We start from the raw sequence: 72,089 nt of genomic DNA, 5'->3' as shown, positions 1-72,089 counted from the left end.
ACATATATCAATTGTGAAAGTAGTTCAGTTTTCTATGGGTTAACTATGCATTTGTGATGGTTAATTAGTTTCCATTATTTTAAGTCTTGTTGGGTGTTCGTTTTATTTTTAAATTTTTAATAATTGAAATTACTTTTCAGTTTGCTTTTATAATAATTTTTAATTTAAAATTTGTTTTCAAATTCAATTTTTTTAGAAGGCTCACTGAAAAAATGTGAATCACTTCTCATAGGGCTATGAAAGGATATGAAGTGGAAGCAAAAAAAAAGTGGAAGATATTTAAATTTTCTTATGAGTTTTACTTCTTTGTGAAACTCTGTCATAAATGTTCAGATTTAATTCATAATTAAAATTTGAATTTTACTTTCTACATTATATTTTTTGTGACCTACACTATATTATATTTTAAATGTCACAATTGTCTTTACACGTTTTATTTAAAAGGACGAAGTGCAAATGTGCATGTGTTGGTTGTTTGTAATTTCTAGTGATGGTGGATGCAAAGTTTAACTCTGACGAGGTGCGAAGGTCGTGGTGGTGCATTTCAGAATCTCTTATCTCGAAGTATTATTCATATTCCTAAATTGCTTATTTAGAATAAATTTTTTCTCAAACCCCATTAGAAAAATCAAATTTTAGAATTTAAAACAAATTATAAACCAACATTTCTTTCTTTCTTGACAAAAACTACCACCAAATATCAAGGAAACATTAGACAACTACTGCAAATAGACATAACAAACACCTACCAGATTCACGTCTCTTATAAAATACTCAAAACAATAAAAAAAATACACAAAAAAAAGAAGATCCAAATTCCTAATAGACCTAACAAGCACCAACCACATTCACCACTCCCATAAAACACGCAAAACGGTAAAAAGAACACTCAAAAGAAAAAAAAACATATTCCTAAATCTATTTAAAAAACATCTGAAGACATTTTCGTTATTTCATGTCACTAATATAGTGCAGAAAACTATGTAGTGCAGGAAATACGAGCCTTCAAAATTTAAAGCTTAGACCAATAGTTATGTAATATTTAAGGTTCTTCAATATATTTTTTTGTCAGCAATAAAGTGATTCTTTAATACTAACATTGTGAACGGTAGTGGATTTGGTCAAATAATACATATTAGTATTGAAATTCTAAAATGAATGTCAAACTTGGTTTATATAAGTTATTTGTTAGTTAAGATAAAATGAAACTATTATTAAATTAAACTAAAATTGTTATGAAGATAAATAAAAAGTAAGTAGAAGTAAAATTTAGATCTATTTTTTCTAATATTTCTCAAAATATCAAGTAATAAATAATAATAGATAAAATAATGATATGAATAAAAAAAAATAACATTTTACCAAATATTTTAAGGTAAAAACCTATTCGCAAATAATAATTAATGGGTATATCATAGTTTTTTTCGAAACTTTTATTTCAAAGATCAATAAAAAAACTTTTTTTATTAATAGGGTAAATAAGATCACAATAAAACTTCAATAGGTATATAGTTAGATAAAAGAAAAAACCAAATACATAAATTAATTGGTACATACTTCTTTTCATAAAATACACTAGTTAATGTTTTTTTACTCTCTCTTCTCCCTTCTTTTCTTGCTAAAGGCACAATTTTTATTGTTTGATATCCTTAAAACCTTATACAAAATAATTTATTCTATAAGATGCTTAATAAACTGGTAGTCCATAAAAAGCACACTTTAGCTTGAACCAAACAAATTATTGAGCCAACTAACAAAAATAAATGATGTTTAATGTATATCAAAATTTAAATTCAATCACATGAACTATACTAATGAACTATACTAAGCTAAATCAATCTAGTATAAAGTTTATTACTTGTATGACTTTTTTAATAAGATTTTTGTATGTCAATTATAGAACTAATATGAATATAAGCCACATAACCAATTTTTTATATTAATTAAATAATTCGTAATCTTTTTTTTTATGTTGGTTGAATATAGACTTATCATAAAAAAATGTTAAAATAGTGTACACTAACATGATATTTGTTAACTTTTTTATCCCAATCAATTTTTTTTATGTTGGTTGTATAACCTTATAAAGAGTTGAGTTTTTAGAAAAATATTTTGTTTGTTTTGTTATTTTCTTCCATAACAATAAAGAAATTCTTTTTTTTTTTTCAATTCACAAAGAATAAATTTATAGAAAGTAAAAAAGGTACAATATATTATATCAATATCGATCCAAACATAAAATAGGTACATATCAATGTATCATCTACAATATATATCCTTCAAATACATTTCATGATTAGTTATAGTCTATTAAAAAGTGTGTTGCATATAAACTTTAATATGTGAGTTTTGCTACTATTCAGAAATTGTGAAGAAATGCATGTTTATTCTGCTCTGCAGTTTTCTTTTCCAAGCTCAACATATAGGCAACCATAATCCTGCCTATTCCAAAATACGAACAGAGAGTACTTCCTGATTACTATGGTCATTGGGTTTTTATGCATTATTGATAATATAACAAAGTTAAAGGTCAATTGTAGCATAATTAAACACCTTCCTATCAGTGAATGAGGCACTCTTAGTGTAGTAAAAAAATCCTCACATGTCGCTTTTTGCATCTTCTTTGAATCCTAGGAAATGATGTAAAGCATAAAGACCAAGACTAATTCACATGTTCCCTTATATTTTGATGAGGATGCTTGGTGATCCATGACTAGGTGTACTCTCACAATCTTGATGTCCATCACTACCTGCAATATTAATACTGCAATACTATTTCCACAACCATTATTTGTTTATGTTAACTCTTTAATGAACACTTCCTAAACATAGTGACTCTTAAAACAAAAAATTTGATTATCCTGCCCACTATTCCTATACTTCACCACCTGACTTCTTTATCTCTTGGATTATTTCATAAATTTTATACAGGTAATAGGATTAGTGCACCAATCAGAGTAAGCAAAATGCAGTTTTGGATATTTATTTGTTATCCAACCCTATTTTTCATTAGTATCATTGTAGAAATCTTCTATGCATATGCTATTTTGTTTTTGAAACGATATTATTTTTGTGGTTCCACATTACCTAAACCATTGCCAACCATACATTGCTTCATACATCGTTATGTTTCTTATTTAGTCTCAATGTGTAAAACTGTAACAGGTGTTGCTCAGACTGGTAGTGATGTGGTCTGACCTTCCTTATCCATTTATTACACAGATTACGAACAACCTATGCTACTTTGCATATGAAAAACACATGTCTCATTGTCTCCTCTTCCATCCCATACATCACACATAATCTATTGTCAAACATTATCCATTTTTTACTCAGGATATCCTTAGTGGTTATTTTGTTTAAAATAACTCTCTAGGTGAAGGGTTGAACTGATAGGAGAGCCTCAAGACTCCTTATATTTCCAAAAACCTCCACCTCATCCTCTATAGTTAATTTCTTTAGCTTAATATAAGTTGACCTGTTTGTGTATGTATTTGAGAGTTCATCTTTCCATTCCCACATATCCCCATTCTCATTATTTAACCTTTGATCTTATACTCATTCCAACATTTTTGTGAATTTTTCTATTTTCCAATCAAACCATTCCCTCCTCCATTCCCACCTCACATTAAACCATGTTCCCATTTCTGCTATACTTGTATCTTTTTTGTTGGAATTGCTATACACCATTGGATATTTTTATATTTGTGCATGTTTTCCTACCCATTTGTCATTCCAAAAATTGATAAACTTTTGTTTTCCAATTTTCCAATTCACATTCTCTTCAAACCATCCCCGTTATCATTATTACTCTTACCCCACATAATATCTCTCCACCACCATGACTCCTTCCTTATGTCCTTTCTTTTATTTAATTGTCGTCTAGAGTCATACTTTGGTTCTAAGATTTGTTTCTATAGACCCTTCTTGGCCATTCCTAGCCTCCTTCACCATTTTTTCTAATAAGGTTATATTGAAAATTTTAAGCTTAATTATCCTTTTAAATCTTATATTAAAGGTCAAAAATCAATTCCATACCCTAGATTTTAAAAAAGTTTAATGTTGCCCCAACATACTTCTACTTCTTTCTTCCACACCTTAATCCCATGTAGTGAATTTTTCTTTAATGCTTGCATAACCAATCTTGTCAATCCTTCAACTACTATGAGAAACAAGAAAAGAGCTAGTGGATCTCCATGTCAGAGTTCTTTTGTGGGTATGAACTCTTTTTTTGGGCTTTCATTGACCAACACCAAGATCAATTTGGATTATATACATCCCTTCATCTACATGATCCACTTATCATTAAAGCCTAACCTCTTCATCGTATATGATAAGAAATCCCATCTAACATAGTCATATGCTTTCTCATAATTCATCTAAAGAATAATGTTCTTATTGTTATTACGTCTAAACTCATCTATGACCTCGTTTGCAACCAAAACACTAAATAGCAAACCTCTTCCTTGCAAGAAAGTCGTTTCTGTTTGATCAATTATCCTATGCATTACCCCTTTACACCATAGAGATAGCACTTCTGCTATTATTTTGTACATTCTTCCCATAAGTGAGATAAGTCTAAACTCTTCCATCCATTGTGGGTTATCACACTTAGTATGAGGGCTATACATGAAGCATTACTTCCATTGGGTCATTTTCTTGTTTTGTGAAAGAAGTTTGCCCCTTGTACTACATCCTCTTTAATTGTCTCCTAGAATTTTTTGATGAATGTAAAGTTTAACCGTTAGAGCCCATACTTTTACTCCTTTCACATTCCCACAAAACCATTATAATCTCTTCATCTGAATTTTTTTTAAAAGTTCCATATTCTCATCCGTTATTGTGCTAAAGTCAACATTTCCTAACTTAATATTAAAGTTTGATCTCTCCTTTAGTCTCTCCTCAAAATGTAATTTTATTTCTTCTTTTATCAACACATGGTCCTTGCACCTTGACCCCTTTGATCATGTTCCTTGCTTTCTTTCATTCACTACAAGAAAATCATGAAATATAAACCAATTTTTAGAGACTAAAATAATTAGTTGCAATAGTAACTAAATTAGTGACCATATTAGAAACTAAAAAAAAAATTGGTTTCTAAATTAGTTTCTATTATTGTTAAATAGTTTCTAAATTGGTATCTAATTAACAACCAAGGTTTTAACTACCAATTATTTAATTTCTAAATTTGGTAGCAAAAACTTTGGTTGCTAATTAGATACCAATTTAGAAACTATTTAACAATAATAGAAACTAATTTAGAAACCATTTTTTTTAGTTTCTAAAATGGTCTCTAATTTAGTGCTATTGCAACTATACCGACCAGTCCTCGAACATCGACGTCAAGGATCGACATCGGACCTCGCCAATAGAGGGAGAGATCGGACGTTGGTAGTCTGAACAACTATATTGGGCCACGTAAGGTGGGCCCTGGAATTACACTATTTACCAGTTAAACATCAGTGATGGGAGGAAGCCCTAAGACACGAGGGATCCATGCAGGTGGTGTGTATAGCGCATTCAAGCGCGACACGAGTAAATAGTCCTCGGAGGCGCTAAGGCCCATTAGGGTTAGGGTTTCCAAGGGAAGCTACATGCATGGCACGTGAATACTTAGGGCACCCACATAACAGATGGCCCCAGAGATTTGGTTCACAAGTTGGTACCCAGGCGGCCATTCTGTTAGTCGTTGAACTCACGTTATGGGAAGTCCCATGTTCCAGATTATGCTAAGATTGTGTAATAGCGGCGCAGGGACGTTCTCCCAAGAACCCTAGACATGGGTAAAAAAACAAAGGTAAAGCCTAGTTTCAACCTATATAAAGGGTGCTAAGAACCCTAGCAAGGTACACGGTTTCTAAGACTGAAACTACTTTATACACTCATTGTTTCTTTTCCCTAATACTGACTTGAGCGTCGGACTACAAACGGCCGTCAAGGCGCCCTTTGTCTTTGCAGGTGAGAGATTTTTCAATCAAGGAAATGTGATTCTCAGGCGGAGACAGGCGGGCCAGAGATTGTTGTTCGAGTCAACCGGCGAAACCATTTGGCGCCCACCGTGGGGCCCGATAAAACAAGGTCCCACTCACAATCGTGATTAAGCGTTTACCAACGATATGAGGAGTACGAGGCAAGGATCTGTTGTGCCCCCGGGTGCTACGCGCTCTGGAGGGGACAACGTCACCATGCAACAACTCATGGAGACCATGTGCGCCCTCCAAGAGGCGATAGCAGCGCTTAGGGTTGAAATTGCCGCATCACAGGCAGATAATGAAAAGTTGCGCAGGACCAATGAGGAACTGCGCAGGGATTTGCAACAGGCAGGGGAGCGCGCGGTGGATGAGCGTGCCCCACCCATACCACCTAGGGCACGCCCCATGCCGTTCTCTCAGGCGATTATGGATACTGCGTTACCAACCACGTCTCTGGGCCCGAAAGTCACCTTCACGGGAGTAGAAAACCCATAGGCTCACCTTACAACGTTCCACACCCAGATGATGCTCAGAGTAGGATTTGATGTTGTGTACTGCAAGCTGTTGATGAGGACGTTAGCAGGCGCATCGTTGGAATGATTCGTCAGTCTCCCTGACGACCACATTACTACCTTTGACCAGGTCGCGACGTTGTTCAGAGAACAATACCTTATCAATAGGGACCCCACTCGAATCTCTTACGATGTCTTTGACATCAAACAGTACCACGGAGAGTCCTTGAAAGAGTTCTTGAACAGGTTTGGAGTCCAGGTGGTAAGATTAAAACTCACGGATGAGGTCATGAAGGTGCACGCCTTCACCAAGGGAATGCTACCAGGGCCTTTCAGTGAATCGTTGCTCATATATTATCTGAAAACGTTCTACGAGATCAGGTGTCGGGCTTTAGTGCACATCACCGCAAAAGATCGAGTCACAAAAAAACGTGGCTTCGTCGGTCCTGTCCGACCTCATGCAGCAGGTCAACCTCAACCCATGAGGATACACAAGGCGATAACAGAAAAAGAAAGATTCAAAAAAGCAGCAGCCGTACGAAAAGTCCCAAACTAGAGCACGCACACAGGGAGACCCGCCCTTCAAGCACAATTTTCATGTAAAACTCAAGGAGCTGATCGTTATTCCCAACATCGCGGCAAGGCTGAAGGTACCCCCAAAGACCGACAAAAAATTGGGGCCCAACAGGAACGCTTGGTGCGAGTTCCACCAAGCACATGGCCACCCCATAAGCAACTGCTTGGCGCTGGGGCACCAGTTAGACGCGCTAATGAAAAGCGGCTTCTTGCAAGACTACCTCCTAGAGTCGCAGGAGGATCAAGCATTAGTAGCAACAGGAATGAATCAGGAGCATGAGGTGTCCATACATGGTGAGATCAACACCATCTTTGAAGGGTTCTCAGGAGGAGGATGCACTGCCTCCCAGCGGAAGAAGTACATACGAGAGGTGATGGCAGTAGAGGGGCAGGAGGCAGATCATATTCCCGATGTTGACCTCGTCTTCACCAAGGCCGACCGCCAGGACGTCGTTCCACATGACAATAACCCGATGGTGATTTCGGTAGTGACAGCAGTAAAGAGGGTGCACCACGTCCTCGTAGATCAGGGAACTTTACTCATATTTAAAAATATATTTATAAAATATTTGCACTTCACTATCTATCATTGAATAGAAACCAATTTTAAATACCAAAATTAATTAGTTGTTATCTTAATTAAATTGGAGACCATTTTAGAAACTAAAAAAAATTGGTTTCTAAATTAGTTTCTATTATTGATAAATAGTTTCTAAATTGGTATCTAATTAGCCACCAAGGTTTTTGCTACCAAATTTAGAATCAAAATAATTGGTAGCTAATTAGATACCAATTTAGAAACTATTTATCAATAATATTAACTAATTTATACCAAAAAATAATTTAGTCTCTAAAATGGTTTCTAATGTAGTCACTATAACAACTAATTATTTTTTATCTCTAAAATTAGTTTCTATTTAGTGATTTTCTTGTAGTGTTAGTATGTATGTGCAGAATGACAAAAAATCCATAAAATGCAAAAAATAAGTGTTCCCACCGAGTGTAGAAGTAGTGTAAATATGTTGAAAATTGAAAAAAAAATGTTAAAATAACATATTTAATATATATTTAAAATTAATGAAAATATACAAGATCTATATTAAAGTACAAATAATGTACACAGATATGTTTTACCGATTTATGTATGAAATATATTAATTATAAAATATTTTTAATATAATTATGTATTAAATACCAAGTTTAAAATTGTATTAGAAATTTTCGAATGAACAATATTTTAAGTGGAAAGTTTTAGAAAACAAAACATGTGCATTTTCTATATTAAACTATTTTAACAAAAATATAAAAATAGAAGGTCTTGATAATTGAAAAATATTAAAAGATATTAATTTAATGATATTCTTATTTTATTATGATAATTATTAAATTCATTAATACTCATAATACGACAAAAAGACGTGTATGAAGCTAAAAAACTTTTCTTATTAAAAACAAGAAAGAGATGAAATTGAGAAGTCATTTCAAGATGCTAAATACAACAAGTTAAAATGTTTTGAAGTGTAAACAAGTGATTCAGCACATAAAAAGTCATATAAGAACATTTCATTTTGAGCATCTAATATGAACAGTGTTTGAGAGAGAATATGAGTCCAAAAACAAAGACCGTTAGAATTTGTGCATGTAAAAAATAGTTTAAAAAATCAAATATATGTTTAAAGATACAAAGATTGTATTAGAGCAAAAGTTTCCATTTCGAACATCTGCCAGATTTCACAAGTTAATTAAAGTTACAATGATATTTGAGGAATAAAAAATAATAATTATTCAATGTGCAGAAAAATATACACAAAGTTTCAACAGTAACAGTTTTGAAAGCTAAGATTTAAGGTGAGAAAAAGAAAAGCGAAATGATGATTGTAACTTGTTAGAGAAGAGATAACAAAAAACAACAAAATAGAAAGAAAACTAATAAAACAATTTTTACTCTTAAATAATATAAATTAATTTCATAACTTCATAATTAATAGAAATGAAAATAAAATTTCTAAAAATATTTAAAATTACTTCTTAAACTATAATAACTCTAATAACTTTCAATTACGCACATTTACATAATAGAACATTCATGTGCGTTATGATCATTAAACTAATAGATTATTTTTATAAATCCTTCTTCTGACCTCTCTCAATTATATTGATATGTTTCACTCATAGGATATCCGTCTCCCATCCTTTATCCATTATATTGATATGTTCCTCCCATTGGGTACCTCTCTTCATGAAATGGATTTGGATATTTTCTTCTATTAGGGCATCCCTCTCCCGACCTCTCTTCCTTTACATCATCGTCAGAAGAGTCTGAAAAAACACAAATTCTCTCTTCTATAAATTTTGGAGTTGTCTCTTTTGAAATTGTCTTCTTTGAAACAGCTGCCTTTTTTGAAGCTCTCTCTTTTGAAGCATCCTCTTTTGGAGCATCTGATTTTTTCTTTCCAAATATTGAAAATATAGTTTTGAAAAAGTTTGTTTTCTTTCCACTCTTTTGATTACTGTGTTTTGAACTCATTCTTTCTTTCACAACCTGGATATCATGCAAATTAAGATTATTCATAAATGTTAACAATGTTAGTAATAGTAATTAAATATGACTAAAACAATTCAAATATATAACCAAAATTTTATTAATATATACTATATATATTAATACTATAAATTTGAAACAGTTATAAAATAAATAAGAATAAAATACAAACAAAACATTTAAATTATCATACACGTTTAAGACAATAGACAAATTTGTTATTAAAATATGCAAATAATAAATGCATAGTAATATAAATTTGAAACAAATATAAAATAAATCAAAATAACACTAGAGTACTAAAAAATAATAAGTAAAATAATAGTAAACCAATACTATAATCTTCACTAAAATCTGATAATAAATAACTATAGTAATAATATATAATGATATAAAATAGTAAAACTAAAATGTTATAAAAATGTAAATAAGCATAATAAAAATATCACCCGCTATAAGGAATAGTTATTATAATAAAATTCTAAAAATAGAATTACAAAGTTATTTTTTCTCAAATATTACTTAAAACTTATATTTTATAATCTACATACATTAATAAGAAATACATATTAATTCTGTTTTTTTATACATATTTTTTATTATTTGATCCTTAAATTTGTAATAGCTGCTTTTAAGATATTACTATTTTACATTTCTAAATATTGTGTTTTGAAAAGAGTGACGAGTTGCTGCTTTGTAAGAAATGAGATTTTTTTTATGTATAATTCATGTGTTTTCATTTATATATATTGTACTATATAATATGTTTCTTTTATTGGTGTCTATATATATTGTTATAATATCACATTGTAACACCAAATTTATAAAAAAAAATATCTATATAAAAAATAATAAAGAAAATAAGTAATGGTAGTAACATCTCAAATAACATAACATGAAAGGTAAATATTAAAAATATGAAACAAATTTCATGATATTATCGTAATCACATTTTCTATGCTATAGGTTCTTACCGAGAATGAGTAGGAAAATCACGACGTAAAAGAAAGAAAACTTCTCTTTAAATCCAACTTTATGATGTTGATTGATCACAAGAAAATAAGAAAGATTCACCTGCAAAAACTCGACTATCAAACACTCAATTCAATAAGAATATAAGATGTTTGTGAGTACAAGAGAGTATAAGAAATTATGAAGTGTTGAGTGAGTATTTTCTCAGAATTATCGTCTATTTATAAGTCTTGTTGATTTTAGACGATTAAAAAGACATTAAATAATTATCACGATACATAAATAATTTTACATTAATAATCTTATCTATAATTACTATAATCGAATTATAATCTGATTTTTATGTCTTAAAATATTATTTTAAATGAGTAGTTATTGGTCTGAATATATGTAATTGTGGTATGTACCTATACATATTTTGTAAAAAAATATTTTATCACCTATATAATTGTTCAACGTTATTATTGCTTTTATGGAAAATATTTACGGTCTCAAAAAAATAATATTAATTCTTAAAATCCAATGAAATTGTTCGTAAAATGATAGTCAAGTTCAAGGATTCAATAAAAAAAAATACTTCAAGATCTTGATTAAAAAAATTAACGAATATTTTAACCTTTTCAATAATTACTGGATACGCTATTTCTTACTTTATATTTTTCTGCCGTATATATTTATTTAATAGTATTAGTCTTTTATATTTAAAAATATTTAAAAGTGTATATCATTAGATGTAATAAATTTTCATATTTCAATCTACATTTTATTAATTATAATTAAAAAAATATATTAACGTACAAATTAAATCAAAGTTTAAGAATAAATTAATTGTATGTCTAATTTATAGATATTGAAATTATTTTATCATTATGAATTAGTTAATTAAATTTTTAACCTTGTACGACTATTGATTGCAAAATTTTAGAGGGAAAATATCTTGTTTCTCAAATTATTAGAAATATGATTATGTTCTTCATCAAATTATTTAATTTTGTATATATTTAGGATTTTTCAGCTTATTCTCATGTCAATGATGGAATATAAAACTTACAAGTTTAGAAATGCATATTTGTTTATAATCATAACAAAAAAAATTGTGTTCGGATTGAGGAGGGATATATGCAGAAAATTTACTTGGATTTTTGAATAATTCTATGATTGTGATAATTTTTTTAATTTGTATAAAAGATTTACAATGTAAATTTATAAATTTACACTTGTCTTTACAAATATTGGAATAACAAAATATGAGATTTATTTTTTGTTTAAATTTAAATTAATTATAAAATTGTAAATTATTTTCAGTACCATTTTGAATAACTATTTTCCAAAAAAAAATTGAATCATTTATAACATTGCAAATTTACAATTTTATTTTAAAAAATTGTTGAAAAGTTAATTTGATTGATTTATTTGTAGATTATAACTATTTTTAATTAAATTATTATTCCAAGATGTTTAATATTGTCAAGTAAATTATTTAAAGTCTTATTTAAATAAAAATCTAAAATATATAAAATTTCTCAAATATTAAAAATCCTAAATAAATACAAATCTAAATATTCAATGTCCTATTTAATAAAAATTTGAATAATATAAAATTCTTAAGATATTTAAAACTTTACATAAATATAAATCCTAAACTTATGTAAATTATTATCAATACCATTTAATTATTATTTTTCAGAAAAAATACGAATTATTTATAATATTACAAATTTAATTTTCTATTTAAAATTATTGAAAAAAATAATTTGATTTATTTATTTTTGAATTATAATTGTTTTTAATTAAAATATTATTTTCAGTACTATTAAGTTGTACAAACAAATTTATAATTGTTAAAAAAATTATTTAAAGTTTTATTTAAATAAAAATATGAAATAGATAAAATTTTTAAAATATTCAAAATCTTAAATATATACAAATCATAATAGTCAATGTCTTATTTAAATAAAAATTGAATAATATAAAATTCGTAAAATATTAAATCCTATATATTTAATATTTTATTTAAATAAAAATATGAAATATATAAAATTCATAATATATATAAAATCTTAAATAAATATAAATTATAAATAATTAATATATTATTTAAATAAAAATCTGAAAAATAATTATTTTCTATTAAATAGTTATTTTTCGTAATTAAAACAATATTTTGGATAATATGTTGGAGGAAATTTCAGAAAAATTTAAAATTAAGAAAAATTATTCCATAGATCTTTATAAGACATTCAATCACATCAATTCCCACGTATTTTTAACATGCATACCACTAAAACAAAAAGTTTTCAAATTTAAATTTAAATAAAACATTAATCTATTAAATTCAATTTGTATAACAAAAATTAATTATTAATCACCAAATAAGAAAAATAATGCTCAATTTTGAACATGCGTTTCACTGCAATTTATAACAAAAAAAATCCAAAACATCATATCATTAACCTTAAGGATTTATAATTTAACCTCATGGATCGATTAAGGGTGCAAGATAATTGATTATCACCCAAAAACACATTCAACATCGATTAAGGCTCTTCAAAATCGATTATCTCCCAAAAAACAACTCATAATTGATTAAAAAATATATTTAGGCCTTCATGAAAATTGATTATCTTGAAAAAGTAGTTCATAATCGATTATCAAGATATCATAATCGATTATCTTCTTCAAAAACACCTCAAATGGATTATGGAGATCTCTCTTGGGTAACAAAATGCATTGGAATTACACAACTACTTCATGCATCAAACTTTACCTAAAATCATCACAACACCCACGAGCACCCTCCTTCAACAAGATCTTAGGTACAAGAAAACCAAGGACATTGGAAAAATAGGAAAATTTTAAAAACATACTAGAAGTTGGATTAATGAAGAAGCCAACACACCTAAAGATCACAACTTAATTCTTTCCACACCACCACACCTTACCACCTACAGAGGAACAAAACAAGCATTGCACAACAAAGAAAATCATGATTGATTAAGGGTGCATGATAATCGATTATCACCCAAAAACACGTTCAACATCGATTATGGATCTTCAAAATCGGTTATTCTCCAAAAACAGTTCACAATCGATTAAAAAAAATATATTTAGGCCTTCATGAAAATTGATAATCTTGGAAAAAGTAGTTAATAATCGATTATCAAGATATCATGATCGATTATCTTCTTCAAAAACACCTCAAATGGATTAAGGAGGTCTCTCTTGGGTAACGAAATGCATTGGAATTACACAAATACTTCATGCATCAAACCTTACCTAAAACCACCACAAACCCAACCACCATGAGCACCCTTCTTCAACAAGATTTTCAAAACAGGAAAAGCGAAGGAATGATGGTACTGACCCATTTCTTACATGGCTTTGATGACATTTCTCTGCATGTGAGGGAGGAGCTCAACAGTAACACATCCCACAAATCTTCGCTCTCATTTCTTTGCAAATCAGTGAATCTAAACACAAGTAATCCCACATTTCTTTTTTCATTCACAATTTGTCCCTTGAAATAAAAACCGTGAAAATGATATAGATGGTGTAACTCTCGAGAACACAACACTACCCCCTCTCCTTATATTTCTTTTTTCACTTTCTCTCTCTTAACTTCTCTTATCTCTCTCCTCTCTAAGATTTCATTTTTATACCTCATCTATTTTAAAATCTGATTACAACGTGTTTTAGCTGAGAAGTCAAGGAACTCTACCTAATCATAATTTTTAAATAGTAAGTTCATATTTACTCTAAAGATTTATTCTCTGTTTTTTCTTAGGATTTGATCATCAATCTTTGTGGGGTTAATTGAGAAAAGTGATCATCTCAACTTATTCTATCATATACTAAAGTTTAACTATGTTTGGATAACTTGCACTAAGTCCCTATATTTTGAAGCTTATCCATACTTAAATGATAACATTAGTAGGTTGCTTAAAAGGCGAATAGTTCAGATGAGGAAAGTTATCTATATTTTTTTTATAGAAACTTAAGATAAATGATTTAGCTAATAAGTTAATCTAGTTACAGGATTATGCATGTTCGGGTATAAAGTTACTTAAACTAAATTTGATTATGGGTTGATGAGTATATGAGTTTGAATAGTTGAGATTGTATTGAGATAATTAAAGAATGATGCTTGAACGAATTTTAGTCTGGATTGATCTTTTTAAATTGTTTAGAAATTATATGGTTGAATTGTTCTTGGAATGATCTTAATTAAATTTCTTCTTTTTCATTCTTTTGTTCTTTTGTCTTCAATGAATTTTATTATATATGACTTTTTTTTCATAAATATAAAATGAATATTAGTTTATATATTCAATTGAATTATGAAATTTCTAAATGATATAGATTTTTATGAATGATAGAATGAGTATGAAATTGAGATTGAGATATAAGTGTAATTGATTTGAGAAATCTTAAACGATGTATGGTTAATTAAATAGTGCAATTTCTAAATGATATGGATTGGTGTGAATGATGGAAGGTGTATGAAATTGAGATACATGTATAATTAATGAGAATGATGAAAGATTGTATGAACTTGATGTCATATGTTAGATATTATTATATATTATTAGATATAATTATATTAACTTATTATCAAAATCAGTTACTAGATTAAATCGGTGTTGTCCACTCTCCACTTTCCTCTATGGTGATGAAGGAAATAATGAGGCTGCAGCAGAATTTTCTGTGGGGGATGGGGGCTCAGAAGGCAGGAAAATGGTGTGGGTGTTATGGAAGAAGGTTTGTGAGCCAAAAGAGGCTGGAGAGCTAGGCATGATCGATATAAGGCTTTTTAATATCGCATTGTTAGGAGAGTGGATATGGCGTCTAGGCTATGAAAAAACGGGTTTGTGGAAAGAAGTTCTTGAGTCAAAATATGGAGGTTGGAGGGAACTCCGAAGTCAAAGACGAAGTAGCTCTAATTCTATTTTGTGAAGGGATTTGAAGGAAGGTTGGTCTTTTGACGAGTGGAAAGATAAGTTTGAGAACAACTTTTCATGGGAGGTTGGGAATGGGAGGGAGATAAGGCGATATGAAGATAGATGGGTGGACAACATGAATCTCAAGGATGCCTTTCTAAGACTTTTCTCTATTTGTTCCACCAAGGATTCATCCATTTGGCACATTGGGGAGAGGTTAGAAAATTCAGAGTGGTCCTAGAAGATCGAATGGAGGAGGAATCAGTTTAAATGGGAACAAATTCAGGAACAACAATTGATGCATATTCTGGGGGTATAGAAAGGGATGATGGATAATAAGGATTCTTGGGTTTGGAAAGACTAAGAATTAGTTGTGTTCACGATCAAATCCGCGTATAAAAAGCTTATAGAACAAGTTTAGGGGAATGAGAGAGAGCTATATGCAGGTTTTTGGAGGTTGAAGGCACAACCATCTTCGCATCTCACAACATGGAGGGATATGGAAGAAAAAATAACAACTAAAGCAAACTTGGTTAGAAGGGGGATTTGTATGACTACCAACATGTGTTGTTTGTGTGGGGAGGAAGAGGAAACCACGTCTTACATTTTTTGTACACGTAGAGTCGCTTGGCTCGTGTGGTCTAAGTGTTTCGAGTTGATGGGGGTGGCATCAACGGAGCATAGGGGGCCAAAAAACACTTCGAAAACTTCAAGATGAGTAGGGTCAAGAGAAGTGTTAATAAAATATGGGGGTGTGTGTGGATAGTCGTAGTAGGAGAGTGTGGTTACATAGGAACAAACAGTTTAGTAGAGGTGGCAGGATAGATCACATGGACATCTTCACTTTGGCATAGATGAAGGCTTGGTCAAAGGTTCTGTCTAAAGCGTGAAGTATGTTTTTCTTACTCAAATTGGTGCCTTGAGTCATTGATTTGCATGGTGCTAGTTAATTTTTTTTAGGAGATAGTTAGCACGAGTAAAAGGTGTATATTTTTAGGTTTTTTAGTTGCTGTAAGGAAGTTAGAAGTTGAGAGCTTTAGTTAGGTCTTTTGCATAAGGGTTGAGGTATTCCTAAAATATCTCTTATTTATTCATTCGTTTTTTGCTGTTAAAAAAATATATTAGATATTATATATATATATATATATATATATATTAGAAAAAACATATCACAATTGTGAAAGTAGTTCAGTTTTATATGGGTTAACTATGCATTTCTGATGGTTAATTAATTTCCATTATTTTAGGTCTTGTTGGGTGTTAGTTTTATTTTTAAATTTTTAATAATTGAAATTACTTTTCAGTTTGCTGTTTAGATAGTTTTTAATTTAAAATTTGTTTTCAAATTCAATTTTTTTAGAAAGCTCGCTGAAAAAATGTGAGTCACTTCTCTTAGGGCTATGAAAGGATATGAAGTGGAAGCAAAAAAAATGGAAGATATTTAAATTTTCTTATGAGTTTCTTTGTGAAAATCTGTCATAAATGTTCAGATTTAATTCATAATTAAAATTTGAATTTTACTTTCTACATTATATTATTTGTGACCTACACTATATTATATTTTAAATGTCACAATTGTCTTTACACGTTTTATTTAAAAGGACGAAGTGCAAATGTGCATGTGTTGGTTGTTTGTAATTTCTAGTGAGGGTGGATGCAAAGTTTAACTCTGACGAGGTGCGAAGGTCGTGGTGGTGCATTTCAGAATCTCTTATCTCGAAGTATTATTCATATTCCTAAATTGCTTAGTTAGAATGAATTTTTTCTCAAACCCCATTAGAAAAATCAAATTTTAGAATTTAAAACAAGTTATAAACCAACATTTCTTTCTTTCTTGACGAAAACTACCACCAAATATCAAGGAAACATTAGACAACAACTGCAATTAGACATAACAAACACCAACCAGATTCACGTCTCTTATAAAATACTCAAAACGATAAAAAAAAATACACAAAGAAAGAAGATCCAAAATCGTAATAGACCTAACAAGCACCAACCACATTCACCACTCCCATAAAACACGCAAAACGGTAAAAAGAACATTCAAAAGAAAAAAAACCATATTCCTAAATCTATTTAAAAAACATCTGAAGACATTTTCGTTATTTCATGTCACTAATATAGTGCAGAAAACTATGTACTGCAGGAAATACGAGCTTTCAAAATTTAAAGCTTAGACCTATAGTTATGTAATATTTAAGGTTCTTCAATATATTTTTTTGTCAGCAACAAAGTGATTCTTTAATACTAACATTGTGAACGGTAGTAGATTGGGTCAAATAATACATATTAGTATTGAAATTCTAAAATGAAGGTCAAACTTGGTTTATATAAGTTATTTATTAGTTAAGATAAAATGAAACTATTATTAAATTAAACTAAAATTGTTATGAAGATAAATAAAAAGTAAGTAGAAGTAAAATTTAGATATATTTTTTCTAATATTTCTCAAAATATCAAGTAATAAATAATAATTGATAAAATAATGATATGAATAAAATAAAAAGTAACATTTTACCAAATATTTTAAGGTAAAAACCTATTCGCAAATAATAATTAATGGGTATATCATAGTTTTTTTCGAAACTTTTATTTCAAAGATCAATAAAAAAACTTTTTTTATTAATAGGGTAAATAAGATCACAATAAAACTTCAATAGGTATAAGGTTAGATAAAAAAAAAATCAAATACATAAATTAATTGGTACATACTTCTTTTCATAGAATACACTAGTTAATGTTTTTTTACTCTCTCTTCTCCCTTCTTTTCTTGCTAAAGGCACAATTTTTATTTTTTATATCCTTAAAACCTAATAAAAAAAATGTATTCTTTAAGATGCTTAATAAACTGGTAGTCCTTAAAAAGCACACTTTAGGTTGAACCCAACAAATTAATGAGCCAACTAACAAAAATAAATGATGTTTAATGAATATCAAAATTTAAATTCAATCACATGAACTATACTAAGCCAAATCAATCTAGTATAAAGTTTATTACTTGTATGACTTTTTTAATAAGATTTTTGTATGTCAATTATAGAACTAATATGAATATAAGCGACATAACCAATTTTTTAAATTAATTAAATAATTCGTAATCTAATTTTTTTTTATGTTGGTTGAATATAGACTTATCATAAAAAAAATGATAAAATAGTGTACACTAACATGATATATTTGTTAACTTTTTTATCCCAATCAATTTTTTTTATGTTGGTTGTATAACCTTATAAAGAGTTGAGTTTTAAGAAAAATATTTTTTTTGTTTTGTTATTTTCTTCCATAACAATAAAGAAATTCTTTTTTTTTCAATTCACAAAGAATAAATTTATAGAAAGTAAAAAAGGTACAATATATTATATCAATATCGATCCAAACATAAAATAGGTACATATCAATGTATCATCTACAACATATATCCTTCAAATACATTTCATGATTAGTTATAGTCTATAAAAAGTGTGTTGCATATAAACTTTAATATGTGAGTTTTGCTACTATTCAGAAATTGTGAAGAAATGCATGTTTATTTTGCTTTGCAGTTTTCTTTTCCAAGCTCAATATATAGGCAACCATAATCCTGTCTATTCCAAAATACGAACAGAGAGTACTTCCTAATTACTATGGTCATAGTTTTTTATGCATTATTGATAATATAACAAAGTTAAAGGTCAATTGTAGCATAATTAAACACATTCCTATCAGTGAATGAGGCACTCTTAGTGTAGTAAAAAAATCCTCACATGTCGCTTTTTGCATCTTCTTTGAATCCTAGGAAATGATGTAAAGCATAAAGACCAAGACTAATTCACATGTTCCCTTATATTTTGATGAGGAAGCTTGGTGATCCAGGACTAGGTGTACTCTCACAATCTTGATGTCCATCACTACCTGCAATATTAATACTGCAATACTATTTCCAAAACCATTATTTGTTTATGTTAACTCTTTAATGAACACTTCCTAAACATAGTGACTCTTAAAACAAAAAATTTGATTATCCTGCCCACTATTCCTATACTTCACCACCTGACTTCTTTGTCTCTTCAATTATTTCATAAATTTTATACAGGTAATAGGATTAGTGCACCAATCAGAGTAAGCAAAATGCAGTTTTGGATATTTATTTGTTATCCAACCCTATTTTTCATTAGTACCATTGTAAAACTCTCATATGCATATGCTATTTTGTTTTTGAAACGATATTATTTTTGTGGTTCCACATTACCTAAACCATTGCCAACCATAGATTGCTTCATACATCGTTATGTTTCCCATGTTCCCATTTCTGCTATACTTGTATCTTTTTTGTTGGAATTTCTATACACCATTGGATATTTTTATATTTGTGCATGTTTTCCTACCCATTTGTCATTCCAAAAATTGATAAACTTTTGTTTTCCAATTTTCCAATTCACATTCTCTTCAAACCATCCCCCAGTATCATTATTACTCGTACCCCACATAATATCTCTCCACCACCATGACTCCTTCCTTATGTCCTCTCTTTTATTTAATTGTCGCCTAGAGTCATACTTTGGTTCTAAGATTTGTTTCTATAGACCCTTCTTGGCCATTCCTAGCCTCCTTCACCATTTTTTCTAATAAGGTTATATTGAAATTTTTAAGCTTAATTATCCTTTTAAACCTTATATTAAAGGTCAAAAATCAATTCCATACCCTAGATTTTAAAAAAGTTTAATGTTGCCCCAACATACTTCTACTTCTTTCTTCCACACCTTAATCCCATGTAGTGAATTTTTCTTTAATGCTTGCATAACCAATCTTGTCAATCCTTCAACTACTATGAGAAACAAGAAAAGAGCTAGTGGATCTCCATGTCAGAGTTCTTTTGTGGGTATGAACTCTTTTTTTGGGCTTTCATTGACCAACACCAAGATCAATGTGGATTATAAACATCCCTTCATCTACATGATCCACTTATCATTAAAGCCTAACCTCTCCATCAAATATGATAAGAAATCCCATCTAACATAGTCATATGCTTTCTCATAGTTCATCTAAAGAATAATGTTCTTATTGTTATTACGTCTAAACTCATCTATGACCTCGTTTGCAACCAAAACACTAAATAGCAAACCTCTTCCTTGCAAGAAAGTCGTTTCTGTTTGATCAATTATCCTATGCAATACCCCTTTCAACCATAGAGATAGCACTTCTGCTATTATTTTGTACATTCTTCCCATAAGTGATATAAGTCTAAACTCTTCCATCCATTGTGGGTTATCACACTTAGTATGAGGGCTATACATGAAACATTACTTCCATTGGGTCATTTTCTTGTTTTGTGAAAGAAGTTTGCCCCTTGTACTACATCCTCTTTAATTGTCTCCTAGAATTTTTTGATGAATGTAAAGTTTAACCGTTAGAGCCCATACTTTTACTCCTTTCACATTCCCACAAAACCATTATAATCTCTTCATCTGAATTTTTTTTAAAAGTTCCATATTATTCTCATCCGTTATTGTGCTAAAGTCAACATTTCCTAACTTAATATTAAAGTTTGATCTCTCCTTTAGTCTCTCCTCAAAATGTAATTTTATTTCTTCTTTTATCAACACATGGTCCTTGCACCTTGACCCCTTTGATCATGTTCCTTGCTTTCTTTCATTCACTACAAGAAAATCATGAAATATAAACCAATTTTTAGAGACTAAAATAATTAGTTGCAATAGTAACTAAATTAGTGACCATTTTAGAAACTAAAAAAAAATTGGTTTCTAAATTAGTTTCTATTATTGTTAAATAGTTTCTAAATTGGTATCTAATTAACAACCAAGGTTTTAACTACCAATTATTTAATTTCTAAATTTGGTAGCAAAAACTTTGGTTGCTAATTAGATACCAATTTAGAAACTATTTAACAATAATAGAAACTAATTTAGAAACCATTTTTTTTTTTAGTTTCTAAAATGGTCTCTAATTTAGTTACTATTGCAACTATACCGACCAGTCCTCGAACATCGACGTCAGGGATCGACATCGGACCTCGCCAATAGAGGGAGAGATCGGACGTTGGTAGTCTGAACAACTATATTGGGCCACGTAAGGTGGGCCTCGGAATTACACTCTTTACTAGTTAAACATCAGTGATGGGAGGAAGCCCTAAGACACGAGGGATCCATGCAGGTGGTGTGTATAGCGCATTCAGGCGCGACACGAGTAAATAGTCCTCGGAGGCGCTAAGGCCCATTAGGGTTAGGGTTTCCAAGGGAAGCTACATGCATGGCACGTGAATACTTAGGGCACCCACATAACAGATGGCCCCAGAGATTTGGTTCACAAGTTGGTACCCAGGCGGCCATTCTGTTAGTCGTTGCACTCACGTTATGGGAAGTCCCATGTTCCATATTATGCTAAGATTGTGTAATAGCGGCGCAGGGACGTTCTCCCAAGAACCCTAGACATGGGTAACAGAACAAAGGTAAACCCTAGTTTCAACCTATATAAAGGGTGCTAAGAACCCTAGCAAGGTACACGGTTTCTAAGACTAAAACTACTTTATACACTCATCGTTTCTTTTCCCTAATACTGACTTGAGCGTCGGACTACAAACGGCCGTCAAGGCGCCCTTTGTCTTTGCAGGTGAGAGATTTTTCAACCAAGGAAATGTGATTCTCAGGCGGAGACAGGCGGGCCAGAGATTGTTGTTCGTGTCAACCGGCGAAACCATTTGGCGCCCACCGTGGGGCCCGATAAAACAAGGTCCCGCTCACAATCGTGATTAAGAGTTTACCAACGATATGAGGAGTACGAGGCAAGGATCTGTTGTGCCCCCGGGTGCTACGCCCTCTGGAGGGGACGACGTCACCATGCAACAACTCATGGAGACCATGCGCGCCCTCCAAGTGGCGATAGCAGCGTTTAGGGTTGAAATTGCCGCATCACAGGCAGATAATGAAGAGTTGCGCAGGACCAATGAGGAACTGCGCAGGGATTTGCAACAGGCAGGGGAGCGCGTGGTGGATGAGCGTGCCCCACCCATACCACCTAAGGCACGTCCCATGCCGTTCTCTCAGGCGATTGTGGATACTGCATTACCAGCCACGTCTCTGGGCCCGAAAGTCACCTTCACGGGAGTAGAAAACCCAAAGGCTCACCTTACAACGTTCCACAGCCAGATGATGCTCACAATAGGATTTGATGTTGTGTACTGCAAGTTGCTAATGAGGACGTTAGTAGGCGCATCGTTGGAATGGTTCGTCAGTCTCCCTAACGACCACATTACTACCTTCGACCAGTTCGCGACGTTGTTCAGAGAACAGTACCTTATCAATAGGGCTCCCCCTCGAATCTCTTACGATGTCTTTGACATCAAACAGTACTAGGGAGAGTCCTTGAAAGAGTTCTTGAACAGGTTTGGAGTCCAAGTGGTAAGATTAAAACTCACGGATGAGGTCATGACGGTGCACGCCTTCACCAAGGGAATGCAACCAGGGCCTTTCAGTGAATCGTTGCTTATATATTATTTGAAGATGTTCTACGAGATCTGGCGTCGGGCTTTGGCGCACATCACCGCAAAAGATCGAGTCACAAAAAAACGTGGCTTCGTCGGTCCTGTCTGACCTCGTGCAGCAGGTCGACCTCAACCCATGAGGATACACAAGGCGACAACAGAAAAGAAAGATTCAAAAAGCAGCAGCCCTACGAGAAGTCCCAAAGTAGAGCACGCACACGGGGACACCCGCCCTTCAAGCACAATTTTCATGTAGAACTCAAGGAGCTGATTGTTATTCCCAACATCGCGGCAAGGCTGAAGGTACCCCCAAAAACCGACAAAAAATTGGGGCCCAACAGGAACGCTTGGTGCGAGTTCCACCAAGCACATGGCCACCCCATACGCAACTGCTTTGCGCTGGGGCACCAGTTGGACGCGCTAATGAAAAGCGGCTTCTTGAAAGACTACCTCCTAGAGTCGCGGGAGGATCAGGCGTTAGCAGCAACAGGAATGAATCAGGAGCATGAGGTGCCCATACATGGTGAGATCAACACCATCTCTGAAGGGTTCTCAGGAGGAGGATGCACCGCTTCCCAGCGGAAGACGTACACACGAGAGGTGATGGCAGTAGAGGGGCAGGAGGCAGATCATACTCCCGATGTTGACCTCGTCTTCACCAAGGCCGACCGCCAGGACGTCGTTCCACATGACAATGACCCGATGGTGATTTCGGTAGTGACAGCAGGAAAGAGGGTGCACCACGTCCTCGTAGATCAGGGATGTTCGGCCGACGTGATGTTTTGGTCGACCTTCAACAAATTACAATTGTCTCCAGACCAGTTAAGGCCTTATACCGGTTGCTTATATGGTTTCGTTGGAGACTAGGTGGAGGTGTGTGGACACATAGAGCGGAGGACGACCTTCACAAATGGCACAACTTCACGCATAGAAAACATCAGGTACCTTGTTGTTAACACTACGTCAGCCTATACTATACTTTTTGGCAGACCTGCTTTGAACAGGATTGGAGCGGTGGCCTCTACAAGGCACATGAAGATGAAGCTGCCTTCCCTCGAGGGTACAGTGATCACCATGAACTCTGATCAGAAAGAGGCTAAGAAGTACTACGAGAATAGCCTCAAGACGAATAGAGGAGTGTTCGATGTTAGCACTCAGCCTCCAAGGGAAGAAGGGGTCACCCGTGTAGAGATCGCCCGGGAGAGACGATCCGAACCTGTCAGAGACGTGTTAGAGAGGGAGATCAGCAGGAAGATGTTCAAGCTTGGCAAATCCTTAGGCCAAGAGACACGGGATCAGATCGTCGAGGTCATAGCCCGACACCTTGATGCTTTCGCATGGTCTGCCTTAGACATGCCTGACATAGACCCAGAATTCCTATGACATCGTCTCACCATGGACCCCCAGGTCCGACCTGTTCACCAGAGAAGACAAAAATTCAACGACGAGAGGCGTCAGGTTGTCAGAGAAGATATAGAGAAGCTGCTCAAGGTTGGCCACATCAGGGAGATCCAATACCCTGAGTGGTTGGTGAACGTGGTGCTGATAAAGAAGGCTAACGGGAAGTGGAGGATGTGCGTCGACTTCACAGACCTCAACAAGGTCTGTCCAAAGGATTCCTACCCGTTCACTAATGTTGATGAATATAGTTGTCTACATATGTCATTACATAATATATACAATCATTTTTAGCTAATAATATTAGGAGATATGGCTTCCATGATAGAATATATTGTAGTTTCTTCCTAATAATAGATAGAAAGCTCGCACAACCTTAAATAAGTTGTTGTAATTCTATAAAAAGAAAAAGAAATAAATTAAATTGTATAAACCAATGAATTTATTGATATTGAATTACTAAAAAAATATAATTGAATAAGAAAATTTTGACTTTATTTATACTCATAATAATAAAAGTGTTTGTTTTCTTATGAAAAACAAAAAAATAATTGGTGTCGATTAACACTGACCCATACAAGTTGTTAATATTATTAGAAACAAGTAAATATATAAATTAATAAAAATTAATTTAAAAATTGTATACTTGTTAATGGCCATAAGATGCTAAATATATTTCTTTACTCATATTTAAAAATATATCTATAAAATATTTGCACTCCACTATCTATCATTGAATAGAAACCAATTTTAAATACCAAAATTAATTAGTTGTTATATTAACTAAATTGTAGACCATTTTAGAAACTAAAAAAAATTGGTTTCTAAATTAGTTTCTATTATTGATAAATAGTTTCTAAATTGGTATCTAATTAGCCACCAAGGTTTTTGTTACCAAATTTAGAATCTAAATAATTGGTAACTAATTAGATACCAACTTAGAAACTATTTATCAATAATATTAACTAATTTATACCAAAAAATAATTTAGTCTCTAAAATGGTTTCTAATTTAGTCACTATAACAATTAATTATTTTTTATCTCTAAAATTAGTTTTCATTTAGTGATTTTCCTGTAGTGTTAGTATGTATGTGCAGAATGACAAAAAATCCATAAAATGCAAAAAATAAGTGTTCCCACCGAGTGTAGAAGTAGTGTAAATATGTTGAAAATTGAAAAAAAAAATGTTAAAATAACATATTCAATATATATTTAAAATTAATGAAAATATAATTACAAGATCTATATTAAAGTACAAATAATGTACACAGATATGTTTTACCGATTTATGTATGAAATATATTAATTATAAAATATTTTTAATATAATTATGTATTAAATACCAAGTTTAAAATTGTATTAGAAATTTTCGAATGAACAATATTTTAAGTGGAAAGTTTTAGAAAACAAAACATGTGTATTTTCTATATTAAACTATTTTAACAAAAATATAAAAATAGAAGGTCTTGATAATTGAAAAATATTAAAAGATATTAATTTAATGATACTCTTATTTTATTATGATAATTATTAAATTCATTAATACTCATAATAGGATAAAAAGACGTATGAAGCTAAAAAACTTTTCTTATTAAAAACAAGAAAGAGATGAAATTGAGAAGTCATTTCAAGATGCTAAATACAACAAGTTAAAATGTTTTGAAGTGTAAACAAGTGATTCAGCACATAAAAAGTCATATAAGAACATTTCATTTTGAGCATCTAATATGAACAGTGTTTGAGAGAGAATATGAGTCCAAAAACACAGACAGTTAGAATTTGTGCATGTAAAAAAATAGTTTAAAAAATCAAATATATGTTTAAAGATACGAAGATTGTATTAGAGCAAAAGTTTCCATTTCGAACATCTGCCAGATTTCACAAGTTAATTAAAGTTACAATGATATTTGAGGAATAAAAAATAATAATTATTCAATGTGCAGAAAAATATACACAAAACTTCAACCGTAACAGTTTTGAAAGCTAAGGTTTAAGGTGAAAAAAAGAAAAGCGAAATGATGATTGGAACTTGTTAGAGAAGAGATAACAAAAAACAACCAAATGAGAAAGAAAACTAATAAAACAATTTTTACTCTTAAATAATATAAATTAATTTCATAACTTCATAATTAATAGAAATGAAAATAAAATTTCTAAAAATATTTAAAATTACTTCTTAAACTAACATAATAACTCTAATAACTTTCAATTACGCACATTTACATAATAGAACATTCATGTGCGTTATGATCATTAAACTAATAGATTATTTTTATAAATCCCTCTTCTGACCTCTCTCAATTTAATTGATATGTTCCACTCATAGGATATCCGTCTCCCATCCTTTATCCATTATATTGATATGTTCCTCCCATTGGGTACCTCTCTTCATGAAATGGATTTGGATATTTTCTTCTATTAGGGCATCCCTCTCCCGACCTCTCTTCCTTTACATCATCGTCAGAAGAGTCTGAAAAAACACAAATTCTCTCTTCTATAAATTTTGGAGTTGTCTCTTTTGAAATTGTCTTCTTTGAAACAGCTGCCTTTTTTGAAGCTCTCTCTTTTGAAGCATCCTCTTTTGGAGCATCTGATTTTTTCTTTCCAAATATTGAAAATATAGTTTTGAAAAAGTTTGTTTTCTTTCCACTCTTTTGATTACTGTGTTTTGAACTCATTCTTTCTTTCACAACCTGGATATCATGCAAATTAAGATTATTCATAAATGTTAACAATGTTAGTAATAGTAATTAAATATGACTAAAACAATTCAAATATATAACCAAAATTTTATTAATATATACTATATATATTAATACTATAAATTTGAAACAGTTATAAAATAAATAAGAATAAAATACAAACAAAACATTTAAATTATCATACACGTTTAAGACAATAGACAAATTTGTTATTAAAATATGCAAATAATAAATGCATAGTAATATAAATTTGAAACAAATATAAAATAAATCAAAATAACACTAGAGTACTAAAAAATAATAAGTAAAATAATAGTAAACCAATACTATAATCTTCACTAAAATCTGATAATAAATAACTATAGTAATAATATATAATGATATAAAATAGTAAAACTAAAATGTTATAAAAATGTAAATAAGCATAATAAAAATATCACCCGCTATAAGGAATAGTTATTATAATAAAATTCTAAAAATAGAATTACAAAGTTATTTTTTCTCAAATATTACTTAAAACTTATATTTTATAATCTACCTACATTAATAAGAAATACATATTAATTCTGTTTTTTTATACATATTTTTTATTATTTGATCCTTAAATTTGTAATAGCTGCTTTTAAGATATTACTATTTTACATTTCTAAATGTTGTGTTTTGAAAAGAGTGACGAGTTGCTGCTTTGTAAGAAATGAAATTTTTTTTTATGTATAATTCACGTGTTTTCATTTATATATATTGTACTATATAATATGTTTCTCAAATTTATAAATAAAAAAAATATCTATATAAAAAATAATAAAGAAAATAAGTAATGGTAGTAGCATCTCAAATAACATAACATGAAAGATAAATATTGAAAAATATGATAAAAATTTCATGATATTACCATAATGACATTTTTTATGCTATAGGTTCTTACCGAGAATGAGTAGGAAAATTACGAGGTAGAAGAAATAAAACTTCTCTTTAAATCAAACTTTATGATGTTGATTGATCATAAGAAAATAAGAAAGATTTACCTGTAAAAGCTCGACTCTCAAACACTCAATTCAATAAGAATATAAGATGCTTGTGAGTACAAGAGAGTATAAGAGAATATAATGTGTTGAATGAGTATTTTCTGAGAGTTATCGTCTATTTATAAGTCTTATTGAATTTAGACGATTAAGAAGACATTATATAATTATCACGAGTAAATAATTTTGCATTAATAATGTAATCTATAATTGTTATAATCGAATTATAATATGATTTTTATATTTTAAAATATTATATTAAATAATTAGTTATTGTTCTGAATATATGTAATTGTGGTATGTACCTATACATATTTTGTAGAAAAATATTTTATCACCTATATAATTGTTCTACGTTATTATTGCTTTTATGGAAAATATTTATGGTTAAAAAAATAATATTAATTCTTAAAATCTACTGAAGTTGTTCGTAAAATGATAGACAAGTTCAAGCATTCAATAAAAAAACAAATACTTCAAGATCTTGATTAAAAACAATTAACGAATATTTTTAACCTTTTCAATAATTACTGGATACGTATTTCTTACTTTTTATTTTTCTGCCGTATATATTTATTTAATAGTATTAATCTTTTATATTTAAAAATATTTAAAAGTGTATATCATTAGATGTAATAAATTTTCATATTTCAATTTACATTTTATTAAATATAATTAAAAAAATATATTAACGTACAAATTAAATCAAAGTTTAGGAATAAATTAATTGTATGTCTAATTTATAGACATTGTAATTATTTTATCATCATGAATTAGTTAATTAAATTTTAGAGGGAAAATTTAGAAATGCATATTTGTTTATAATCATTATAGAAAGGGTGTGTTCTGAATGAGAAAGTAGTTGTAAGGATTTGAGAGAAAAATGAAGAGAAAAAATTGTTGTTTAAATTGAAGTATGTATTGGAATGTATTTGTGAATAAAATTTATTAAATATTTTGAGTGATTCAATAATGATGAGATTTTTTTAATTTTTATAAAAGGTTTAAAATGTAAATTTATAAATTTACACTTGTCTCAACAAAAAATTTAAATAATGAAATATGAGTTTTTTTTGTTTAAATTTAAATTAATTACAAAATTGTAAATTATTTTTGGTACCATTTTGAATAACTATTTTTGAAAAAAAATTGAATCATTTATAACATTGCAAATTTACTATTAATTGTTGAAATGTTAATTTGATTGATTTATTTGTAGATTATAACTATTTTTAATTAAAGTATTATTCCAACATGTTTACGATTGTCAAGAAAATTGTTTAAAATCTTATTTAAATAAAAATCTAAAATCTATAAAATTTCTCTATTATTTTAAATCTTAAATAAATACAAATCTAATAATTAATGTTCTATTTAAATAAAAAATTGAATAATATAAAATTATTAAGATATTTAAAACTTTAAATAAATACAAATCCTAAAATAATGTAAATTATTAATAATACCATTGAATAATTATTTTTCAGAAAAATACGAGATATTTATAACATTACAAATTTAATTTTCAATTTAAAATTATTGAAAAAAATAATTTGATTGCTTATTTGTAAATTATAATTATTTTTAATTAAAATATTATTTCAGTACTATTTGAAGTTGTCCAAACAAATTTATAATTGTTAAAAAACTTATTTAAACTTTTATCTAAATAAAAATTTGAAATATAAAAAAAATTAAAATATTCAAAATCTTAAATAAATGCGAATCCTAAATATTCAATGTCTTATTTGAATAAAAATTTGAATAATATAAAATACGTAAAATATTAAATCCTAAATATTTAATATTTTATTTAAATAAAAATATGAAATATATAAAATTCATAAAATATTTAAAATCTTAAATAAATATAAAATCTAAATAATTAGTATATTATTTAAATAAAAATCTGAAATATAATTATTTTCTATTAAATAGTTATTTTTGGTAATTAAAACATTATTTTGGGTAATATGTTGAGGTAATTTCAGAAAAAAATAAAAATTATTCTAAATATGTTTATAACACATACAATCACATCAATTCCCACGTATTTTTAACATGCATACTACTAAAAAAAGTTTTCAAATTTAAATTTAAATAAACAATTAATCTATTAAGTCTATTTGTATAACAAAAATTAATTATTAATCAGTAAATAAGAAAATAAGGCTCAATTTTAAACATGTGTTTCACTGTAATTTATAACAAAACATCATATCATCAACCTCAAGAATTTATAATTTAACCTAGTGGATTTATAATTTACTCATCAACAATGACATCCCCAATATTGTTTCCACACACATAACCATCAAAGCTTAGCAATACACTGGAACACATGCATCAAAGTTTAAAAACATACTTGAAGTTGGATTAATGAAGAAGCTCAGATCCTTTCCAGCACACCTGAAGATCACAACTTATTCTTTCCAACACCACCACACCTTACCACCTACAGGAACAAAACAAGCATTGCACAACAAAAAAATTCATGATCGATTAAGCACTAGTGTAAAAAGAAGAAAATGATACTCTTCATTTAGTGCGGCTTTTGCGCTATCCGCTTTCGTAAAAAACGCGGTGGCATTTTTTAAATTATTTTGATTTACGAATGCGGCTATTTGTATAGCCGCACTTGTAAATCAAATAGTTTTGATTTACGAATGCGGCTATTTATATAGCCGCACTTGTAAATCAAAGCGCTTGATTTATGAATGCGGCTATTTGTATAGCCGCACTTGTAAATCAAAGCGCTTGATTTACGAATGCGGTTTTACCTTTAGCCGCATTCGTAAATCCTTTTTTACCCTATATTTTGAAACGCGCCACACACAATTTCATAGTTTCTTTCTCGTCTTTGCCTTCGTTTCGCGTTTGCACTCTGAGTTCGTCTCCTTTTACTGCATTTGCATGTCACAAAGAATAAATTAATAGAAAGTACAAATGAATGATTCAATCCATTTATAAAAAGAAGTACAATGTATTGTATCAATATCAATCCAAACCTAAAATAGATACATATCAATGTATCATCTACAACATATATCCTTCAAAATACATTTCATGATTAATTATAGTCTATAAAAAGTGTGTTGCATATGAGCTTTAATATGTGAGTTTTGTCAGTATTTAGAAACTGTGAAGAAAGCATGTTTATCCTGCCTATTTCAAAATACGAACAGAGAGTACTTCTAAATTATTATGGTCATTGGGTTTGTGTGCCTTACTAAGAATATAACAGTGTTAAAGGTTAGTTGTGGCATAATTATACACCTCCCTATCAGTGACTGAGGCACTCTTAGTATAGTAAAAAGATTCATGTCGCTTTTTGTATCTGCTTTAAATCCTAGGAAATGATCTAAAGCATAGAGACCAAGACTACTTCCCATGTTCCCTTATATGTTGCTGATGATGTTTGGTGATCCATGCCTAGGTGTACTCTCATAATCTTGATGTCCACCACTACCTACAATATTAATACTACAATACTATTTCCACAACCATTATTTGTCTGTATTAAATCTTTAATGAACACTTCCTAAACATAGTGTCTCTTAAACAAAAAATATTGATTATCTTGCCCATTATTCCTATACTTCACCACTGACTTCTTTAAATCTTAGATTATTTCATATATTTTATATAGGTAATAAGATTAGTGCACCAATCACAGTAAGCAAAATGCAGTTTTGGATATTTATTTTTTATCCAACCCTATTTTTCATTTCTACCAATGTAAAAATCTCATATGCATATGCTATTTTGTTTTTTGAAACGATATTATTTTTGTGATTCCACATTACCCAAACCATTGCCAACCATACATTCCTCCATACATTGTTATGTTTCTTATTTAGTCTCAATGTGTAAAACTTTAACAAGTGTTGCTCAGGCTGGTAGTGATGTGGTTAGACCTCTCTTATCCATTTATTACACAGATTATGAACAACCTATGCTACTTTGCATGTGAAAAACACATGTGTCATTGTCTCATCTCATGCCCATACATAACACATAATTTATTGTCAAGCATGATCCCTTTTTTACTTAGGTTATCCTTAGTGGTTATTTTATTTAAAATAACTCTCCAGGTGAAGGGTTGAACTGATAGGAGAGCCTCAAGACTCCTTATATTTTCAAAAACCTCCACCTCATCCTCTATAGTTGATTTCTTTAGCTTAATATAAGTTGACCTGTTTGTGTACGTATTTGAGAGTTCATTTTTCCATTCCCACATATCCTCATTCTCATTATTTAACCTTTGATCTTGTACTTCTTCCAACATTTTTGTGAAATTTTCTATTTTCCAATCAAACCATTCCCTCCTCCATTCCCACCTCACATTAAACCATGTTCCCATTTCTACCATAATTGTATCTTTTTGGTTGGAATTGTTATACACCATTGGATATTTATATATTTGTGCCTGTTTTCCTACCCATTTGTCATTCCAAAAATTGATAAACTTTTCTTTTCCAATTTTCTAATCCACATTCTCTTCAAACCATCCCCCATTATCATTATTACACGTAGCCCACATAATATCTCTCCACCACCATGACTCCTTCCTTATGTCCTCTCTTTTATTTAATTGTCGCCTAGAGGCATACTTTGATTCTAAGATTTGTTTCTATAGACCCTCCTTGGTCATTCATAGCCTCCTTCTCCATTTTTTGTAATGAGGTTATATTGAACAAATTAGGCTTAATTATCCTTTTAAACCTTATATTAAAGGTCAAAAATCAATTCCATACCCCAGATTTTAAAAAAGTTTAATGTTGCCCCAACATACTTCTGTTTCTTTCTTCCCCGCCCTAATCCTATGTAGTGAGTTTTTCTTTAATGCTTCTGTAACCAATCTTGCCAATCCTTCAACTACTATGAGAAACAAAAAAAGGAGTTAGTGGATCTCCCTCTCATAGTCCTTTTGTGGGTATGAACTCTTTCGTTGGGCTTTCATTGACCAACACCAAGATCGATGTGGATTATAAACATTCCTTTATCCACATGATCCACTTATCACTTAAGCCTAACCTCTCCATCGTATATAATAAGAAATCCCACCTAACATAGTCATATGCTTTCTCATAGTCCATCTTAAGAATAATGTTCTTATTGTTATTACGTCCAAACTCATCTATGACCTTGTTTGCCACCAAAACACTATCTAGCAAACCTCTTCCTTACAAGAAAATTGTTTACGTTTGATCAATTATCCTATGCAATACCCCTTTCAACCATAGAGATGACACTTTTGCTATTATTTTGTACATGCTTCCATAAGTGAGATAAGTCTAAACTCTTCCATCCGTTGTGGGTTATCACACTTAGTTATGAGGGTTATACATGAAGCATTACTTCCATTAGGTCATTTCCTTGTTTTGTGAAAGAAGCTTGCCCCTAGTACTACATCCTCTTTAATTGTCTCCTAGAATGTTTTGATAAATGTAAAGTTGAACCTATTAGGGCCCATACTTTTACTCATTTCACATTTCCACAAAACCATTCTAATCTCCTCATTTGAAATCTTTTTTAAAAGTTCCATATTATTCTCATATGTTATTGTGCTAAAATCAACATTTCCTAACTTAATATTAAAGTTTGACCTCTCCTTTAGTCTCTCCTCAAAATGTAGCTGTATTTCTTCTTTCATCAACCCATGGTCCTTGCACCATTGACCCCTTTGATCATGTTCCTTGCTTTCTTCCATTTGGTAGTTATATGATAGAACTTGGTATTCAAATCCCCTTTCACGAGTCACTTAATTCTAGATTTTTTTCTCATCATCCTTTCATGCCTACAATTGATCTGTTCCACATGTGTTAAATGCTCTATTTATTCCTTTATTTTTTATTATCCACAATAGACAATTTCTAAATTTATAGCTTGACTTAAATGAAAATTAAAAATGTAAAGTACACCTACATACTAACAACACAAAGATCCTAACATTCATAAAATGATACAATTTTATCCTTGAAAGAAGAAGAAGAGTACTATCTACTATTTTAAACTTTAATTTCATTAAGAAAAAATCACATTTTAATAATTAAATTATTTCTATATTTTATTCTTTCAGAGTCATCAATGTTGATGAATATAGTTGTCTACATGCATTACATAATATTTACAATCATGATTTTTAATCTAATAACATTAGGATGTATGACTTCCATTTGATACAATTTATTGTAGTTTCTTCCTAATAATAGATAGAAAGCTCTCACAACCTTAAATAAGTTGTTGTAATTCTATAAAAAGAAAAAGAAATAAATTAAATTGTATAGACCAATGAATTTCTTGATATTGAATTACATTATAAAAAAAATAATTGAATAAGAAACTTTTGACTTTATTTATACTCATAATAATAAAAGTGTTAGTTTTCTTATGAAAAAAAAATCACAAGTTGATGATGAGTAATTGGTATTGATTAACACTGACCCATACAAGTTGTTAATATTATTAGAAATAAGTAAATATAAGATGTTAAATATATTTCATTACTCATATTTAAAAATATATCTATAAAATATATTTGCACTTCACTATTTTATTTAGTATGTATGTGCAGAATGACAACAAATCCATAAGATGCCAAAAGAATTTTTCCACAGTGTAGAAGTAGTGTAAATATGTTGAAAATTGAAAAGAAAAAAAAAATGTTAAAATTGTTGAAGATGGTTGCTGCCCCTTCAAGACATGTGTTTGATGAAGACTTTTATGTACAATTCATGTATATTTCCTTTTGCTTTAAGTGTGTCTTAGGTAGTGTTTAGAGGTTGTTTAAGAGTAGGCTTTTTGCTGAGTAACTCACCTCCTAACCACTGGCCATGTGATAAGAACAAGCACAAAATTTCTTAAACTGTTTTTCACATGTTTTACAAAAAACACGTTTACTGCATAAAAATAAATCTGTTCTTTTCTAATTAAACAGATTATTTTTTAAACTGATGCCTTGGCTAAGTCTTGTGAAAATTAGATTTTGTGCATCAAACATTTTGACTAAGTCTTCTACCTTTCAAAACGAATGTGTTCTAATAGTTAAGCTTCTTCTGTTTTCGTTTTGAAAAATAAATCTATTCATCTGTAAATGAATAGATTCTTTTTTGACTCTGGTGCAATGTCTATCTTAAACGGTTTTCAGTTTTGTTCTTGCTCCAGAATGGTTGACTAAGTCTCCTCACATAACAAATTCTCCAACTGCTTTTGAAAATAAATCTGTTCATTTTATTTTCAATCTGTTCATTTTATAACAGCTTTAACTGTTTTTCAAAAATCTGTTATAAGTTGGTTTTCTATAAAATGAAAACTTGTTTCTGAGTTTAAACATCGATCATCAAATTGAGAAAACAAGTTTTGCACCAGAGAATTGAGAGTTTACAAAGAATTAGCATATGTTCTTAAAAGATTTCAAAAATCACAAAGTGTTTGTTCTTGTTTGGTTCCAAAAGCTTAGTGAGAGGTGTTGCTACTGTTCTAGCAATTTGTTCTACTGGTTTAAGGCAGATTTCTGCATCCTCAATCAGGTGTAGTCGTTTCACATTTCTTTTCTTGTAAAAGTTTGGTTGTACACTCTTCTTGATAGGGTTTCTTGAAGAGTGTGTGTGCTGAAATAGGGTTTTTCAGCAAGTGTACCTAAGTTCTTGTAGGGTTCAAGAACAGTGGGATTTGTGTTTGTTTGAATTGTGATTTAGTGAATTTCACCTTGGTTTAGGTGAAGACTGGATGTAGCTCAGTTGAGTGAACCAGTATAGTTGCCTTGTGTTCATTCTCCCTTAATCTCTGCACTTAAATTTCTGCATAACTGTTAAATTGTCAAGAAATAAATCTGTTCAATCAATAATAATTTGTTCTTTCTGGGCTTGTGACATACTGTTCTTAATTTCTAGAAAACTGTTTGATTTTAAGAAGAACATAAATAACCTGTTAAAAAGTCACTAAAATAGATTGATTGTAATAGGTTACTCAAGTAATTGTCAAGCTATCAATTTTGTGATTCACTTTTTTTCTTCATTATATCAGTGTGTGTATCTGGAAAAATCAATCTGCATAATCTTGTGATTAACTTGACTGTATAAACGTTTTTCAAACACAAACAGTGCCAAAATAAATCTGTTCAATTTCAAATAAATCGATTTATTTTCTGTACACTGTGATAAATACTGATTCTGCGAGAAACTTTTAAAAGATCAATTCACCCCCTCTTGAACTTTGGCACTATTAAACCCAACAAAAATAACATATTCAATATATATTTAAAATTAATGAAAATATACTTACAATATCTATAATTAAAGTACAAATATTGTACATAGATATGTTTTATTGATTTATGTATAAAATATATTGAATATAAAATATTTTTAATATAATTATGTATTAAATATCAAGTTTAAAATTGTATTAGAAATTTTTTGAATAAACAATATTTTAACTGAAAAGTTTTAGAAAACAAAACATGTGTATTTTTTTATATTAAACCGTTTTTTTAAAAAAAAATATAAGAATAGAAACTTTTGATAATTAAAAAAATATTAAAAGATATTAGTTTAAAGATATTCTTACTTTATTATGACATAAAGGCGTGTGTGAAAGTAAAAGCTAAAGTTTTTTTTTATTAAGCACTTAAAGGAAAGAGATGAAGTTGATAAGCAAGATTTGCCCTAATGAAGATTGAAGTCATTTCAAGATGCTAAAATACAACAAGCTAACATGTTTTGAAGTGTAAACAAGTGATTCAACACATAAAAACTCATATAAAAACATTCCATTTTGAGCATTTAATGAGTCCAAAAAAATCAAACCTGGACCGTTAGAATTTGAGCATGTAAAAAACAATTTAAAATATCAAATAAAAGCAAGCTTCTATTTCAAACGTCTACCAGATTTCACAATTTGATTAACGTTACAATGATATTTGAAGAATAAAAGAAACAGGAATAAAAAGAAACAATTTGAATTACTCATATTCAATATGCAGAAGAATCAACCAAAGTTTTTAATTTGACCATCTAACAACTATTTGAAGAAAGAAGATACATAAAGCTTCAATAGCAACATTTTTTAAGGCTATACAAAGATTTAAGGCGCAAAATAAAAAGCGAAATGATGATTGGAACTTGTTAAAGAAGAGATAATAAAAAGCAAAAAAAACAATTTTTACTCTTAAATAATATAAATTAATTTCATAACTTCATAATTATTAGAAATGAAAATAAAATTTCTAAAAATATTTAAAATAACTTCTTAAACTAATATAATAACTTTAATTACTTTCAATTGTGCACATTTACATAATAGAACATCCTTGTGCGTTATGATCATTAAAGTAATAGGTTATTTTTAGAAATCCCTCTTCTGACATCTCTCCATTATATTGATATGTTTCACTCATAGGATATTTCTCTCCCGTCCTTTCTCCATTATATTGATATGTTCCACTCATAGGATATTCCTCTCCTGTCCTTTCTCCATTATATTGATATGTTCCTCTCATAGGGTATCCCTCTCCCAACCTCTCTCCATTATAGTGATATGTTCCTCCCATAGGGTATCCCTCTCCCGATCTCTCTCCATTATACGAATTTGGATATGTTATTCTATTAGGGCAACCCTCTCCTGACCTCTCTTCATTGTATTGATATGTTCTAGAGGATCTTGGAGGAGAAACATGTCTTCTTATCAAATCTTCTTCCTTTACATCATCGTCACAAGAGTCTGAAAAAACACAAATGGTCTCTTCTATAAATTTTGGAGTTGTCTCTTTTGAAGTTGTGTCTTTTGAAACGGTCTCTTTTGAAACATCCTCTTTTGAAACATCCTCTTTTGGAGCATCCTCTTTTGGAGCATTCGATTTTGGAGCATCCGATTTTGGAGCATCCTCTTTTGTTGCATTCGATTTTGGAGCATCCGATTTTGGAGCATTCGATTTTTTCTTCCCAAATTTTGAGAGTTTTGAAAATATAGTTTTGAAAAAGTTTGTTTTCTTTCCACTCTTTTGGTTACTGTGTTTTGAACTCATTCTTTCTTTCACACCCTGTATATCATGCAAATTAAGATTATTCATAAATATTAACAATATTACTAATAGAAATTTAATATGATATAAAAACAAAACATTAAATTATCATACACGTTTATTTAAGACAATAGACAAATTTGTTATTAAAATATGCAAAATATAAATGCATAGTAGTAATATAAATTTGAAACAAATATAAAATAAATCAAAATAACACTAGAGTACTAAAAAATAATAAGTAAAATAATAGTAAACCAATACTATAATCTTCAGAAAAATAATAAATAACTAATAAATAATGATATAAAATAGTAAAACTAAAATGTTATAAAAATGTAAATAAACATAATAAAAATATCACCCGCTATAAGGAATAGTTATTATAAGAATAAAATTCTAAAATAGAATTACAAAGTTATTTTTTTCAAATATTACTTAAAACATTTTGTAATCTATATCCATTAATAAAAAAATACATATTAATTCTGCTTTTTATACATATTTTTTATTGTTTGATCCTTAAATTTGTAATAGCTGCTTTTAGGATATCACTATTTTACATTTCTATAAATTGTGTTTTGAAAAGAGTGACGAGTTGATGTTTTGTAAGAAATGAGATTTTTTTTTATGTATAATTCATGTGTTTTTATTTATATATATTGTACTATATAATATGATTCTTTTATTGGTATATTATATATATATATATATTGTAATAATATCTTAAAATTGTAACACCAAATTTATTACAAAAAGTATCTATATAAAAAATAATAAAGAAAATAAGTAATAGTAGTAACATCTTAAATAATATAACATGAAGGGCAAAGATTGAAAAATATGACATTTTCTATGTTATAGGTTCTTACCGAAAATGAGTAGGAAAATCAGGAGGTAGAAGAAAGAAAACTTCTCTTTAGATCGGTCTTTATGATGTTGATTGATTACAAGAAAATAAGAAAGATTCCCATGTAAAAAAACTCGACTCTGAAACACTCAATTCAGTAAGAATATTAGATGTTTGTGAGTACAGGAGAGTATAAAAGATTATGAAGGATTGAGTGAGTATTTTCTGAAAATTATCATCTATTTATAAGTCTTGTTGAATCCAGACGATTAAGAAGACATTAAATAATTATCATGAGATATAAATAATTTTGCACTAATAATCTAATATATAATTGCTATAATCAAATTATAATCCGATTTTTATGTCTTAAAATATTATATTAAATGAGTAATTATTAGTATGAAGGTATGTAATTCTAGGTATATGTACCCTATACATATTTTATAAAAAAATATTTTATCACCTATATAATTGTTCTACGTTATTATTGTTTTTATGGAAAATATTTATGGTCTAAAAAAATAATATTAATTCTTAAATTCGAATCAAGTTGTTGTAAAATGATAGACAAGTTCAAGGACTCAATAAAAACAATACTTCAAGATCTTGATTAAAACACAATTAACGAATATTTTAACCTTTTCAATAATTACTGGATACGTAATTCTTACTTTATATTTTTCTGCCGTATATATTTATTTAATAGTATTAATCTTTTATGTTTAAAAATATTTAAAAGTGTATATCATTAGATGCAATAAATTTTCATATTTCAATTTACATTTTATTAAATATAATTAAAAAATATATTAACGAACAAATTAAATCAAAGTTTTTTTTTTTATAAAGTTTTCGTGTTAGGTATCACTATGCAACTTGACATCTCAACTAAGCTGACACCTCAAGAAACAACAATCATCTGCCATCACATGAAAAAAAATATTATTAAAAAAAAGAAAAAAGAAAGAAAATACAAAAGTATGGGGGGACTAGACCAAAACCCATATGTTAACACAAACGATACATAGGTAGATTATACCTATTCATAAAGAATTCTAAGAACAGACTAGTTGGGAGTCTAATTAAATCAAAGTTTAGGAATAAATTAATTGTATGTCTAATTTATAGACATTGAAATTATTTTATCACCATTAATTAGTTAATTAAATTTTTAACCTTGTACAACTATTGATTGCAAAATTTTAGAGGGAAAATATGTTGTTCATCAAATTATTAGAAATATGATTATGTTCTTCATCAAATTAATTTTGTATATATTTAGGATTCATTAGCTTATTCTCATGTGAATGATGGAAAATTAAAATTAGAAGTTGAGAAATGCATATTTGTTTATAATCATAACAAAAAGAAAGAGTGTGTTCAGATTGAAGAGGGATATGTAAGGATTTGAGAGAAGAGTGAGAAGAAAAAGATGTTGTTTAGATTGAAGTATGTTGAATAGTGTATTCGTGAGGAAAACATATTGAAGTTGATGAGTGTTACGATGGTTGTGAGATTTTTTTTTTATTTTTTTTAAAGATTTAAAATGTAAATTTATAAATTTACACTTATCTCAACATATATTTGAATAATAAAATATGAGTTTTCTTTCACTTTAAATTTAAATTAATTAAAAATTTGTAACTCGAAGCTATTGTTTAGAACCCCAAAAAAAAATCATAGCAAAGAAACTATTACTCACCCAAAATTCCATTATGCAGTAAAAAATGAACCTATTCTAAGAATCAAGAACATCCCAGCCTGTTGAACCATCTTTGCAAACTTGAGGGAAGTCTTCAAAAAATTTACATTACATTATAAGTGTACCAAAAAGGACAAAACATAAATGTTAAAATACTTTTTCTTCATCACCAATGACTCAAAGAGATATATTGATAAAAAAGTGTGGCACTTATGATAATCTAACAAAAATAGCCTCCTCCATTAATAAAGTTAATAATTTGAAATTAATTAATGTTATGCACCACAAGAAGTATAATGACAACTAAAAATTTGTTATATTTTTTCTTTGAATTACGTATAATCATTTTTAGAAAATAAATAAAAGTCACAATTCAATGGATGATTTTATGACTAGAAGTTATCATCAAGTTACAATAAATTTTAAAATATAAATACATGTTTCTCAATATATATCATATAATTAAGCAATAGTTAACGAAAACTATATTTGTGGCGTTCTGCACACTACGCCCCCATGTCTATCCTTCTTCCATCTCTTGTAATTTCTTCTTCCATTTTCCATTTATTTCAAAATCTGATCATACAGTGTCGTAGCTGAGGAGTTAAGGATTAATTCTATCCGATCAGATTTTCAAATAGAGTAAGTTCATTTTTATTTTAAAGATTCTTTATTCTTTGTTTGTCCATATGATTTAGCCATCATTCTTGATGGGGACAGATGAGAAAATGATCATTTCAACTTGTTTTACCTTATACTGAAATTTGGTGATGTTTGGATAACATACTTTAGGTTTTTGGAGTGGTTTCCCTACTTGGGCTGAAATTTCTATTGGAATAAAGGATTTCAGGTAAGGGAAACTAACTTTATTCTTTTAATAGTACCATAGGCTAGAGATCTAAATGTGGAGGGAATGTGATCTCAAGCTGCAAATTCTCTTGTAGGGATGTTATTTGATGATATGTTGTCTAAACATGCAAAAACATTAGATTTTGATAGTTAAGTATTTGTGTTTTTTTATGTTTAATGGGTTTTTGAATGTTGATTCTGGATGAAGATTTAGAATTAAGTCGGTTATGTTACTTAAGTTATGATATTTTTGTTCAAGGCAACAAATTTTTGCTCAAGCAAAAATATAATTGAAAATTTATCCTGCTATTGAATTTATTTTTGCTTAAGTAAAAGGATTTTTGTCCAAGCGAGTCCATTCTTGTTTAAGCTAGAAATTTTTGCTAAAGCTAGCCAAAAACTTTCTTTCTTTTCTTTTCTTATTGCCTCTTTAATGAGTTGAGTTTTATTTGAATATTTTTATATATAAATATAAAGTGAATATGAGTTGTATTATCGATTGAATTGTGAAATCTCTAAATTATATGTGTGATGTATTTGAAAAATCTTAAATGATATATGAGTGATTGAATGATATTGTATGATGAAACTTGTATGAAATTGATGTCATACATTTGAGATAATATATGAGATGTTATGCATGGTACATTAAGTATGAAAAACCTTGTTTTAACATAGATCTTCTAGCTTCATTGATGATCTAAGTCACATAGACTAAGGTATCAGGTGTTGAGAAGTCGAAGAGGAAGTTCATACACACTTGATCTGCAGAGACACACAATATTGGATTGAGCTTACCTTGATCCTAAATGTGTAGATTAGATGTTAGTCTCTAGTAGATGCATACTTAATGAGTCTCTTGGAAAACAATAGATCCATATGAAATCATTACGATTTAAGTGAAATCAAAAGTAATATGAATTGAAAAAAAAATCAAGATACCGTTAGACAAATTGAGATATAAATAGTCAGTATTAATTATTATTGATAATTTGATTCATATGATTTTTTATGATAATTTTGGAATATAGTTGGATTCTGATGATTGATATTAAATATTATACAACTATGATTAATGGAAAAATAAAAATAAAATTATATATACAAATCATTAATTTAATTGATTTTTTTATTCATATTTTCATATGTTCCTTTTTTTTTTCTTCTTGAATGTATTATTGTTTGTGTATGAATATAATGAGTATATTATACACCGGCATATATATGTGCAGATACACAGGACTAAAAAGCATTGTTTTACTTTAATTCCTTTTGTAAAAAAATTGTATATTTTAAAGTGTTACAAAATTTTCTCATTACTTCAATGTTTATGGTATCACAACTTCTGTTTATACAAATACCTTGTTATAAAAAAAAATCTTAATATTAATTTAAATAAATTAAAAAATCTCCCATTAAAAAATTGAACTTACCCTCAATAAAGACTTTAACCAATAAGATGAAATATAAACATTAGTAATATTTAATTTAAAAGTTATTTTTAAATGTTTTGTGATTATTAAGCTATAAAATAATCTGTGATTGAATGACCAAATTTTGTGTGTATATTACTACTTTTTTTTTTTATTACACATTTTCAATAATTTATTTATTTATTTATGTATACTCAATTTTAAGTTCAATATTAAAGAAATCCTTTTTTTAAAATATAATAATTTAGATATTTCAAACTGTTGTGTCGAACCTACATCCCAAACCAGAAAGATAAATAAACAGACTTTCTTTGGTACGACGCAGTGGTGAAAGAGAGAATGGAAGCGCTAAAACTGTGCACTCTAACATGGAACCCACTGAAGCACTTCTTTCACTCTCACGCATTTCGTCGAACACCTCGAACGCTCGTTTTCCGCGCCTGCTCAACTTCCACCACCGCCGATACCAGGGCTGCCGGTCGCAATCGCCGGAGCTCGGCGTCGTCGTCCACCACTTCGACTTCCGATAGGGATGCCATTCGAGCCATTCGCTTGAAGAAGGTACGTGGCTCTCGCTCAATTGCAACGGTGTCGTTTTCTTCCGTATTCTTCTAATTGCCGTGTTTCGTGTATGAATGAGTTTAAAGCTGAATTGAAGTTGAGTTTTACATTGGAAAATTCTGCGTTGTATGGTCTTTCGTTGAACTTCAATGTAGGAATGATATTAATTGCCTTGTAGTTAATTTTGTTATCAAAACTTCTCTTTATATTTATCTGTTCTCCCGGCTTGTTTACAGTTCTAGCAAAATGAGAATATCGTGTGTGTAAAAAAGGAAAAGTTTAAGACTAATTTTGCTTAGCAGCATTTTTTTTTGCTGGGGGATAGGATGCAAAATTGAATGCATGGTTGGACAATGTAAATATTTTGGTTGAGATGTAGTGTTTGTCAGAGGACTAACAAGCTAAGGGTCTTTATTTTTAGATTGTCTTCTCTTTTGGAGAAAGGCTTATCAGTTTTGACAATCCTTCTTTGTGGTTGATTGTAGGTTGAAGAATTGAGAAGCAAGGGGCTTGATCCTTATGCTTATGAATGGGACAAAACTCACGGTGCTAGTCAGCTGCAAGATATCTACATAGATTTGGCAAATGGTGAGGAAAAAAATAGCGAGAGTGACCACGTATCTGTTGCGGGAAGAATTGTGGCCAGGAGGGTATTCGGAAAGCTTGCATTTCTCACACTAAGAGATGATTCTGGGTCAATTCAGGTTTTGTTTTACTCTTTTTATACATTCAAGGTAGAGTCTGTAAATATTGTAAGTGGGGACATTTATTAGCTATTGTGAGCTGTCTGTATTTATGTAAATTAGGAAACCATTATTCGTTGTAGTTATGAAGCATATTATAAATAAGAGCCCCCATTGTGTAAATTAAACGAATTCACACATGTCTCTCATTCTCTTATTTTGTCAGCAAGTTGTCTAATTCTTGAAAAGAGACAAACCCTAAATAGGATATTTACGTAATCTCTAACAGTAACTTTAAGCAAGACATGTTGGGCTTTTGTAAGTTTATGGTATGTTATCATTTTTCTTTGTTCTTAATCTAGTTTTAATTGTTATATGCATATTTTATTCATGTAGAGGATAGAAATTACTGTCCTTCGATAAAGTGAATGGTATATAGAGAGCTGCTAACTGAAGTTTTTAAAATCTATGATTTCAGCTCTATTGTGATAAGGAGAGACTCATAGGCGATCAATTTGAACAGTTAAAGGCGCATCTTGATACTGGTGATATATTAGGTGTGAGAGGAACAATAAAACGCACAGAAAAAGGTATTAAATGATTTTTTAGGCTAAAAATATGTTTTTAGTAAATTGATATGGCTTGCATTTGCAACATGCTATATCTTGTGCCCAAAATTTATAATTTATCCCAGATTTCCATCCCTATTATCTGTTATCTCAGTGTGAATAAAAGGTAAGAACTTTCAGTAATTCTGTGACTGTTGTATGTTTGTAAACTCACATGCATATGCTCTTGCTAAGATAATATAAAAATTGTGATACTGAAAGTTTGCAGCTGATGTTATACATACACAAATTCTAGTATGTTAGCAAATATGAGAGTTCAGGGGATAGGTAAAAGGTAAAAGAGGTTACAAATGTAAAGAACATGTTTACCCAAATTGGAAGTCTCAAGCTATTAAACCAAATAATTTTTTACAATATTTTCTTGTAGTTGTTTTATTATGTTCAACTGGAGTTTGCTCAGCCATCTTTGGTTTCATATATGATTTTTTTTTTGTCTTATGAGTGTCTATTTACTGAAGATTTCTAGTATATGTCATATACTTGTAATTACTCTTTTAAGTTACTAGGAACTTGTTATGATAATTGCAGACTGAGAAATAGTTAACACCTGAGATTTTTAGAATAAGAAGATAAGAGAAGAAAAGAATATTATTGACTATGTAATTGCGTACTCATGCAGAATATACAACCCATAATATATAGGATCACCAATTACAGACGCAACAAAACTAATAACAGAAGAAACTACCCAAGCTGTATTAACAGACTAATTGCCCAAAGACTATAATAGACTAACATATATATTAACACTAACATCCCCCCGTTAAACTTATGTGGGTGGAACACCAACCATAAGTTTACACCGGAAGTCCAAGAATGCAGGGCCAGAGATAGACTTGGTGAGAATGTCGGCGATTTGAAACCTTGCAGGGAGATGGACTAAACTGATTTTGTGTTGTTGGACGTAGTCTCTGACAAAGTGAAGATCCAATTCGAAATGTTTGGTGCGTGAGTGCATTATAGGATTGGCACTAAGAAGGACAACACCTAAGTTGTCAGAAAATAGTTGGGGTTGCGGGATGGGTAGGTGCAACTCATGTAAGAACTTCAGTGAGAGCTGCTGCAATGCTTCGATACTCAGCTTCTGTGCTGCTACGCGATACAACTCGCTGCTTGTGAGAAGACCACGCAATGATGTTGCGACCATAAAAAACACAGTAACCCGTGGTGGATTTACGATCATCAACGTCACCTCCCCAGTCAGCATCACTGAAGGCACGAATGGAAGGAGAAGAGCACTGCTGAATAATCAAGCCATGGGTGCGAGTACCAGCAAGGTAACGGAGGATGCGTTTGACCGCTTTCCAATGATGATCTTGTGGACTATGCATGTATTGGCAAACCTTGTTTACAACATAAGACAGTTCCGGACGAGTGATAAGCACGTATTGGAGGGCACCAACGACAGACCGAAACAGAGAGGGATCATGCATGGCGGAGGAAGCATCTTTTTGAAGATGAAGGTTAGTTTGCATGGGTGTGGGAAGGGGTTTAGCTGCATCCATTTTTGTGCGATGAAGAAGTTCATTGATGTATTTTTGTTGCGATAGATGGAGACCACCATTTCTGAGACGCGTGACTTGCACATCGAGGAAGAAGTGAAGAGGTCCGAGATCTTTTAGAGCAAAGCAGGCACTGAGATTCGAGATTAGTTGCTGGATTGCTGTCATGGAAGACCCTGTAATTATAATATCATCCACATATATTAAAATGAATATTGTGTATGAGGAATGGAATTTAACAAATAAGGAAACGTCACTTTTGGTGGAATGAAAACCAAAGGATTGAAGAGTTGTACTTAGCTTGTGGAACCAGGATCGTGGGGCTTGTTTTAGCCCATATAACACTTTGTGTAGTTTACACACTAATTGTGGAGAGGTGGACACAAATCCTGGTGGCTGGACCATGTAGACGTCCTCCTTGAGGTCTCCATTCAAGAAGGCATTGTTGACATCAATTTGATGAATATGCCAGTTGGCGGAGATGGCATGAGATAAGACAAGACGGATGATTGCAGGTTTAACAACGGGGCTATAAGTGTCCGTGAAGTCAGTCCCAGCTGTTTGGCTGAACCCCTTGGCAACTAACCTGGCCTTGTGATGTTGGAATGAACCATCTGCATTGTACTTGTTTTTAAATAACCACTTGCATCCAACAGCTTTGGCACCAGCAGGGAGAGAAGTTAAGGACCAAGTGTGTATATTCATCAGTCATAGCTTGCAACCAAGGAGGAGAAGACACGATTTCTTTAATGGAGGTGGGAATGGGTGGAGTGTTGCTGACGTGAGACATGAAACTTTTTGGTTTGAATATACCAGCCTTGGAGCGAGTTGTCATGGAGTGTTTATTTGTAGAACCCGTATCAGTTTGTATGGGAGGCAGCGAAGGAGAAGGAAGAGGATCACGAGGAACAAAGGAGGGCAGTTCCGTGTTGTTATGTGACGCAGGCACAGGCATGGCAACAGGTTGACGGAGAACCGTAAGATGATGATTAGAGCAGCCAGATTCAGATTGTATGGTGGGGTTGGGGATGAAGTTATATTCAGGTATATTGTAAGGAAACACATTTTCATTAAAGACAACATGTCTAGACATATAGATCTTACCCGTAGGAGAGAGACATATGTAGCCCCTATTGTGTAGGCTGTACCCAAGAAACAAGCAACATGCAGATTTAAAATCTAATTTGTGTTTGTTGTAAGGCCGAAGAAGCGGGTAGTAGGCGCAGCCAAAGGTTTTTAATAGAGTGTAATTTGGTGCAGTGTGAAAAAGTAAAAAATGGGGAGATTTGTTTTGAAGAACAGGGGAAGGTAAAATATTAATTAAATATGTTGCAGTGGTAAAAGCTTCGCCCCAGAATTTTATGGGTAAGGAAGCAGCAACAAGCAGGGTTAGACCCATATCAGAGATGTGTTTGTGCTTGCGTTCAATAGATCCATTTTGTTTGTGTGTGTGAGGGCAGGTGAGGCGATGAAGAATACCATGCAATTGAGTAAAGGATTTGAAGCATAAAAATTCCTTAGCATTGTCTGTTTGAATAACACGTAACTTAAACCCAGTTTGATTTTCAGCAAAAGTTTTGAAGCGAATAAGGGAGTCTAAAGCTTGAGACTTATTATGCAGAAGGAAAAGCCAATTATATTTAGTGTGAGCATCTAAAAAAGAAATATAGTAACGAGCACCATTGGAAGCACAGACGGGAGCAGGACCCCATATATCAATGAAAATTAATTGCAAAGGTTCAGTGTATTGAGTAAGAGAAGAGTGGAAGGGAAGTTGATGAAGCTTTCCACGTATGCATGGAGCACATAACTGTTTTTGAGAAGTGTAAGAAATTTTACATGCATTTAAAACATTCTGAACAACAGTAAAATTACAGTGTCCCAATCTGTTATGCCAAAGCTGTAGAATGGGTATCTTAGGTGTATAAGTAGCATATTGAACAGAGTGAGTATGCATGGAGAGAGATGGCGGAAAGGCATAAAGTCCATCTTTAATTACTCCTTGAAGTAAAATCTGATGGGTTTCCTGATGTTTGACATAGCACACGTTAGCATGAAATTCAAAGTAAACATTATTATCTTTGGCAAACTGAGATACGCTAATAAGATTTTTAGTGATAGCAGGAACATGCAACATATGGTGAAGGTTGAACATAGTGTGAGAATTAGGGTCAATATAGACAACAAAACCTGTGTGAGCTATATGGGTACCTTGTCCGTTGCCGAGCTTGAGATCATCATGGCCTTGATAAGGTTGTTTTTGAGTAAAGACCTTGGAGTTTTTGGTTTTGTGGTGTGTGGCACCAGTATCAGGAAACTAGAGGGGATCTTTTATAGTAGAAGGTGCCCCAAGAATTGACGGAGTAGCGTCGTAATCAATTGGAGAAGTGTAGTGAGATAGATTGGCATTATAAGACTCAGTGGCCGGGGAATCATACCTGCGCCAGCATGCATCTGCCGTATGACCAGGTTTGTGGCAGATCTGATAGATGGGTTTTGTAGAATTCCAAGAAGCATCAGGGTTGAGTGGAGGACGAACATGAGGGTGCGGATTGGATGGGCGAAACCCAGTAGGATGTGGTGATTGACCTCCACGAGAGTTATAGTGGAACGGTTTCTTTTTGTATTGGTTTTTAAGATTCCAAGAGGAGGAGGAGGTATTTACCTGAAGAATGGAGTCTTGAGCCAGTTTGTGCCTTTCAAAACGTTCTTCTTGTGCGAGGAGAAGGGCTTCAAGATCATCCACCGTTTATGGATCTTGACGAGAAAGAATTGCGGTAACGAAGCCATCATATTCCGCAGAAAGCCCATCGAGAATTGCATCCACATGATCGGCAATAGTTATTGGAGATCCAACCGCAGCAAGGGAGTCAGCAATTTTCTTGATGTCCGTGACGTATGTTGTGATAGATTTGTCGTTCTTTGGAGTTTTGAGGAGAAGCCGAAACTTTTTAACCATGGCTCAGGTGTGCGAGGCAAAGTGAGTGAGAAGAGAACACCATATTTCAGCAGAGGAATCCAGACCAACCATCTTGGTTAATAGAGAAGAGGACATGGAAGCAAGAAGCCATGCCACCAGTAGTTGATCTTGTTGCTGATAGGTACAAAACTCAGGATTTGTCACGGATTTATTTTCTTGAGTCAGGAATTCAGAGGGGACCTTGGTTCCATCCAAGAAGTGCATCAGTTGGAGACCACGTAGGGTGGCACTAACCTGTTGTTTCCATACAAGGAAGTTGTCATTTGTAAGCTTCAGAGAGATGGGAGTGTGGAAGTGATGAACGGAAATCGAGGTGGTCATCATGCAGTGATGGAAGAAGGTGAGGAAGAAGACATGATAGAAATTTTTTTTTTTTGGCTTAGGATACCATTTTAGAATAAGAAGATAAGAGAAGAAAAGAATATTATTGACTATGTAATTGCGTACTCATGCAGAATATATAACCCAGAATATATAGGATCACCAATTACAGACGCAACAAAACTAATAACAGAAGAAACTACCCAAGCTGTATTAACAGACTAACTGCCCAAAGACTATAACAGACTAACATATATATTAACACTAACAGAGATTGATATCTTTATTTTATCTACTGGATCAAATATGCTCTTTGACAAATGCCAGCTGATAGCCTGATTGTTATGAGACATTTGACCATCTTCTCATGTTTTTTTCTGGTCTTATTTCAGGAGAACTTTCTGTGTGTGTCCTATCTTTTGCAATCCTTACAAAATCTCTGCTTCCACTTCCTGACAAATATCATGGACTAACCGATATGGATAAACGTTATCGACAGAGGTAAGCTCATAATTTAATATTTGTGTTTGTTCCTTACCTATTGAAATCTGTTAAATACTAATGCATTTGTTATTTTATTAGTGACCATGATTACAATTCTTCCACACTAGTTTTTATTCCCTGTTCTGTAGTTCATTCTCTTTTTTGTAATAGGATATCTACATCTACTCGTGTTCTTTCTTCTTTTCAAATAAACATCTTCATCTTTCAAATTTTTAAATAGATTATATTTTTATTTATTTCTTATTTTGTGAAGTATGACTTTGTATTATATCTTATTCTTTCTTTTTATTTTTGTTCAATCATTTCTTATTACTTCTTCGTTGCATGACTTCTCTAATTGTCCCTCACACTTTTGGACTATAAATTGATTGCCTATCTTTTAAAATGTTTCTTCACTGTTTGTTGTGGACTTGTGGTTAGGTATGTAGATATGATCGCAAATCCAGAGGTAGCAGATGTTCTCCGTAAAAGAGCAAAGGTGGTTCATCTTCCAAACTTTTTTATCTCTTAAGAGTTTAAACGAAATGGTATTCAATTGTTTTTAGATAATTGTAATGTTGTAGATTCATTAAGTGTATTTTCTCTCCTGTTCCCATGTCTCTTAATTGAGTTATAATAACTATTTTTTGTTTCCATGTTTCGTATTGAGTTAATTGAGATATCTTATTCTCGCCTTCTTGTGCTGTGCCTATTTTCTATCTAGTATTGTTCTTTTCTATAGATGTGGAATAAGGAACAGATCAAGCAGAACAATTTATTTTATTAATTCATGGGAGGATATCAAGGGTCAAAACTACAATTCTTAAGCAAAAGTGAAAGGAGTATTGGACTCTGGAGTGAACAACAAAGTCAATTAATTGTACTTTGAGTTCCTAGGAGAGTGTTTTCAGTTCAGATATAGAATGCCTTACACTTTTAATGTTTTTCTCCTCCAAAATAAACTAGACTAAAAAAGAAAAAAAATTATAGGCATCATGTTGTTTGGGGTAGAATTTTGATAAAACTACTACGGTAAAGTTCAACCTCGGTGACCAGTTTGTTTGGTCATGCATAATGGATTCGAATCCAGAAAAATCTTTTCGCATATGCTAATGACCCTCTTGCATAACATCACATAGCAAGGAGCCTTATGGCATTGTGGTACTTAATTTTCTTTATTATTGGTAAAAGAATGATGTTCAGTATGTCTATTTTGGGTTGTAATACATTATCACATGTTTACATGTATTTTTCTTGAAACCTTGTGGCTGTAAGTTTAATGATACTTTTTCATTTTTTCCTTAATTATATATTTGATTGGATTTGATTTGAAAGAAGATTTAGAATTTTGGTTTCAGGGATCATAGGCTCACCTTCTGTCCATTTAGACTGATTAACGAACTTCTCTTATGTATTGCCTGAGCAAGGAACCCGATTCAAACAGATCTTCTAATCAATTTCATTCAAATAGGTTGTATCAGAGATACGGAGGACTATGGATTCTTTAGGTTTTATTGAAGTTGAAACTCCAGTTTTGCAGGTTTGTTGTTTTAATGTACCTACACTGGCTACACATTTTTATTTACATAAAAGTGTATCTTCAAATGTTGAGGACTCTACTATTTGTTTGATATATGCTGTTTATATTTATGCAAAGAGCACGGATCTTTCAGAAGTTTTGATCTAACAGGCTAGCTTGATAGACATGATCTTTTTTGTTTGGTTATTTTCATATTTATGTATTGTACTGGATCTCATGCAAGTCAGATTGATATAGGGGTTATAAGATTAAATGGCATCGTGGAACTTGTTGGACTTGTTTATCATATCATTGTTGGCTTTGTTTTCAAGCATCTAACTATTTGGGTTATAAGTGCAATCCAAGTCACATCTGTTTCAGTTTTGCTTGTCTCCGGAACTTGTTTGAATCCTTCATTATCAATCAAGACCAAGTACCAAACCTTTGATGATAACTATAGTTGTGCTATTGCTAATTATTTATCTAATAGCCATTTGTTTTTAGAAATTTATTTTGTCATCATGTTTAATTGTATTTATGTCTTATGCTTCAATGTGTGCTTCTGTTCCAATTCACCAACTCCTTTTTTTTATAATTATTATTTTGAGTGTTTCTGTGTCTCAAATGTAGTAATGAAATTATATGAAGTTTTTCAAAATAGTAAACCTTTAAAATTTTGGACCTTGTCTATGGATTATACCATATGCTCTTTCAGTCTCAACTTTCAATAGCAACTACTAAGTGATAAATGATGTAATTACTCTCTGAAATGCCTTTTGTTGTAATTTTATTAATTTGGTACGTTAGGAGTCTGACATTTGTACATGGAAGTTTTTTTTCCCTGAAACTGATTAATTTCATTGACTAGGGAGCAGCTGGGGGAGCTGAAGCCAGACCTTTTATTACATACCATAATTCTCTTGGAAGAGACTTATATCTGAGAATTGCAACTGAATTACATCTGAAGAGAATGCTGGTGAGATTTGACATAATTGTTATTTGTGAAGTCCTGCTCAGGAAAGAGCTCACAAAAGCATTCTATTTTGCACTGGAAGGAAGTATCGAGGGGTTAGCCTCTTTTTACTTCACATGTTAGGGGTGTAATTCTTTGCTTAACAAAGGAAGATACAGTATGTATCCATCCTGAATATGGTGCAAATGAATAAAATTACTGGTCAAAATCTTGTTTCTTTTATCAAATTTTGAAAATGCTATGGGAATCCTGAAATTTTACTCTTGACAATACTAACAATTAGAAAATGTTATCTTTTCTGTTTAAGGATAATTTCATTCGTTTTAGCTCCAAACTTTTTTGAAATTTCTTCATGTTGAATATAGCATATATTCTTCACGCTATAAATTTGAAACTGGCTACATTAATATGGATGTTATTTTTCTAGTGAAGTGTCATTAACCATTTTAATTATTTTTTTTATGGTAGGTGGGTGGTTTTGAAAAGGTATACGAGATTGGTCGAATATTTAGAAATGAAGGAATTTCAACTCGTCATAATCCTGAATTTACAACTATAGAGGTGAGTAAAAGTTTAGATTCAGGAGGTGAATTTTTAAGCTTCCGTTACATAGGCCCAAAGTGCATTTCAATTGTAGAAGCGGAAAACCTGTTTCCAATAACAACTAGCTGTTGATATGAGAGGAGAAAGAAGAATAACTGAAGAGGGCGGGAGGTGGAAAATTCAGTTAGCATAGAGAGAGAATGTCATGACAAAATTGGGACAGGTGGCATGTGAGAAGATTTGGGACTCGAGGGGGAGAAGGGAGATGTTACATAAGAGAAAAATGGGGGTGGGGGAAGAGAAGTGGATATGGAAAATTTGGTGGTGGTTTAGAGCATCACTGCACTAGCTTGGTGACAGTCTTGGGTTTCTTTTGTAGTTTTTGTTCTCTATTTCGGTGAGGTTTCCATAGTAATATTTAGTTAGTGTTTAGTACTTGATGTGGACATACATAACATTTCCCCATATCTTGGCTTTCAAATTGTTTTAATAGTGGTCGCTTGATATTTCAATTTGCACATGACCTTTTTCACTATATCTTGAATTGCATTCCATTAAATATTGATATTAGTTAGACTTTAGATGTACGAAGCATACTCGGATTATCAAAGCATGATGAGTTTCGCAGAGGAGATTGTCACTCGATGTGCTCTTGCAGTTCATGGGAAGCTTACAGTTGATTATCAGGTAGACACTGTTCTTACTAAATATATTCTAGAATTGAATTGGTGAGATATGTCAGAAGGGATGCTTAAGTCTCCGGAATGGATAAAACATGCTACAGTATTGTTTATTGTTCAATGTTTAAAGAGGAAGGGTCATGCTATTCCCTCCTTGATTGATCCCCGATTTTGGGGCCAAATGTTGGGAATTTGAGCTGCAAGGGAGGGCTAGGAGTACCACCATATTATAATTATAATATTTAAATATATGGATGTTCAATTTGACAAAACAATTATTGGTTCTGATTGCTTAATTTAAAGAAATATATTATTAATCAAAGGAGCTGTCTATTGGCATATAATAAGAGTACTAAAGACACATCTGTAAATACTTAAATCCCTTGAAAAAACAAGTATGGTATATTTTTTGTGTTTTTGATATTATAAATATTTTGTTTTCCAACAAAACCTTTCTATTTAAACTTCTTATATTGTGCCTACAGGCATAATAGAAAATTCCTTATTCAAATTTAATAAAAATGTTGTTAAAAATTTACAATATCATTAAAATTTATAATAGTATGTTATGTTACCCTTTTACCAATATAATACGACTACTCAATATAAAAGCAATATCAAATAATGGCTCTAAAGTAAAAAATAAAAATAAAAATTGTCATAAACGAGATCAGAACATGAATAAATTCCAAAACAATACATTAGTGTTTTCTTTAAAAGTTTATTTATTTATCATTTTATTAAAAAGGCAAGTAAGTTCTCAATTTTGTTTTATTTATTCAATATTTTTTTTCTTTTTTTACATTGGATTCAACTATACATAGGTAGATTTTGAAATTTTTAGAATATAAGAGGAAGCTTCTTATTATTGTATCAGTTATAAAACTTAAAATTCTAATCTTCATATACTTGTAATCTATATTTATAAAAGTTAGCCATTATATAATTACAAAGAATGTTTATATATAAACATATATGGGTGTATGTACCCATATATGTGTATATATGTGTGTGCGGGGGTGTGTACATATAGGTAACATGCCATGTGAGAACTTTTGTTACAACGAGAAATAAGAACTGGAAATATAAACATGAGATATATTGTATGGTCAAGAATTGTATTTTTATGGCCAAGATTTTAAGAAAAAATCACATGACCTTTTTAAGTGGTGATGTGTCCACTAGCTAACTTTTAATCTTGACTGCCCATGTCTAGTTTTATAGTCCAAATTTTTAGTTTTTATTTTTCAAAATAGTAAAGAATTCTCATTTGATACATCCCTTATTTAAGTAAAACTTTCATATTATCAATTACTTTCAAATTTCCAATTTTATGTATCTAATCTTAATTGAACGTACTACCAAATTTATATATTTATCTTTAAATTTGCTCATTCTTCTTCCCTGCTGCCCTTCTGATTTCATCCTGCCAACAGAGGATATTATGTTTACAATATTGCTTTAAAACTTAAAATGAAGTTCTTTTATATATTCTGGACATTTTCTTTCTCATGTAGTTCCCTCAATGATGGCTTAGCATTAACTTAAAAATTGTAAATATCAGCTGTTGTTTGATGAGTGATGACATTTTAGTGAAATTTATTTCCTTATAACAAATTTGTTGAAGGTGATGTAATGATTCCTTACAGGGAGTCGAGATATGTCTAGAAAAGCCTTGGAGGAGGGACACTATGCACAATCTTGTTAAAGAAATAGCTGGGGTCGATTTCAGTGAATTTGGAGATGATCTTGAGGTTGCAAAGCGTGTTACTCAGGATACCCTTGGAAAGAATCTTGATAACAAGGATAAAGGTTCCATTGAAGCATGCCAATCCGTTGGCCTCCTTCTTAATGAGGTAGATTTTATTCACGAACATCCAGTTTTTATTCTTTTCATTTGATAAATTTAGTTCTTTTTTGTAATTACACTTTTTCTCCTTTTAATTGATGATCTATTGATATTCCTTTGTGTTTGCACTTTTTGCATTTATTATATTGTCAATTTGATTTGCAGCCGCTAACCAGATTGTTTTTGTTTTGTTTATTTAGGTTTTTGAGATTTTTGTAGAACCAAAGCTCATCCAACCTACCTTTGTTCTAGACTATCCAATTGAGATATCTCCACTTGCCAAACCACACAGAAGGTAGAAACATCTCAAAATATCAAATAATGTTATTTGCTGTTATTGAAGGTATTTTTATCCTACCTACTATAAAAATATTAATCTTTTTGAATTTAGAATATCTGTTTCACAGATTAAAACTCATTCCCTATGAACTTGGAAATGTTGTACTACGTACTTTCCAAACATATATTTTAAAAAAGGCATCCTAGCCAATATCAATAAGAAAAAGATGCACATTTTCTGTTTCTAGATATTAGCTTCTATCTTACACATGATCCTACATTAGATCCACCTTCTATCTTACACATGATCCTACATTTAGATCCACAGGTTTGACCGAGAGATTTGAACTTTTCATTTGTGGTCGTGAGTTGGGCAATGCATTCTCCGAATTGACTGATCCTATAGATCAGGTAAGATCCCAAAGTTTTCAAACTTTTCAGATCCAAGCTGCATAGCTTGTTCTATTGTACCTTATATATAATGTGTTTGTCATCAATTGTTTCTCATAATCAACCACTTGATAAGGGGAAAATAAGAAAGCTGTAGCATAGAAAGCCCAAATGAGGCCACACCTTCATGCATGCGGACCCACCTCCTTTGCTATCCACTTTGAAAATTTAAGGAGTGTCTTGGTATATAAATCCTTCGAGAGTGTGTAATTTAGGGAATGCGGAACTATCTGCCTTTTGTAATACTTATAACTTACAACAATCCTCCACATATTGCAAAAGGCAAGAGAGAAAGAAAAAAATCTTGGGCCTCATATAAGATGTAATGTATCGAAGTTGGTATAACAAAGTATATGAATCAGAAACTTAACACACAATGTAGTTGGTATATCAAACTATATGAACCAAAAACACTTAGTGCGTGCTAGGGGTTAATCAATTGTTGTTATTGTTGTGTTGCGTTTACAAGGCTATGCGTGTGCTCGATATTCTTGAGTGGTTTTAGAGATCTTGCCAAGATCACATGCAAGCAGCCACACTCGACACTTGTATAGGTGATTTCATTAATGGTATGCTGCAAATTAGGTCACCCATAGGGATATGAAAACCTTGTTCAAAGTTAAAATTCCTTATACTACATAGAATTTAGCTACAAAGTTTATTCTTTCAATGATGCAGTATCTAGCTCTTTGACACACCATAGGAATGGACAAAGTTGATTTTAAATCAATTTTAGTGCTAGCAGAATTAACAAGTGATTTGTTTTTACCCATATGAACTTTATTCATGGGATCTCCAATCACAAAGGTTGATTTCCATCACTTGTTTGTTTGTGAGTAGCTTAAGTCCCATTCCCTTGATGTTTCTAAAATCAAGTTTCTCCTTAGGGGTTTCGTCAAAAGATTAACTAGATAGATGACATATTGGATAAGTTCAACATCATTTATGAAAATTTGATGACGTATCAACAGGAAAACAGGTCAAACTTGGTGCTGCATCATAATCAAATTGGTGCTTATTTAATGTATGCAGAACTGCTTGTTATTGTGCATTAGCTACGTGCGTTTCTCCATATTTTTTTTCACATCCAATTTTAAGTTCACGCCGAAGCTATAAATATCTGCTTCAACTTCAAATGGATAACCAAGTTAGGTATTTGGAAACCAGACATGCACAGAGATTTGAATGTGTTCGTTAATCTGTTCCAAATACTACCAGAAATAGAAAATGGACTTTGTCCATGCCCACTTGTTTGGAAAAAGAATGAACTCTAATGGTTATTTCTGGTCAACTTAATTAACTGTCTCAATTTAATTATGGTGATTGAGTACTTTGATGGCAATAAAATGGTTTTTTTTCTCAACATGGTAGAGGGGACGCTTGGAAGATCAAATTAGACAGCATGAAAAGAAGAGGTCAGCTGTTTCAGCAAATGAAGATAAAAAGGAAGGAAAGGAAGATGAAGATGACTCATATGAAGTAACTCTTGATGATGACTTTCTCACAGCTTTGGAATACGGAATGCCTCCAGCTTCGGGAATGGTATGGTTATTAGTCTGCATTGTGTATCTTTGTGTAGCTGTGGGACTTGACCTTTATTTTTTTTCTTGTGGTATTAACATGGTCACGAATTGAAGGCACTGATTCTGTCCAATGCAATTGATAACAAATTAAATTTCATATAGTGTCAATTTTTTTGTTGGGATTTTTTTACTCGGATAGACTGGGGAGATTCACAACCACTGAGGAATGAGTTATCCATATAAGATAACATGATATCACTTTCAACTCAAAATCTTTAACACTGTTTTTTTTGGTCTTTTTTCCTTCTTTGTCACTAAACTTTCTCTTTTCTATTCTAAACTTTCTCATTATTCAGTATTGAAATTTCAACTCTTACTTGGATTTATAACATTTTTAAGAGAAAAATCATCATGTTCCATTTATATTGTAATCAATCTTCATTTCAAAAAGATTACTTTAATAATTGTAAAGGTCCATTATGATTTTCAGTGTGTATCGTCATGTTTACTTTTTATCTTCAAATTTATGTTTCAGTTGTTTATTGAATTTCTTGTTGAAGAGCATATGTATTAGAAATGAATGAATTATAAACTATTTACCGGAATTTCAATGCATGTGTATGAGTGACATAATAGTGTAATAATAGTCTACAACCATGGTGTATGAAAGTTAATGTTTTCACTTCTCTGAATTGTAATGCTAATCTTTGTGAGCATTATTTGCCCCACAGTGTTAGAATAGAAGATTGTTTTTCATTTTCTGTTGTAGCTTTTTAATTGGCATTTACAAATCCAGGGACTTGGAATTGATAGGCTCGTGATGCTTTTGACAAATTCTCCCAGTATTCGAGATGTTATCGCCTTCCCAGTACTCAAGCTGCAGCAATAGTAATAGGTTTGTGAGGTCACTGTGCTTACTATTTTCTCCTTGCTAAATCTCACTGTTGCGCAGCCTTGATTATATTTAAATTCATTATGAAAGTTATTTATTATTCCCTCAAATTACCTTTTGGAGTTTTGATTTGTGGTAAGGGCAAAACATGTCACTTCGAATATCAAGAAAGGATTAGTTATTTGGAAGAGAGGATGTGTATATTATCATTCAATTCGAATAATTTTTTTTTATTAGATTGGATAAATTGTTTTTTTAAAAAAGGATAATCCAATTTGAATTGAACTTCTAGTTATTGTAATTTGTTAATTTCATGTCATTTTAACTAAAAACCGAATTAAATGAGAAAACACATATCTTACAATAACTTTCCATCCAAGTGCATTCTTTCTATCTTTCCATTTCACTTTTTTTTTCCAATTTTTAATTAAAAATTTATTTGTTTAAAGTTCTAAATATCAATAAAAAAAACGTATATGAAAATCAATATTTAGGTATAACTTTCGTAGAAATATGATTCCCAATAGGACAAAATTATATAGGATGAAGCAAAGATTCCTGTGAATAATTTCATCAGAATATACTAAATTTAAAAACTATTTATTTATTATAATATATTAAAATTCATATGTATAGATTATCTATACATATATAAAGAAAATTTCCCTCTTTCCTATTTTATTTTATTCTTATATTTATATTTTGTTTTATTATTTTAAAGATATGTTAATTAAGATATTTGTCATGTGAGGAGTTTTAATTTTATATCTCAAGAGGATAACAAAAGAGATAATACTATTTTAAAATTTTAAAATTCAAAACTAAATATTGCAAAGTAAGGTTTGAAGAGGAGCATTGCACAATTGCATCTTTTTCTCCTGTTCATCCTTACTCTTATCTCATGAAACATCTTTTTTGTTTTCTATTTTCATATTCAAAATATCAGAAGTCGTAGTTTCTTTCTAGAACCACGAAATTAACTAATAAGTGTTGTTTTTCAATTATAAAGGAGAAGATGGAAATACAATGTTTGAATTTACTTTTTTTTTATTCATTTATGCATGTCTTTGGAATTGTATGATTACAATATTGTTATTATTATACTGACACAAATAACGCCATAAAATACACGAAGACAACAATTTAATCAAACTTATAACATAACTATTAAAGAAAACAACAACAAAAACACAATAGTAAGATTTTGTTCATTGAATAAAAAATTGAAAGGGAAAAAAACGTACCAGATAAAAGTGTGTCGGTGAGAGTGAAGAGGGTTAGTCTATGAAAAAGAGATGGCTTAAGAAGAAAATGGGAGACGCATTAGTCTATGAGCGAAAGAAGAGTGAGAAAATGGATCGAGAGAACAAAGAACAAATGAGCCAAAAGCTTACACCCTTAAGAATAAGGGATGGTGATGATGGAGGATATATAATGTATTTTATAATATATATATTAAAAATAATATTTATTATTTTTATGATTAATTAATTAAAAAATAATATAATTTAATATATAATTTTGTAAAATAATATAAAAATATTATATAGGTATTATTTTTAAATAAAGAAAAATTATTCAATTATATATTTTATTAAATAAATAAATTATTTTGTATTTATTAAAAGGTAAAATTATCCAATTAAAAATAAATAGATATAATTTTTAGAATTTTTTAAAATTTTTAAAATTTTATCTCATTTTATAAGTAATTCTTACGTAGATAATTATTTTAATTCATAAAATGATTACTTGGAGGTTAAAACGGTAAAAATGTATGTAGATTAAAATGAAGAATCTCTTTTATAATTACTAGCGGAAACACAGGCGATTTAGCGCCTGTGCATCCGATTTTTTTTATTATTACTATATTGTATATTATTGTGTGTATTCATATATTTTAAATATCAAATATCATTAAGTAAAAAGAAGATAAAAACATTTTCGCTCATCATTTATGAGTTTTAACCTACTATTTTAATATTTAAGTTGCAGTAAAAAATATATTAAACAAATTTAAATTTATAACACAATAAACATAACCAATTTTGATTTGTTGTTACTAACATAAAACTAAAAAAGAGAAATATAATAATGAAAAGAAGAAAAAAAATGAATAATAAGATAAGAAACTCTATAACAAACCTTAAAAAAATATTTATTTTCCAATTTCTTTCCTCTTCTATGCAAGAATGTTCAGAAAGCATTCATCCTCCCATGTCCACGTCAACAATAACGCTTTGTACCTTAAAGAAATTAAGTCATCATTCTTGTGCATCACTAATTTTGATTTGTTGTTACAAACATAAAACTAAAAAAAAGAAATATAATAATGAAAAGAAAAAAAAGAAGAAGAATAAGATGAGAAACTCCATAACAAACCTTAAGAAAATATTTATTTTCTAACCCCTTTCAAGAATGTCATATTCAGAACGCATTCATCCTCTCCGTCGATGCCCACATCAACAATAGTATCAAGATAACTCTGTACCTGTGCAGTATTCCGCCTTCGGTGTACGAAAATGAAAATAAAAATGAGTAATATTAACAATTAAACAAAAAAAAAGAAAACTCATTATCTTTTTATCTAATGAAAGCGATATGAACAGAAGAGATAAAATGAGAAAGAGGGAGGAGAGAAAAATGATAATAAAAATTCCAAATATAAATTCAAATTGAAAAAAAAGTGTGAGTGAAAACTGAAGAAATAAAGATATATTTCAAAAAACTAAATTCAAAATTGTTTTATGTTAATAACTCTATCCTGATAACTGTTTTAATATTTACAAAATTACAAAATAACTAAAAATAATATATAAAAAACAGTTATGGAAGCATAGATGTACATAAGAAACGTGGGAATCCCCATTATATATAAGTATAGATAAAATTATAAAATTATAAAATTATAAATAGGGATGGCAAAGCGGGGCGGGCGGGCCGGCCCGCAGCCCGCAGGTAAAAAACGCGGGGCGGGATGACCTTTTCAACCCGCTAACCCGCATTAGCCCGCCCCGCATTAGCCCGCAACCCACGCGGGCCAGTTGCGGGGCGGGGCGGGCTGACCCGCAAACCCGCAAGAAAAAAATATTGACACTTAGTAGCAGCAGGCCAACCTAAACTGGGTCATGCCAATTAAATCAATTTCAAACACGATAAAGGAGCAAGACACCAGTTAGAGAAGGAGAAGTAAGCAGAGGGTATTTTAGAAGTTACCCATGACCAAGCCAAAAATTATCTTATTTTTATTGTATTATTTTTATGAAAAATTAATTAATTAATTGTCATTGTTTTAATATATGCAGATGACGGGGAAGATTATAATTATGAAAAAATGGATAAAGGTTCTACTAAGGTGGCATCCAATGTTATTGAAATGGAAGAATGTCAATAATGTTTATGAATTAATGTTTATGTTTAATGTTTTAGAATTAGGTATTTTTAATGTTTTGGAAGTGGAAGAATAGTGATATTTGATATTTATCTTAATGTTTTGATGTTTGACTATATTTGAAAAGGAAGGAAAAAAAAATAGGTTTGATAATAACAAATATATAAGTTTAATTTAACAATTTTTTAATAACAAAATGTAAAAAAATAAATATTTAATTTTCTAAAAAAAAGAACGCGGGTTGGCCCGCAAACCTGCGGGCCAGCTCTTATGCGGGGCGGGTTGGGAATTCTAGCCCGCAATAACTTTGCGGGGCGGGCCAACCCGTCCCGCATTTTTGCGGGCCAAGCGCGGGGCGGGCTGGCCCGCTTTGCCATCCCTAATTATAAAATTATAAAATTATAAAATTATAAAATTTATTATTCTTAATATATTAATATTTCATAATTTATAAAATTAAATTATATTATTGAATTACACACACAAAAAAAAAATATTTAATATCTTCATTTAAAATATCTTTTTATATATATACTTCTATAAACTAAATCATACCATCAAACAACTAAATTAGTCATAATATTTTTTAATGTTTCAAAATAATACAACACTGTAAGAAATTTAACTAAAAGCACAAGTAAACACTTCTAACATCTAAACTAAAAAACACTTTTAAAGGATAACAACAAAGGTGTGAAGATCAAAACCCTACTGCACCTACACTGGTTAAGTCTCTCTCCATAAACACCACGTTTCCATTTCCCTCCCTCTCTCTATACATTCCAAAGAGAGAGAAGAAGAAGAAGAAATTCAATGGCAGCAACCACAGAGATTGAGAAGAACAGTATAGAAGAGGAAGCGGAACAAGTGGTGAATCCATGGGAGGTTTCTTCAAAAGGAAAAATCGATTACGACAAACTCATTGACCGTTTCGGTTGCCAGAAGCTCGACGATGCTCTCATTTCGCGTATCGAACGCCTCACCTCGCGCACTCCTCACGTCTTCCTACGACGCCGCGTTTTCTTCGCCCACCGGTACCTCCATTTCCTTCATTCACTCCGTTCATTTTATTAAACGGTGATTTGAGAGTGTCGTTTCTGTGTTGCAGCGATGTCGCCGAGATTCTGGATGCGTACGAGAGAGGCGATAAGTTTTACTTGTACACCGGACGCGGGCCTTCCTCCGAAGCGTTGCACTTGGGACATTTGATTCCCTTCATGTTCACTAAGTGAGTGAGTTGGAGTGTCTCCATTTTCTTTTTTCGAGAATTTAAAATGAATTTTGATTTAAATTTGTAGATCTAGTGTGTTGCAGCCTTTTGTGATTACAAGTGGATTTTAGAGAGGGAGCAGAGTTCAGAATTTAGTACCTGAATTGTTTGACGCTGTTGGCTTCTTTCTAGGACTAATTTGTGCAGTTTTATAGTGTTTTATTTATTTTTTAAAATATATAGTTGATGAAAAATTGTGAATCTAATATGTTGTTTTTGGTCTCAGTAAATTTTTATTTTGTTCAAATTTGGTCAACACTAGTTACTTGTTTCTTGGATGGTAAATTGTGTATATTTACTCCATTTCGCTTTTTGAAATGGAAACTTAATGGGAATTTGTAATTGGGGTGTGTTAATTATCTAGTCACAAGCAAATTATGCAATTGTGTATGTTGGATGTTACAAGCAGTGCTTGTTCTGGTCTCCAAAAGTTTCGATTGATTTAAATCGGTTTCTGTTTATTTAAATAGGTTAACACTAGTGGCCTTTGTTTAGAACTGAGTAGTATATATGTACTCCATTTCATTTTTTAAAATAAAAATTTGATGAAAAATCATAAACTTGGGAAGTGATTTATCAAATCACGACTTTATTATTATTGAAAGAGTGTGGATTCAATGCGTATAACCTCAATGTGTAGGCAATTTCTGTGTTAGTGTACTTTGTATTGATGTAGTGATTTTCATAAATGATAGGTTAAGAGAGTTTTACCATGATAATTGATTGAAATTAGATGCTTAAGTTTAGGGTCAAGCTTGAAAATGAAGGTGAGTCTCACAATTCTTGTGATTGCTGGGGATGTTTGTTGACGTGGTGGAAAATGGTATGTAGGTATTTGCAAGATGTGTTTAAGGTTCCTCTGGTTATACAGCTCACTGATGATGAAAAGTTCTTCTGGAAAAATCTTACTGTAGAGGAGTGCCGAAGACTTGCAAGGGAGAATGCAAAGGACATCATTGCTTGTGGTTTTGACATTTCAAAGACGTTCATCTTCTCTGATTTTAATTATGTTGGCGGGTGAGTTATAAATGCAGTTTTTCCCTGATATATGCAGATTTATTAAATCATGGATTAGTTTAAGTTTAAGGGATTTTATTGAGAATGTTTAGCTATACATTATTAAAATTAGTTGAATCTTAGGCATGCTTTTCTCTTATTCAGCAAAAAGTTCTCCAGTTCATCCAGAACATTGTACAGAATTTTTTTTTCGAGATGAAGTTTTCTCATAAAAATTTGAAGTTCAACAAACAAATGTGCACTTTTAATGTTTTTGGGTCTTGCTCATTAAAAAATAATGAATAACTGTTAAAATTAATTAGGGGCTTTTTATTACACATCATAATTAAAAAAGAATATACTGAGTAAATATTTTTTGTTATGAAATATAATGTCGCAGGAGAAATTTCCCGAACTCTTTTACTGTTTTACTGTGAACTATTCTACACAAAGCAAATCTTCTGTCATCTGAGGATAATTTTCCTTTTCAGTTCCTTCTACAAGAACATGTGTGAGGTTGCAACACGTGTAACTTATAACCAGGCTGTTGGCATCTTTGGGTTTGCTGGGGAAGATCATATTGGAAAAGTTAGTTTTCCTCCTGTGCAGGTATGGTCCATTTCTTCTCTTTACAGAATGATTCCTGCCTTTACTTTTTGGTTACTGTAGTCAGGCATGCAATAGTGGCACTATTCATATTTTGTTCAAATAGGTTCGTGAAAGTTTGTTCTTTACAAGTTATTTGTATGATGGAACTATAACATATTTTTAAACTATTGACAATGGAACTTTAACATATTTTTGAACAATTGTTGACAATGGAACTTGAAATCATGATAAAGAAACTATATATATTCCTCATGCTTTGTGTAAGTTTGCCTTTTCTAGTTATAATTGGATCCATTTAATTTAATTATAGTACATATTTGAATTTTTTACATGGTGATGACTGCATGTGCTTCTTTTGTATGTGTAGGCAGTTCCATCATTTCCCAGTTCATTTCCTCACCTATTTTCTGGAAAAGAGAATCTCCGCTGTTTAATTCCTTGTGCAATTGACCAGGTCAGTTGGACATCAATGCTTTTACATTCTAGTTGATTTGGTTGAATATTAATGTGTATGGCAATGGCCAGATCTGATTACTATGTATCTGTAAATGTATTCTTGTCCAAATTCTCTTCATTCCTATAAATATTTAAAGAAAAATGTCATAAAAAGGATCTGTTACAACTTAAAGCATTTAAAATTTCTCAAATGCATGTGAACATCATGGTCTATTATTTTCTTTCTAGCATTCATCTTATTCTTGGTAATAGTTTTTTTTATAACATATTCAGGATCCATATTTTAGAATGACACGTGATGTTGCTCCTCGAATGGGTTTCAACAAGCCAGCCTTGATTGAATCAATATTCTTCCCTGCATTACAGGTATTCTTATGTTGCAAAACATGCTACTTTATCAAATTGGTTCAGAGAGCTACTGATATTCATCATTCTGCTAACCTAATTAAACTCTTAATTCTCTCCACTCAATTTTGTTTTATTTTATTATTAACCGTGTTTCACAAAAGCATAAGCTGTTGGGTTAAGTATAATGCTGCCAAAAGCATTCTTGGCCACCTTTTACAATGCACATTCTCTGGTTGAGAGGAGGCATCATTGCCACCAGCAGCTGCAGGCAGAGGTGGGTTTGACATCTGACTGTCAAACTACAATTTGAGAATAGTGTGTGAAAAACAGAGAGCATCTTATCATGTTAAAAAGAAACATAAAAAACAGAGCTTTATAGGACTAGAAGAATGTGAAAAACTGAGATAAAAAAGATGTGAAGTGAAGAATAAGAAAAAGATCTGAGGCGGAGTTAATCATGAAGAACGGTGAGGATGTGCATGCAGAGGATGCACAAGCACAACAGGTACATGTTGGTGGAGCATTCTCCGGAAATATACCTCTGTGCAGACAATGTACAACCCATTGTGTTGAGGTTGCAAGTTAGAATAGAATTTTGGGTTGTTACCTATTGCACAGTCAGTTATGACGAGTTCTCAACTGCAAGTTTATTTAGTTTGTGCCCATGGGATGCCAACCTCAGTCGCCCACTATCCTGCAAAAGCCCATAATAAATACCTTATTACGAACAAACTCAAAATATAATATTATGTTAATTATAAATTTTATGAAATATAATTTCTTAACACTCCATCCCACATCTTGATCTCTGTACATTGTCAACAAAGAGGTATTTTTGGACCGTTAGGCTTTGTCAAGACGTACCTACTATGCTTGTGCATCTTTGCATGCACATTCTCATCACTTCATGACTGGCATTACTAGGTCAGGCAACAGGTCTTTAGCGTCCATTGGATCGAGAACCACTATCATTTTTCCTAATCACGCAATTTGCACATAAAAGAAATGCAAGCATATTAGGAAAAACATTCTAGATAGCTCAATGCAGATTATTAAATTAAAACATTAACAATATATAGACTTATAGGATAATTTTCCAGATTACTTAAACAGTGTTCGGATAGCCCTATTCAAAACCTTCTATCTATTTTTCTAATTCCAGATTAATCTGGAATGTACTCCCAGATTGAGCAATCTGGAGTGTCCCTCAACAAATCACAATGCACAAAATCTTATCTCTTCCATGTTGATGGGGGTGGCACTATTGGACCAAAATAAACTATAGTGGTCAGCAGGGTTCATGCATATGGCACAAGCTTGGATACAATGTGTATGGAGGTGTAGACAGCAAAGAGAATAGGGTTTATTTAGTTTTGTATTTAGGCAAAGGGGTGTTTTGGTCTTTGCACGCATTCCATGGGCGGTATGAAGGAGCCTAAATTTAGTTGTGGATGTTGAGTCATTTGGAGTTCAAAACCCCAAAACTATCTAAAAACTTAACATGTGCTAACACAAAAAGAGACATTGCTCCCACAATTTCCCATGGTGTCTTTGTTCATGAACGAGTGTGGAGAGGGGAGCCAGAACAATATACTCATATAATTCTGCATGTTGGGTTGGGATGTGAATGTGATTCTGTCAACCATGATCTCACATCTTTAAAATATATATGTTTGCAGGGGGAAACAGGAAAAATGTCTGCCAGTGATCCCAATTCTGCCATATATGTGACTGATTCCGCAAAAGATATAAAGAACAAGGTGTGCTACTGAAATTACTCTCTTTAAAGCTTTATTTTTCTGTTGCTTACCTACAAGTCTTGTAGATTTATTTGTTCATTGTGACAAAAATTGGGAGTAGATTCTTCTTTCTTTAATTGCTTGTTTTGTTGAGGAATCTTGGGTGACATGGTAAATCTACTTGTTGACATTGGTGTCTGTGTAATGTGTATAATTTTCAAAAAAAATATTGAATGGTTTTCTTTCTCTTTCCCCTGGAAAGTATTCATTCCAATTTATTACCATATACTAGATTTCATTTGTAAATCTTGCTTCCTGTTTGGTTTGAGTACTGTTTTCTTATTTTGTTTATTTGTTTGTGCAAATAGTTACAAATTACCGTCTTGTTTTTACTTTATCTTTGTTTTCAAAGATTTGTATAGGAAACACTGGAAATCTAGAAGTCTTTGAAAGCACGAAACTATAAAAACAAGGTGGTATTTTTGTAATTATTTGTAAAATAAGAAATAAAAACAGTTCATTTTCTAAATGCAAGTAGGCCCTAATATTTTGCACACGTCACCCTAATATTCTCTGTTTTTTCTAAGCAACATCTGTCTCGTTTTTTCTACCTTCATTTGGTTATTTTCACCAATATTGTACGTGTGGCTCTCTTCAGGTAAACAAGCATGCATTTTCGGGTGGGCAAGATTCTATTGAGAAGCATAGGCAATTGGGGGCAAATCTTGAGGTAACAGAGTTCTTGTGGGTTCATAAATAATGCAGTTTACATGTAATGGATGTATAAACGTCCATCGTTCATTTAACGTCCATCACTCCGTCTTTACCTCCTGTTACAGTCCTAGAATTTTGACGATTTGTAACATGATTCAGGTAGATATACCAATCAAATACCTATCTTTTTTCTTAGAAGATGATGCTGAACTTGAGCACATTAAGAAGGTCTGATTTCTATCTTTTTTTCCCCAATTTGTTAAATAATACAAATAGCAGAATGAGGCTTTCCTTGATTTTTTCCCCCTAACTTGTTCTGTTATGCTCTTGTAGGAATATGGAGAAGGGCGCATGCTAACTGGTGAGGTAAAGCAACGGCTAGTTCAAGTCTTGACTGAAGTAGTGGAGAGACATCGTAGGGCTCGGGCTTCTGTGACTGAAGAGGTATGCATTCAACAATAATAGATGTTATTGCGTAGATGACTATGCTATAAGAGTGAAATAATAGTACAGGAAAAATAAGTTGACATTTCGATTGTTAATTACATAATCTTGAGTATTGCCGAAACCAATTATTAACCTGGGTCAGAGGAAAGTCTCGGGTGGAATATTGATAGAACACCTGAAACTGGTTACTCTGAGATAGATTTTGTTTACTGAAAAACTGCCTCCATTCAACAAATTAATATCTATATGTGCGTGTGTGTCTCTACACATAATAGAAAAATTAGCATCTATTAGTGCTCAAAACATGATGGCACATGGTCAATCTGCACACTACATGTTTGGAAGCAGTTGTTCAATCAAGCTTGTTTTACGAAAACATGTTTGGCTGTGTTCATGTTTATGGTGCAAAACTTACATATTCTCTTTTTCCATGATTCTTTCAGATGGTGGATGCATTTATGGCTGTCAGACCACTTCCCCACATGTTTGACTGAAGTCATCCTACTTTTGTTTGCCCAAATATTGCTGAGATCCTCTTGATAACAAGATCTTTATTTATTTTTTCCTCAGCATGAAAAATGGTTTTTTATACTACGATTTTGTTGCATAGACTTGCTATCATCAAAATTTGTACCCATTTTTAGTACCATCTGATAATTAAAATGGAAAGGAACTTCGTTCCTTTGAAGTGTAAGGTTCGTGTTATGTTAAAGGAAAAAAAAATGAATTAGCATTGGAAGACCTCTGCCATCACAGTGAGATTGCAGTTTAATTAGGCTCGGGTTGCTTAACGTATGATTGAAGTTCTATAAAATGCTATAGTGGATTATGTAATTGACATTATCTTGTCAGTTACAATTGCAAGACGATTGATAAGTGCTTTTGAATTTAGAGTCAAATGAAAAAAATTAGTACAGTTTTATGCTTATGATCTATAAACCAGTAACAAAAATGTGTAAATGTCTTAGTATAACTTTTTGATTCACAGTATCTGGATTCAAATTTAAGTGAAAGATTGTTATGATTTATGGATTTATTTAAGTACTCCGAGTTAATTTTATAATGATTTTGTTCTTTAAACATTTTATTTAATTGTAATCCTATTTTCCTTCATTCTTTTATTCTTGTATCAAGGCTCAATAAAGAATAATTGGAGATTTTTCTAATTGAGACTGGTAAAATTAAATAATGTTAACTGATTATTTTAATTGGATGAATTTAATTATTATTTTTTTGTATTTAAGTCCAGTAGTGTTTATTTTGATACCTTTATTTTATGTAACTAAAAAGATGCATATAAGTTAATCTTCCACAAACGACTAAGTTTGAAAAAATAAAAATATTTTCGAAACCAATTCTGACAGTTGCATGCATTCTATTTAGGACCACAGTACCCATCAAGCATAACAATGAAGTGCCAACTATAATAAAAATTAGACTGTTTCTTCCTACTTCATATATGTTCTTCTGCTACCTTATATAAAACATAAAAATACAGTTTTATTCTTCTTATACCATCACTCCAGATTACATAATTCGGAAGTTATTCTCAAATTCGAAAATAACTTATATAAAACATAAAAATACAGTTTTATTCTTCTTATACCATCACTCCAGATTACATAATTCGGAAGTTATTCTCAAATTCGAAAATAACTTATGAATTATGTAATCCGAACACGTATTTGAAAAAAAAGTTTTCGAATTATATAATTTGGAAGCTAATCTCATATTAGAAAAGATTTATGGACTAAAACCTAATCATTCATCTGAAAAAGACTTTCAGTTTATATAATGTGGAAGCTAATTATGAATTTGGAAAAAGATTTATGGATTATGTAATCCAAAATATTATTGGGAGACATTTTTTGAAAATAAGAAAATTGTGTGGGTGCTAGAAGAATGGAATTGAAGGAAGAATCCGTCTAAAAATTAAGTACTACAAATTAAATTGCACACAGCAATTAAAGCCCTTACCCACTGCTGGCCATCGTTGTATTCTATCAAAATCAAATCTTAAATTGCATATGCTAAAAAATATTTATCAAAATATTTAATAAAATTTTGTTTAGAAAGAACATTATACAATATGATCAAATCTAAACTGTAAACCTTGTCCTATTTAATCTCCTTTTCTTTTATTTCAATTTACAAAAAAAATGACTCAACCTGGTAAGGCAATATGACTAAACAGTTGAATACTTTGAAGACCTTTTTTTTATATACAAAATCTGTAGCTATTAGGTGGAGGCCTAAGAATCATCTTATATATGTAAGAATACATCTAAACATAGTGAAATAGATCACTTCACCCAGAGAGTTTAGCTACAAATCCAGCGTCACCATGTTCAGGTATTTCTTTTACCATCTTCCTTTCTTCCTCCACCTCTGTAGGTGTGTAGGAAAAGTCTAAATTATAGTGCAATCCTGAATTCGAAAATTTATTTTAAATTATAAAATTCATAAATGTAATTATAAATGGTACAATTTGGAATACATTTACTAATTCTATTTCTGAATTATACAACTACACAATTTGAAATTTGAAATTTTTAAAATATATTTCAAATTAGTCACATGTTTTACCCTATGGGTAAGAGTTGATGCATGGTATCATGAATGAAGAAGAATCTAACAATCATTGATGTTTTACTAAAACCATACTGACTCCACAGTCCTACACTCAAATCTTAATTGAATCTAAGATGGTTGAAGAATTCCATTGTTCAAAACAGAAAATAGAATGACCAAATTAGGCTAAATTTCTAATTAAAAACACATTAACAAAAATCAGCTACTAACCAAGTCATCTGACAAATTTCGATTCAGCTAAAGAAGCTAACAGATGCAGCACAATAAAAACAGTTCATACATTTGTGTGTGTTTTTTCTATTCATTCATACTTTAGTGTGCGAATGAAGGAGACTAAAGCCCAAAAAAAGGAAAATTACATTTTGCAGAGCTTAGAGTGAAAACTCTCACCAAATTACATTATGCAGAGCTAAGAGTGAAAACTTTCATACCAAATTACATTATGACAGAAGTCAAGTTATTAGGAGGAGGACAATCGTAAACTATCAAACCAAATTTGCACACTTGTTTGCCACTTTGAAAACATGCATGATTTTTACTTACCAATTATGTTGAAGCATTCCCCAGTAAGTTCCTCCCTTTAATGCTTACTATACACACAATTCAAGCTTACCAAAACCCAAGGACCAAGCCAACTAATCCATTCAGCATAACCCAGAATTTAGCCACATATGGTGAAGTAAAA

The 72,089-nt window shown here is 31.0% G+C and overlaps 2 protein-coding genes across 2 annotated transcripts; both read left to right on the top strand.

The window, feature by feature from the left end:
• The first annotated feature begins 43,216 nt into the window (after nt 1–43,216).
• On the top strand, nt 43,217–59,030 carry LOC137818728 (lysine--tRNA ligase, chloroplastic/mitochondrial-like). The gene is made up of 14 exons (XM_068622307.1): nt 43,217–43,536; nt 44,022–44,240; nt 44,698–44,809; nt 50,044–50,152; nt 50,576–50,633; nt 51,606–51,674; nt 52,522–52,629; nt 53,095–53,187; nt 53,752–53,856; nt 55,499–55,705; nt 55,899–55,993; nt 56,298–56,388; nt 57,799–57,969; nt 58,747–59,030. Exons 1-14 carry the CDS (start codon nt 43,315–43,317, stop codon nt 58,837–58,839), a joined length of 1,752 nt encoding a protein of 583 aa, XP_068478408.1. The 5' UTR covers nt 43,217–43,314; the 3' UTR covers nt 58,840–59,030.
• Nucleotides 59,031–62,876: 3,846 nt separating this feature from the next.
• On the top strand, nt 62,877–69,551 carry LOC137818709 (tryptophan--tRNA ligase, cytoplasmic). The gene is made up of 11 exons (XM_068622279.1): nt 62,877–63,267; nt 63,342–63,461; nt 64,335–64,520; nt 64,991–65,108; nt 65,476–65,562; nt 65,838–65,930; nt 67,592–67,672; nt 68,310–68,381; nt 68,525–68,593; nt 68,699–68,809; nt 69,256–69,551. The coding sequence occupies exons 1-11, from the start codon at nt 63,047–63,049 to the stop codon at nt 69,304–69,306; spliced, it is 1,209 nt and encodes a 402-aa protein (XP_068478380.1). The 5' UTR covers nt 62,877–63,046; the 3' UTR covers nt 69,307–69,551.
• The last annotated feature ends 2,538 nt before the right edge of the window (nt 69,552–72,089 follow it).

Source organism: Phaseolus vulgaris, chromosome 10 (genome assembly GCF_000499845.2).
Source record: "Phaseolus vulgaris cultivar G19833 chromosome 10, P. vulgaris v2.0, whole genome shotgun sequence".
Lineage (NCBI taxonomy): Eukaryota > Viridiplantae > Streptophyta > Magnoliopsida > Fabales > Fabaceae > Phaseolus > Phaseolus vulgaris.
The sequence above is the reverse complement of the archived record's forward strand: the minus strand, read 5'-3'. Positions and strand labels throughout refer to the sequence as shown.

Coding starts and splice junctions, on each gene's coding strand:
- LOC137818728 (XM_068622307.1), top strand. CDS start 43,315: ATGGAAGCGCTAAAACTGTGCACTCTAACATGGAACCCACTGAAGCAC. Junction 44,241..44,697: donor ATGATTCTGGGTCAATTCAG/GTTTTGTTTTAC, acceptor CTATGATTTCAG/CTCTATTGTGATAAGGAGAG. Junction 50,153..50,575: donor GATAAACGTTATCGACAGAG/GTAAGCTCATAA, acceptor ACTTGTGGTTAG/GTATGTAGATATGATCGCAA.
- LOC137818709 (XM_068622279.1), top strand. CDS start 63,047: ATGGCAGCAACCACAGAGATTGAGAAGAACAGTATAGAAGAGGAAGCG. Junction 63,268..63,341: donor CGCGTTTTCTTCGCCCACCG/GTACCTCCATTT, acceptor TCTGTGTTGCAG/CGATGTCGCCGAGATTCTGG. Junction 65,109..65,475: donor TTAGTTTTCCTCCTGTGCAG/GTATGGTCCATT, acceptor TTGTATGTGTAG/GCAGTTCCATCATTTCCCAG.